We start from the raw sequence: 71,584 nt of genomic DNA on the forward strand, positions 1-71,584 counted from the left end.
CGTGTAACTTTGGGGACAGCCCCTAAGGAAACTGCGAGGGTGAAGACTTATGCAGTGAGGTTTCCTCCCACCTCCTACAATGGCTACTGTCCCACTCCCATTAGGGGACACAAGACCTTTTTCCCTTAAGCCTAATGAAGCGCAAAGCACTTAGGTCTCTCATACAGTCTGTCATGATGAGCTCCCAAAGGGCAGAGCTGCAGATGTGTCTGCTGGGTGACCTTAGGCAGGTGAGTGCTTTGTGCAGTTCATAGTGCTTTATCCTGTCCTCCCCCCGTGGATTTCTGAGTAAGATTAGAGTGCCAGGAGATCTGGACTTTAGCTCTGTCCCTGTCACCCAAGGTGACCTTTGGCTGGACACTTCCTGTTTCCTCATCTGTAAAGTGGAGGTGGGAAGGGATGTGGGACCAGATGGTCTGAGACTGGAACCGAGCAGACCCCGTGGGGCTCCTGCACACAAGCCTTTTTGTGTTCCCCATTTCTTTTTTAGCGAATAAGCTTCAGCCTCCGTGACCTTCTCTGAGTTCCAAAGGGCAAGTTCAAACAGTTGCTGATCAGGGAAGGGAGGGGATGCTGAGACAGGGAGGAACAGTCAAGAAACAATAGTGTGGTCTTGGGCAGGGTATTGGTTCCTCTTCAAGGAATACACATAACAACATTTTTTTTTGTCTTTTGTCTTTTTAGGGTCACACCTGTGGCATATGGAGGTTCCCAGGCTAGGGGTCAGATCAGAGCTACAGCTGCCGGCCTACACCAGCGCCACAGCAACACCATATCTGAGCAAAGGCCAGATCCTTAACCCACTGAGAGAGGCCAAGGATCAAACCTGCAACCTCATGGTTACTAGTCAGGTTTGTTAACCACTGAGCAACAATGGGAACTCCTACATAACAATATCTTTGAATTCTTCTGCAGAACTAAAACCCCCAACAAATGAAAACCAGAGAGGAGGAATATCAGAACAAGTCCTGGGGACATAAAACACCAAATTTTATTTATTTTTTTATTTGTGTCTTTTTGCCTTTTCTAGGGCTGCTCCCGTGGCATATGGAGGTTATCAGGCTAGGGGTCGAATGGGAGCTGTAGCCACCGGCCTACACCACAGCCACAGCAACTCGGGATCTGAGCCGCGTCTGCAACCTACACCACAGCTCATGGCCACGCCGGATCCTTAACCCACTGAGCAAGGCCAGGGATTGAACCCGCAACCTCATGGTTCCTAGTCGGATTCATTAACCACTGAGCTATGACAGGAACTCCACACAAAACACCAACTTTGAAGAAGAATGAAAGCTTGCATATACTCTGACCCTTATCTGTGGCCTATTAGAAAATAGAACAAACTATTTTCCAAACTATAGAACTACTTTCTATTATCTCCCAAGGGAGGTACACAGGTAGGGCATTAGCCTGCCGTGGCTTCCTTTTTTTTTTTTTCTTTCTGGCTGCCCTGCAGCATATGGAGTTCCAGGGCCAGGGATCCGCACAGCTGTGCAATGCCAGATCCTTAACCCACTGTGCTGGGCTGGGGATTGAACCTGCATCCCAGTGCTCACAAGATACTGCTGTTCCTATTGCACCACAGTGGGAACGCCTGCTATGGCTTCCTTTCCCTGGCAAAGCAAGAAAGCTGTTTTTTTCTCTTACACCCCAAACAGTCTCCGCATTTCTATTTGGCACCAGTGGACAGAGGCAACATTTCCCAGAGGGTCTTTCTCACCAAAGCCGCTGAACAGGAATGGTGAGCACTGTGGCTGGCAGGCCACCACCTGGGACGTCCCAATCCTGAATTTCTGTTCTTGGTCACCATGACATCATCTGCTACTACAAAATTCCTCAGCTAGCTTCCAAGGCCCCAGAGAGGGATGGATTGGAAGGGTTTGTATGCTGTGTCTTGTGACACTTGACTTCTTTGGGACCTGCTCATTTAAGGCTGGGATTAAACAGGGAGCACAGGGTCTAGGTGGGGAGAGAAGATGGGCAGGTGGCCCTGATTTGGGGAGAAATGGAAGAACCCCGTGCAGGCTGGGGTTGGCAGGCTTTGGGAGATGCTTAGAATCTAGGTATATAAAGGGAGGGTGTGGGGTTGGTGCAGCGTGTGTCTGAGGATGAGTGACAAGGCCAGGCCAGTTGAGGCTGAGCCAGGGATGTCTAGTCAACCGAAAATGCATTTGATTGATCAAGCAGCTCTCTTTCCAAGAGTCCCAGGTACCACCCAAAAGGAGGACAGCAGTGAGGACGTCTTTATTCAGAAGCCACCCCTTGAGCACCAGAGAAGCTAAAGAGTTGTCTCTCTTTATGGTTTTCCTGGCTAAGACTACGGTGGGAACACGAGAATATTCAAAGGGAGGGTTTCATTCATTCTACGTGACCACACGTGGTTGATCTCATTTGATCCTCAGGGCCACTCGGGTGGGGCAGGGGCGGTTACTGGTCCTACTTTGCAGATGGGAAATGCCAGGAGGCTGTCCCAGCTCATAAGCCTAGTCATCGGACCAGGCTTCCCGGCTCTAAATCTGGAACCGGATACCTGGAAGGCCTGGAGCTCCCCTGGGGTCGGGTGGGTTGGGCTTGCACACAGCCTGATGGAATTGAGGAGTTGATCGGGAATATAAGACTGGGATGGGAGTCTGGAGACCGATGGGGTGAAGGGGTGCAGGGGGATGTTTACTCCTTCTCTGTGGGCTGGTGGGGGTCAGAAAGGCTCAGGAGCCTTGAGCTGGGCTGTCAGTTTCAGGGGCTGGAATGACTCCGAAAGACAGAGAGGCAGAGCCTGGAGGGACAACTGGACAGCTTTAACGGGTCATGGAGTGGCCACTCACTCAGGATGAAGGTAGACCATGGCCCTGTGTTGCCCCCTCACCCAGCAGTCAGACTTCATCAGCCAGGCGGCCGTCTCTGCCCGTTCAGTGTCCCGGGGCTGAGGGAAACTTTTGTTATTGCAGATGTGGCCTGCATTCCTTCTCCTCTGGGGTCTTTCTTGCTCCTCTTTCCACTGGCTTCCCTGTGCTCTAGGCCCTTAGTTCGGGATGATGGGAGAGGGTTTCACTTTCCTGAAGCGGCCAGCTCCAAAGTCCTGGCTGTTATCCTACCTCCACCTCTCCTGTCTCCTGCCACCCATGGGCAGCAAGACCAGGGCTCTGCCTCCTTACAGGGGCTGCCCACCTCCCATTCAACTCTTCAGTCTCCTGGGGAGATGGTCCATGAACAGTAATGCCTGGACCATCAGCATCTGGGGAGCTTGCTAAAAAGATGCTGGTTGGGGAGTTCCCGTCATGGTGCAGTGGTTTACAAATCCAACTAGGAACCATGAGGTTGTGGGTTTGATCCCTGGCCTCACTCAGTGGCTTAAGGATCCAGTGTTGCTGTGAGCTGTGGTGTAGGTTGCAGATGAGGCTCGGATACCGAGTTGCTGTGGCTGTGGCATAGGCCAGCAGCAACAGCTCTGATTCGACCCCTAGCCTGGGAACCTCCATATGCCGCGGGTGCTGCCCTTAAAAGACAAAAAGACAAAAAAAAAAAGAAGAAGAGGCTGGTTGGGCCTCACCACCAGATCCCTGGAATCAGATTTTTTTTTTTTTTCCTTTTTAGGGCCACACCTGCTGCATATGGAGGTTCCCAGGCTAGCAGTCAATTCGGAGCTGTAGTAGCCGCCGGCCTACGCCACAGCCACAATAACGCCAAATCCGAGCCGCGTCTGCTACCTGCACCACAGCTCATGACAACGCCAATCCTTAACCCACTGAGTAGGACCAGGGATCAAACCCGCAACTTCATGGTTCCTAGTCAGATTCAATTCCACTGCGCGACAACGGGAACTCCTGGAATCAGAATTTTTGAGGATGGAACACAGGAATCTGCATTCTCTCAGGGGAGTTCTTAGGAATATAAAGGTCCAGAGCCAAGAGCCAGGGCATGAGATCATCACATTGTACCCTGTCCGGAGGGACCTGCCTCCCAGGATGCCAGGAAGGAGTCTGGGTTGGTGGCGGTAAGATAAGACCGGTTGAATAAGCAGAGTTGCAGAAACCCAGGCAGGGAGGGGGTCCCCTGGCTGGAGGCCCTTGAAGTGGAAAATCGCTCTCACCTCCAGGTCCCCACCCCCGCCCTACTCCACCCCCCATCTCAGGCTTCTTTACAGGAGAGCTCCCTCTCTGGCGGTGCTGGCCAGGAATGCTCAGGTTTGGGGCCAAGGAGGAAATTTGAGGAAGGGCTTGGAGATGGGCCAAGAGGAGAGCCGAGGAAGTGATGAAAGATATTTTTAGGATTACTTATTCCAGAAAAGGCTGAGGGGGCACCTTATCGCCACCCAAGAACTTGGAGAGGCTTATTGACTAGACTCTTGACCCAGCCATCGGAGATGAAACGGCAGCTGAAAGGACTCAGGGGAGATGAGAGGTAGGGCCTGTGAGGTCCTGACACGGGTCCCGGAAGAGGCTCTGGAAGCTTCTATCTGGTGGCTTTTGAGGACACTTGGTTCACTCGTTCCTTAGGTATGTTTTCGTGTCTGCTGTGTGCCTGGCGCTCGATCAGCACGGTGTGTGGGGGGATCCACCAGCAAAGAACGGCACTGCCCTCCTGAGCTGCAGGTGGGGTGGAGAGTTCCTTCTGTCTGGAAAGCCTCTCTCGTTGTGGAGCAGCCTCATCCAGGGTAGACTCCTGGGGGGCGGTGCCCCCTTCCTCGCCGGCTGCCCCCGTGCTCTTGCAGGGAAACATCTAGAGAGCTGACTGGCTGCCAGTGTTCAAGCATATCCCCACACTTCCACAGAAGCCTCCTTGCATGTGACTAAAAGAGCTGTGAGCCGAGCTCCCATCGTGGCTCAGCAGTTAACGATCTGGACTAGCATCCATGAGGATGCAGGTTCAACCCTGGCCTTGCTCAGTGGGTTAAGGATCTGGCGTTGCCATGAGCTGTGGTGTAGGTCACACATGCGGCTCGGATCCTACATTGTTGTGGCTGTGGTGTGGGCCAGCGGCTATAGCTCTGATTGGACTCCTAGCCTGGGAACCTCCACTTGCCGAGGGTGCAGCCCTAAAAATACAAAAAATAAAATAAAATAAAAATAAAAGGGCTGTGGGCAAGCTGAGCCACACATGTGGCCCTGGGATCTGGTTGTCTTGTTGGGAGAAAGCTCCTGTCTTAGAACAAGTGCCCCCGGCCCGGCTTGCCCTGACTGTCAGGTACCCTTCTTGAGCCCCTGTGGCTGCCAGAGTCCCCTGGACACAGCTACTCACCATTGGACACCTGGACTCCCAGACACCCCTGGTCAGCACTGGACTCCTTAGTTCAGTTCTCTGGGGGAGCCTGGAGGGTTCAGGGAACTGCTTTGGCTTTGCTGTCTGTCTCTCGATACAGCAGCCATCCCACTGTTTATTTTTATTTGAAAAAACATTTTTGACTGCACCCAGTGGCATGCAGAAGTTCCCAGGCCAGGGATCAAACCCGTGACAGAGCAGCAGCCTGAGCTGATGCAATGACAATGCCAGATCCTTAACCTACTGCGCAACAAGAGAACTCCCCCATTATTTATTTTTTCCAGGGTCTCTATAGGCCCGAACCACCAAGAGGGTAGGAGGGACACAGGCGACACCTCTGCTGCTGCCTCATGGGGTGGCCTGGAGTTGTACACACGAAGTAATGAGAGAGTGATTCAAGTCCCAAACCACACGGAAATAGGAGTAGAAACTGGGACACCCTTGGTCTGTGTCCAACTCCCATTCCTGAGTCACTGGTAACTTCTAGTAAGTTCTGGAACCTCTGTGGGTTCTCCCTCTGAAAAATGGGAGGATCATCTCTGCGCTTCCCTGAAACGCGGTGAAGGACTGACAGGACCAACAGTTCATGTTTACTGAGCACTTGTGAGCTGCTGGGAGCAGTTTTCTGAAGTTATCTCATTGACGCTTCCCAGCCACTTCTGGAGGTCGCTCTGTTATTATTTGTTTTATAGAGGAGGAAATTAGGCAAAGAGAAATGACTAACTTACCCACTAAGTGGTTGGATTCAGCCCCTGGCCAGTCTGACAGGCTCCTTCCTTACGGTAGTTGGGAGAGTGAAAGGGCAGGTGGAAAAGCTGGACCAGCTGCTTTCAGGCTCCAGGGTTGCCTCCTGAGATTCCCAATCCCAGAGATGCACACTCAGACCAGGAAGCAGGACCTCGCATCTCTAACCAGCACCTGTTCCAGGGTGGCTGCTGAGTGGCGGCCTGAAGCACCTTCGGTTTCCTCTCGTGAGTTGGTCCCCTCACCCCTCACCCCAGCCAGGGTCCTTCACAGCCTCCCAAGCAATGCTCGTGCATCAACCCCTCAGTCATTTGCGCAACAATCTCCCGCTTCTCTTCCCAATATTATCCTTCCCATTTGCCAGATGAGGGGACTGAAGCTCTAGTGAGACAGACACTTGCCCAGCATCTCCTGGTTGGTGGACTCTGTCCAGGGCTCTTTACTGAATGGGGGAGTCTCCATAGAAGGCCGTGAGAGAGTCTTGGTCCTTCCCTGCCCAGGCCCCTATGAGGCTAAAATACCATTTTAGTCTGAGGACTCAAGAACCAGGGAGTTCCCATCGTGGCTTAGTGGTTAATGAATCCGACTAGGAACTATGAGGTTGTGGGTTTGATCCCTGGCCTTGCTCAGTGGATCCAGCGTTGCCGTGAGCTGTGGTGTAGATCACAGACGCGGCTTGGACCCTGCGTTGCCGTGGCTGTGGCGTAGGCCGGCGGCTACAGCTCCGATCAGACCCCTAGCCTGGGAACCTCCATGTGCCGCGGGTGCAGCCCTAGAAAAGGCAAAAAAAATAATAAATAATAATAAATAAATAAAAAATAAAAAAAATAAAACAAAACAAAAAGAACCAGGCATAGCCCACACTTGCTGAATTCATTCAATCATTCATTTATTTGGCAGTATTTATCTGTTGTGCTCTAAGAGTTGTGCCGTATGAAAGTGCTATCATGAACTGCCCTGGGGACATCAGAGGGAGTCAGAGGGACAAGGGGAGCAGACGTGAGCAGGGAGTTATAATGCTGTGTATCAGTACTGAGGAAGGACACCTAAGTGTGGAAGGCAGGGATGGCTTCCTGGAGGAAGTGATGAAGCTGTCTAGGTGAGATCAGATGGATGAATGAAACTAGCCCATAAAAGTTAGGTTGGGGAGCTGGAGGGAAGGATGTTTCAGGCAAAGGAAACGGCATTTGAGAAGGCAGAGGAGCCTCAAGGCACACCTGCTGCCATGTCCTCAGCTCCCCTTGAGGCTCCCTCACTCCAGATCCTTCCATCTCCCGATGCCTGCGACCTCCTCTCACCCCCAGCTCCCCACTCCCCCTCTGATGGGCAAGCCTAGGCATGGGCACCATTGCGTGGTGTGAATGTGGATTATTTCCCTTTGGGGGTAACTGGAGAAGATGCGGCAGGTGAGGCAGCAGGTACAGTATCGTGGAACACCCTGGCACTGGCTCTGACCTGGAGACCATGGAAAGCCTTTGTCCTGATGGCCCAAAATGGGTTTCAGGAGAGAGCTTCAATATTTGCAGCAAACAGAGACACAAAGGATGTGGAGGGCTATTGTGGACTCTCCAAAGAGGAGCTAATCCTCAGGCAAGCCGCCTGGCCCAGAAGGGGTTCAAGTGCTGGGCGGGCCCCTGGGGGCTGTTGTCATTTATGAGCAATTGTAGGAGATAATGGCAGAGACGGACACAACCTCTACACAGGTGGGGGGGGGGTGAGAGGCACTCCCCATGGGGGAGGAAGGGGGGACAGCACCTGTCCTGAAAGCTCAGGGCACAGGTGATACTCCTGCTGTCCCCGCCCATCTGAGCTCCGTGCTTCCTCAGGCAGCCTGGGCAGCTTGTCAACTGTCCTTTGCCCAGCAGGTCAGTTGAGTCTGGGAGGGTGTCAGGCAGGGCTCTCGGCACTGGCCTCTCTTTCTTCCCATTCCTTCTCTTTAGCTCTCTCTCTGGGCCTCTTTTCGGTCCACTGCACATAGACAAGTCATTTCTTGGCTCCAGGGGGCCAAGGAAAGAAAACCAGCTGTATTTGCATATAATTAGCATAAAGACACTCCGTTGGCACGAGTCTATTTTCAGCTCCTCCCTTCTTCAAACTCGCCCCGTCATCTCTGATTACGGTACATAAATGTCCTATCCAGTCATTAGGACGAGGGGCGTCTTTGGGGATGGGGATTGGTAAAGACTTTCCCTAGGTCCCTTCCAAGGATGGCTTGTGGCCTGAATGGAGGAAAACAGAATCAAAATAAGAAATCTGCAGTCCTGGGAGTAGGAATGATTGGAAAATTCAATTCTGCAGGTTTTGCGTTAGCACAGGGGGTTCTGCCAGGATCCCCTCGCCCCAGACACCTCCACAAGTACAAAAACTTGAGCTGGAAATAAGAGGAGGAAACATGACTGGGCACTGATTTACATTACAATTTGCATAATCTTATGTTGTTTATGGTTGAGATTATTCAGTTGTCCAGAAATTTTCAAATTCAGTCTTTTTGCATCTTAAAAGTTCTTCTTTCTTGGAGTTTTCCTTCTTTTGCTTCTTGTCACCTTCCTAAGATATGAATCCACTTCCTTTCCAAGAGGGAGAAGAGGACTGGGTAGGAGCATGGGGAAGGGGAGGGGGACAAGAAGACAGGCAGTGTAGACAACTGAATTGGAGAGGAGGTGCTGTGTAGACATCTGAGGCCTCTGCCAGGTCCCAGCAGTGCCATCTCCCTTTTCCATTGTCTCTACTCCATGGGATCTTGTTTGCCATCACAAATTCCAGGGAGTGGAGCAGGAATCAGGCTGGATTTGTCTGCCCATTTCCCAGAGGGCAACCAAAGCAATACAATAGAATATATATATTTCCCATTGTGGCTCAGCATCCATGAGGATGCTGGTTCAATCCCTGGCCTTGCTCAGTGGGTTAAGGATCTGGCATTACCACAAGCTGTGGCTTAGGTCACAGATGTTGCTTGGATCTGGTGTTGCTGCGGCTGTGGGTAGGACAGCAGCTGTAGCTCTGATTCCACCCCTAGCTTGGGAACTTCCATATGCTGTAGGTGCAGCCTTAAAAAGACAAAAAGAAAAAAAAAATGGGAACACAGAAGGCCCGAGTCCCAGACTACATTCTGGCTGAGGCTGAACTGCATCTGGACACCAAGAGCGTGGATCCTGGGAGAAAGAGTTGGTCTTGAATCATCCTCCTGACTGCTCAGTAGACACCTTGCTCCAGACATCAGCCGCTGGGTCCCTCAGCCCTGAGCTCTGGGCAACCTCTCTCCTTGGGATGGAAAGAGAAAGAGGAAGAAATCTGATCCTTCTCACAGGGAAGCCCCAGCAATTGATTCAGTTGTTCCCACTTACAGCCCATTATTATTATATATGAGATAAATGAGGCTTAATTCTGCTAACGCGAAAGGAAACATTTGCAAAAGTCATTTTCTGACCCACTGTCCCTACTCCAGCCTACGTCCACTTTCTCTAACCCCTTCTACCTTCCCCTCTGTCTCCTATCTTCTGAATGTATTTTTAAAAAACATGGTTATGTAGTTCCTACTGTGGCTCAGTGTGACGTTGTCTCTGTGAGGATGCGGGTTTGATTCCCGTGATCACCTGATGACAGCTCGGAGGTGGTGACAGATCATGGAATTTGCAGTCAGGGAGATGCCAGTTCCCATCTTGGTTCTGTCACTCACTGGTGAATGGCCGAGGGCAAGGGGGTCGCCTTTCTGGGAACAGTGATGATAATTCATATATTGAAGATGCAGTGTGTGGCATTAGCAGGGGCTCACTAAATAGAGATTATTATGAGTAGCACATCTTTGTTTCTTTTTTTCTTTTTTCTTTTCTAGGGCTGTACCTTCAGCATATGGAAGTTCCCAGGGGTTGAATTGGAGCTGTGGCTGCCAGCCTGTGCCACAGCCACAGCCGCAGCCATGCCAGATCCCAGCCGTGTCTGCAACCTACACTGTAGCTCACGGCAACCCCGAATCTGTAACTCACTGAACAAGGCAAGGGATCCAACCTGCATCCTCATGGATACTAGTCAGGTTCATTCACTGCTGAGCCATGATGGGAACCCCTCCACCTTTGTTTCAGACTCATCCTGCCCATGAATCTGTTCCTGCCCTCACACTTTCAGTTTCTTGAGAAACACAGAGGCCTCCATGGGAAACTATGAAACAATGGTAAGTGTAACCATTCACAGAGATAGGAACCAAGTACCACAGGAACGGAGGCAAGAACACCAAATGCTATGACCCCTGTATTGGAATAGCATTTTACAGTTTGCATACTAAGTATACCTCCTTAGTTCATTTGATTGGCTCCTAGACTTTTGAATGAGGCAAGGCCTCAGTAGCTCCGTTTTACTATAAGAGGTCAGAGACTCAAAGAGGTGACATCATTGGCCCACAATCCCCTTGCCCTGCTGTTTGGGTCCCCCCCCCCCCAGATTTACATGCTGACTCCTCACCCCCAAGGTGGGGGGAGTGGGGCCTTTGAGAGGTGATTAGGTCATGAGGATGGAGCCGTCATGCATGGGATTGGTGCCCTTTTAAAGAGACGCCAGAAAACAAGCTGGTCCCTTCCAACCTGGAAGGACACAGGTGGCCATCTGCAGTCCAGAAGAGGGTTCTCAGTAGACCATGACTATACTGGCACCATGGTCTCAGACATCCTGTGTCCAGAAGTGTGACTGAGAAATAAATTTCCGTTGTTTATTAGCCACCTCGTCTGGTATGTTATTACAATAGCCCAAACAGGGAGTTCCCGTCGTGACTCAGTGGTTAACGAATCCGACTAGGAACCATGAGGTTGCGGGTTCGATCCCTGGCCTCACTCAGTGGGTTGAGGCTCCGGCGTTGCTGTGAGCTGTGGTAGAGTTCGAAGACGTGGCTCGGATCCTGTGTTGCTGTGGCTGTGGTGTAGTTCGGCGGCTATAGCTCCGATTAGACCCCTAGCCTGGGAGGGGCTCCTCCATATGCTGTGGGAGCGGACCAAGAAATGGCAAAAGACAAAAAAAAAAAAAAAAAAAAAGCCCAAACAGACTCAGACACCTGCTCTATTCCCCCACTGCACTCACTCCTCTTGACACCTTATATGATTATCTCTGTGTGGTCCATCTCCCCCGCTAGAATGTAAAATCTGTAACAGCATGTTTTGTTCACTGCTCCACCCCCCAGTTCCTAGAACAGTGCCTGGCATGCCATGGAATGAATGAATGGAAGATAGAAGAAAGAATTCATGAAAGGCAGAGGTGGGTTTCAAACCTATCAAGCAGGAGGCAGAACATCTGGCCAAGAGCCCAGCTTCTGGAGGCTGTCAGCCTGGGATTTGGATCTCAGCTTTGCCTGCGACTCATACTAGTCTGAACTCCTTTGTGCCTCAGTCTCCCCATCTGTCTAATGGGGATGATAATATCACATCCAGCTCATAGGATAGGTGTGAGAACTAAGTGAATTAACACTCGTAAAGTGCTCAGAACAGTATGTGGTACATCATAAGCCTCAGTATATACTTGGTAACTGCAAAACAGCCCAGCAACCAACCAAGGTATCTTGACTTTAAGAACAAGGAAATCTCGTACAGAGTGAGAGATCCAAGGCTGCAAATTTATGGGGGCTCCCTGCTGACCAAAGGCCTCTCCTCCCTAAAAATCAGCTGTCACAGGGCCAGCAATTTCCTCCCACGGGGTCCTCTCTTTGGTCCGATTTGGAGGATGGAGGCAGAATCTTCCTGGAGCTAAACTTGCTAGCCACCTGCTTCCAGATACTCAGAGTAGGTGTGAGAATTGAATTTTTTGTGGGTCTTTTTAGGGCCGCACCCGTGGCATATGGGGGCTCCCAGGCTAGGGGTCAAATCGGAGCTGTAGCTGTTGGCCTATGTCACAACCACAGAAATGTGGGATCCAAGCCTCGTCTGTGATTTACACCACAGCTCACGGCAACGCTGGATCCTTAACCCACTGAGCAAGGCCAGGAATTGAACCTGTGTCCTCATAGATGCTAGTCTGATTCGTTTCTGCTGAGCCATGATGGGAACTCTGTGAGAATTGGATTTTAAATTTTGTTTTAAGTGACCACAGTGCTAACCAGGCAACATGAGTCCCAGAATTCACTGTAGGGAGGCAGTGTGGAGCTATGAATAGAACGAATGTGTTCTTTCATTTGTTCCCTCAGTCGTTTATTCAGTCAGTCCTCATTTGTTGTGCCTGTAACCTACAGTGGTAATCCCAGAATCCTATACCTTTGTGTGTGTGTGTGTGTGTGTGTGTGTGTGTGTGTGTCTTCTAGGGCCACCCATGAGGCATATGGAGGTTCCCAGGTTAGGGGTCTAATCAGGAGCCGTAGCCACCAGCCTATGCCAGAGCCACAGCAACGTGGCATCCAAGCTGCATCTGCAACCTACACCACAGCCCACAGCAATGCCAGATCCTTAACCAACTGAGCAAGGCCAGGGATTGAACCCGTAACCTCATGCTTCCTAGTTGGATTCGTTAACCACTGAGCCACGATGGGAACTCCCCAGAATTCTGTACCTTTATTCACAAAGAGAACACTTTGCAGCTCTTCCTATGCCCTTAATAACCACTCATATTAATTTTTTTTTCTTTTTAGGACCATGCTTGAGGCATACAGAAATTTCTGGACTAGGGATTGAATCAGAGCTGCAGCTGCTGGCTTACACCACGGCCACAGCAAACCTGTGACCTACACCACAGCTTGTGGCAATGCCTCATCCTTAACCCACTGATCGAGGCTAGGGATTGAATTTGCATCCTCATGGACAATATGTCGGATTTTTAACCAGCTGACCCACCATGGGAACTCCAGTAATAACCACTCTTTATTGAGCATCTACTATGAGCGAACATAGCATATGCATAATGCTTTGCGGTAAACATTATTATCTCCACTACACTGATGAGACCATGGAAGCTCTGAGAGGTCAGGTGACAAGCCCAAGATCACACAGCTATGGAAAAAAGTCAGGATTCAAACCCAGGTGGGCATGATGCCAAAGCTCAGGCTGTGGTTAAATTATTTATTTATTTATTTATTTTTGTTACTTGAAGTTTTACTGTTACACATCAGTATATAACAAAACAAATTTCTCATCATTACAGAGACTACAGAGAGCTCAGTGTCCCCTCCTGGGTCTCATGGACAGAGAACAGATAAAGAGTTTGTTGACTGGTTGCAACCGCAGGGAGCAGATACAGACAATCGATGGTTAAATTTTTTAAATTTAATCTCTTGAGTCATTAAAAAGAACACCTATAACATACATCTAAGAAGTGCATCTTAGATGTGTATTATGTGCACTTAAAATTACTGCTTATGGCCCCACAACCCAAGTGGAGAAGTAGAAACTTCTCTGAATCAGCCACATACCTTGCATGACCGGCCCTGATTGCATTCCTCTGCTTCCTCCCACCCTGGGGCCCCATCCAAAGTAGCCACTGTTTAAATTTTGGGTTCATTGTTCCATTGTTTGCATGCCTCTTGTTGCTTTATGTTGTTTTACCACATGCATTTGCAATAAATGTGTATGAAGATAAATGTTTAATTTTGTTTGTTTGTTTGTTTGTCTTTTTAGGGCCACACCCATGGCACATGGAGGTTCCCAGGCTAGGGGTCTAATCAGAGCAGTTGCTGCTGGCCTACACCACAGCCACAGCCACAGCCACGCCAGATCTGAGCTGTGTCTTCAACCTGCGCCACAGCTCACGGCAAGCTGACCCCCTGAACAAAACCAGGGATGGAACCCACATCCTCATGGATACTAGTCAGGTTTGTTAACCACTGAACCATGACAGGAACTCCAAAACCATCTAGTTTTGGACTTTACACAAATGGTATATAGTATGCGTTCTTCTATGGCTTGCTATCTTCCTTAAGCTTCTGAGATTCACCCAGTATGTGGCTTTATTTACTTCTACCACTGTGAAATTCCATTGTTTGGATATACCACATTTTATTTATCCGATATCCCATAGGTAATTTCCAGTTTCTTTCTTTCTTTTTATTTTTTGCTATTACAAACAACACTACAAAGAAAGTTCTTTTTTTTTTTTAAATTGAAGTATTGTTGATTTACACTATTGTGTTATTTTCAGGTGTATAGCTAAGTGATTCATATATATATATATATATATATATATATATATATATATATAATTATTTTCCATTACAGGTTATTACAAGATATTGAATGTAGTTTCCCTGTGTTACGCAGTAAGTTCTTATTCTTTATATCTTTTTACACAGTAGTGTATATCTGTTAAGAAAATTCTTTTTTTATCCCTCCCCACTCTTCCCCTTTGGTAAACATAAGTTTGTTTTCTTTGTGAGTCTATTTCTATTTTGTAAATAAGTTCATTTGCATTGTTTTTTAGATTCCATATATAAGTGATATGTAATATTTGTCTTTCTCTGTCTTACATCACTTAGCACGATAATCTCTATGTCCATCCATGCTGCTGCAAATGACATTATTTCATTCTTTTTTATGGCTGAGTAATTCTGTGTGTGTGTGTGGGTGTGTATACCACATCTTTATCCATTTGTTACAGCAGATAGGTATGAGCATAGAAAGGGGACATGGGCCAGATGGCAAGAAACCATGCATCTTACTAACCTCAGGACAAAGAGAAGCAGGAAACTCCAGACTGACAAGATGTCACATACTTTGGGGTGATAAATGTCCTGGAAGCAGACAAAGAAAGGTAGAAAAGGCGGGAATCTCCCATGTCCAAATGTAACCTGTTCCTCATTATGCCCTCATCACAATAAAATTAGCCTTGCAGATAAGAAGTTCCCATCATACTTCTGATCAAGGCTAAATAAGGACAAAAATCCCTTCTCCCTTTAGGAAGGTGGAGTGGAATGAAAATCAGAGAATATGACCCCCAAACACTTTCTTCCCAATGACTATTCCACCTATTCATTTGTATGCTCCTCGTTACCAGCTTGCCAAAGAAAGCAGGGCAGCTGCTCACTTCTGGGAGTGTATTTTTCACTTAAATAAACCCTCACTTGACTTTCTCAATTTCTTCTGCGATGAGATGAGAACTTTTGGTGGGAACACATTCATCTGTTGATGGACACTTAGGTTGCTTCTATGTCTTGGCTATTATAAATAGTACTGCTATGAACATTGGGGTGCATATATTTTTTTGAATTCAAATTTTTGATTTTTCTGGATATGCACTCAGGAGCAGAATTGCTGGATCATATGGCAATGCTACTTTTTGTTTTTTAAGAACCCTCCATACTATGGAGAACACTCCCTAGTGGCTGCACAAATTTACATTCCCACCAACAGTGTAGGAGGGTTCTTTTCTCCACACCCTCTCCAGCATTTGTTATTTGTAGTCTTTTTGTCATGGCCATTCTGACTTGTGTGAGATGATACTTCACTGTAGTTTTTTGTTTTTTGAGGTTTTTTTCTTTTTTTGCTTTTTAGGGCTGTACCCGCGGCATATGGAGGTTCCCAGGCTAGAGGTCAAATCATAGAAAGGGGACATGGGCCGCTGGCCTACACCACAGCTCACGGTAACTCGGGATCCGAGCTGTGTTTGCAACCTACACCACAGCTCATGGCAACGCCGGATCCTTAACCCACTGAGCGAGGCCAGGGATCGAACCTGCAGCCTCATGGTTCCTAGTCGGATTCATTAACCACTGAGCCATGACGGGAACTCCTTCATTGTAATTTTGATTTGCATTTCTTTAATAATTAGTGACGAGCATATTTTCATATGCCTATTGGCCACCTGTATGTCTTCTTTGGAGAAATATTTATTTAGGTCTTCTGTCCTTTTTTTGATTAGGTTTTTTTTTTTTATATGGAGCTGTATGAACTGTTGTATATTTAGAATATTAAGCTCTTGTTGGTTGCATCTTTTGCACATATTTTCTCCCATTTTATAGGTTGTCTTTCCATTTTGTTTATGGTTTTCTTTGCTGTGCAAAAGCTTATAAATTTGACCAGGTTCCATTTCTTTATTTTTGCTTTTATTTCTTTTGCCTTGGGAGACTGACTGAGAAAACATTGCTACAATTTACATCAGAGTATGTTTGCCTATGTTCTCTCCCAGGAGTTTTAGGGTGTCATGTCTTATATTTAAGTCTTTAAGCCATTTCAAGTTTACTTTGGTGTGCAGTGTGAAAAAGTGTTCAAACATCATTGATTTACATGCAGCTGTCCAGCTTTCCTGTTACCACTTGCTGAAGATAGTGTCTTTTCTCCTCTCTATATTCTTACCTCCTTTGTGGATGATTCATTGACCATAAATGTGTGTATTTCTGGGTTCTTTATTCTGTTCCAGTAATCTATATGTTGGTTTTGTGCCAATACCATGCTGTTTTGATTACTGTTGCTTTGTCATAATGTTTGAAATCTGGAACAATTATGCCTCCAGCTTTGTTCTTTTTCCTCAGGACTGCTCTTGCAATTCTGGGTCTTGTGTGGTTCCATATGAATTTTAGGTTTATTTGTTCTAGTGCTGTAAAATAACAATAATTTAATAGGAATCGCATTGACTCCATAGATAAGCGATCTACCACAATGGGTAGTACGGCCACCTTAACAATATTAATTCTTTGAATGCAAGAACATGGAATGTCTTTCCATTTCCTTGAATCTGCTTTGATTTCCTTTATCAGTGTTTTATAGTTCTCAGTGTATAAGTCTTTCACCTCCTCAGTTAGGCTTATTCCTAGTTTTTTTTTTTTAATGAAATTTTAAAGGGGATTTTTTTTTGCTTTCTCTTTCTGATATTTTATAGTTAGTATAAAGAAATAGACAGATTTCTGTATATTAATCTTGTATCCTGCTACCTTGCTGAATTCATTTTTTAAGGTATAATAGTTTTGGTGTTTTTTTTTTGGTCTTTTGTCTTTTTAGGGCCGCAACTGCGGCATATGGAGGTTCCCAGGCTAGGGGTCGAATTGGAGCTACAGCTGCCAGCCTATACCAGAGCCACAGCAATACCATATCCGAGCTGTGTCTGCGACCTACACCACAGCTCATGGCAACACCAGATCTTTAACCCACTGAGTGAGGCCAGGGATTGAACCCACAACCTCATGGTTCCTAGTCGAGTTCAGTTCTGCTACGCCATGACGGGAACTCCCTAATAGTTTTTGTGTGAAGCCTTTAGGGTTTTCTATGTAGAGTACCATGTCTTCTACTTATAGTGACAGTTTTACCTTTTCCCTTCTGATTTGGATACCTTTTATTTCTTTTTCTTGTCTGATTGCTGTGACTAGGACTTCCAATACTATGTTGAATACTAGTGGTGAAAGTGGGCAACCTTGCTTGCTCCAGAATTTAACAAGAAGGCTTTCAGCTTTTCACCATTTAATGTTATGTTGGCGGTGGGAGAAATTTCTTGATCACATTCTCTGTTGCACCAGTAAGCATTGCATAAGTGCAAGGGTGGGATTGTAGGGTCAAAGGGCCTGTGTATGCAATATAGCCACAGACTAGTTCTATAAGTTTACTATGGAGCTTATAAGCTAGGGCAGTGTCTTTTCAGAGGTCAGTATTGGGAAAGGAGGTCCAGGGTGTTGACAAATGGGTAAACTCTGAGATTAACCTTGGGAAATTCCTACCCTTAAGTGTAGTCATTCACATGGTAATTCACAGAGCAGTGCATAGACTTGCCAGTTAACTCCAGAGTTGAGCTTCTGAGGTTGGAAATATTTGCTCAGTTATTGAGCTAGCATCCCTAGAGACAGGATCCTCCTATAGGACACAGCAGAACCTATACTTGAAGGGATCTCCCCACACCCCAGGAGCCTTGGAGTCTTGGCCAGAGCATCTGGGCTTGGGGGATTTCTCTGATGTTTACTGTCTGGCAGCAGAATCCAAGTTTGTCAGTCTTGGATTCAAGACCACAGGGTGTGACTAACTGGATGCAGCTAATTTCTGGTTGGAGCTTTGCTTTTCTCCCTGCTTGTTCTTTCTTCCACCAAGATTCGTGTTCCTTCTTTTAAATGATTGACTGTGTAATACATTCAAAGACTTCAAAATTCGAGGTGTAAAATTATACAAAAAAAAAAAAAATTCTTGCTCCCACTCCTGACACCACTTGCCCAGTCCCCCTTCTGAAAGGTAACCACTTTTATCCATTTCTTCTGCATCCTTCTAGAGTTTTCTTTATGTACAGTGTATAAGTAAAAATGAACCTAAAGTCTTATTTAAGCCTCTTGTTATAGAAGAGTTAGCATATTTTATCCATGATTCTGCCATTGCCTTTTCACACAGCAGTACATCTCAGATATCTGTTCCATGTCATCACATAGAACTTTTCATTGCTTTTTTTAAAAAGAGCTGTACTGTGTTCTATTATATTCTGCAGTATTTATTTATCATCTACTATGCATCCATTTCTATGCTGAGGGCTGGTGTTAAAATGATGAGTCACAACAAGCCCTGCCACTGTTGGTGGGAATGCAAATTGGTACAACCACTCTGGAAAACAGTATGGAGGGTCCTCAGAAAACTAAATATAGGACCACCAGATGACCTAGCAATCCCACTCCTGGGCATATATCCAGACAGAACTACGGTTCAAAAAGTCACATGCACCCATGTGTTCATCACAGCACTATTCGCATTAGCCAAGACATGGAAACAACCTAAATGTCCATTGACAGATGAATGAATGAAGATGTGGTATACCATGGAATACTACTCAGCCACAAAAAAGATGGAAATGATGCCATTTGCAACAACATGAATGCAAATGGAGAGTCTCATACTAAGTGAAGTAAGTCAGAAAGAGAAAAACAAATGCCATACCATATCACTTATATGTGAAATCTAAAATATGGCACACAGAGTTCCCGTCGTGGCTCAGCAGAAATGAATCTGACTAGTATCCATGAGGATGCAGGTTTGTTCCCTGGCCTTGCTCAGTGGGCTAAGGATCCTGCGTTGCCATGAGCTGTGGTGTAGGTTGAAGATGCAGCTCGGATTTGGCATGGCTGTGGCTGTGGTATAGACCAGTGGCTACAGCTCCGATTAGACCCCTAACTCGGGAACCTCCATATGCCGTGGGTGCAAATCTAAAAAGACAAAATAAATAAATAATAAATAAATAAAAGATGGCACAGATAAACCTATCTACAGAATAGAAACAGACACACAGATATGGAGGGCAGACTTGGGGTTGCCAAGGGGGAAGCGGTAGGGAGTGAAATGGACTGGGAGTTTGGGGTTAATAGATGCAACCTATTACATTTAGAATGGATAAGCAATGAGGTCCTACTGTGCAGCACAGGGAAGTATATCCAGTGTCTTGGGATAGACCATGATGGGAGATAACATAAGAAAGGGAATGTGTGTATATATATATATGTACAACCGGGTCACTTTGCAGTGCAGAGTGCAGAGATTGGCACGATATTATAACTCAACTACACTTAAATTAAAAAAAGAAAGAAAGAAACAGGAGTTCCTGTCATGGCTCAGTGGAAACGAATCTGAGATCTGAGTAGGAACCATGAGGATGCAGATTCGATCCCTGGCCTTGCCCAATGGGTTAAGGATCCGGCATTGCCTTGAGCTGTGGTATAGGTCGCAGATGCGGCTTGGATCTGGCATTGTTGTGGCTGTGGTGTAGGCCGGCAGCTACAGCTCTGATTAAACCCCCAGCCTGGGAACCTCCATATGCCTCGGGTCTGGCCCTAAAAAGACAAAAAACAAACAAACAAACAAACAAACCAAACAACAAGCTCTGCCCTTGGGGGACTACAGTCTAGGGACAAAAAGACAAACAATTATGATAAAATCATGTAGGAGCCATTCCTTCCAAAAATAGTTTTTGAGTTCCTACCACCTGTCAGGCATTGCTCTGGGCACAGGGGAAGTGATGGTGAATAAAAACCAAGGAAAACCCCTGCCCTGTGGCACTTCTATCCTAGCGGAGCTGACATTCTGGCACCATGACATGGGGGCGGGCAGTGGGGGATATGTGGTGGGGCCCCTAACCTGGCCTTGGGATCAGGGCAGCCTTACCAGAGGAAAATGATGTTTTACCTAATAACTAATAGCTAAGGGGGAGCTAGCCTAGTGACAGGTCAGAGAGGGGCCAGTGTTCCTCCAGGTGGGGAAGGGAGGGTGAGAGACCTACCTGGGGACCAAGAGAAAGTCCTCTGTTGGCAGCATCAAGAGAGGCTGTGGCTTGGAGTTCCTATTGCGGCTCAGCGGAAACGAATCTGACTAGTATCCATGAACCCTGGCCTCACTCAGCGGGTTAAGGATCTGGCATTGCCGTGAGCTGTGGTGTAGGTCGCAGATGCAGCTAGGATCTGGCGTTGCTGTGTCTGTGGTGTAGGCTGGCAGCTGTAGCTTCGATTGGACCCCTAGCCTGGGAACCTCCATATGCTGTGGGTGTGGCCCTAAAAAGACAAAAAAAAAAAAAAAAGTCTGTGGCCAGAGCTGAGCCCTGCTGAGCAGGCAGTGGCCAGCCATGGAGAACCCTGTAGGTCGTGGGAAGAATTTGTCCCTCCTGGTGCCATTGCGATGACTGCCACATGGAGTGGCTGGGAAAGGGACAGGAGGGCAGGCAGGAGGCCAGAGGGAGGGCCATGGGGTCCAGGCAAGGCCTGTGTTGGGCTGGCCCTGTTGGAGCCGAAGATGAGGGGAAGAGGGGGTGAATTCAGGAGAGTAACGAGGGGGTGTTGGGACTCAGTGGGGTGTGGCTGGGGGGGGGGCGAGGCAGCCTCAGTCCCTTCATCTGAGAAATGGGGCGAATGTCCTCCTCTACGGGCTGTTTTGGGGATCCATGGAGATGAGGAAAGCTCTTAGCAGTCTTACTGTCCCCTCGCCACCAGCGCCCACTCATTTTTTTTTTCTCCCTTCCAAGCCTATGAGTTTATTTATAATTGTTCTGTACTTCAGCAAGGGAAATCTACTGTCTGATCTTTGAAGCCTTTGCTCCCCTCCCCACCACACACACACACACACACACAGGCACACGAACATACAAAGACACACACACATACATACAAAGACACACACACACACACACACACACACACACACACAGAGTCCTGGTACTGGCTGCTGCGTTCTACTGGGACTAAACTTCCCACCTAGCCTGTCCCCTGCCTCCTGCCAACCCCAGATGGCGGCTCCAGGTGTGCCTACAGCTGGCATGGCTTCACATTGGCCCACGGTCGCAGCTGGGTCTGCTGTGCCTGGCCATTATTTTGGGTGTCGCTGCCAGGACGGCTGTTCTGTGGCTGCCTTTGGACTACATGCTCCTGGGAACAAGACCGCATCCTGGGTGCCTGCCACAGGCCTGCCTGCGGGAGTTGCCTCTGGCCGGTGGTCTGGGCAGTGGGAGACTCGGGAGCAAATCCAGAAACAACCAGCATTTCCTCCAACCCCTTTGGGCAGTACGGCTCCCCCCCCCCCCCCGCCCACCCCCACCCCCGTGCTCCCCCGTGGCCCTGTGGGGCCCAGACAGTATTATTTGGTGATAAGATTTGTGTTTGTTTTTTCCAAGCCCCAAGGGCGTGTGTCACCTGGACCCCTGGCCTGTATTCTATGCTCTTTGGTAGCCTGGAGTCACCCCTCAGGCAGGGCTGTGGTGGGGAGAGGAGCAGTCTGGTCAGAGCAGTCTTCTTTGTGTGTCTTTTTAGGGCATATAGAAGTTCCCAGGCTAGGGATGGAACTGGAGTTGCAGCTGCTGGTCTCCACCACAGCCATGGCAATACCGCATCCCAGCCGCATCTGTAACCTACACTGCAGCTCACAGCAACTCTGGATCCTTAACCCACTGAGCGAGGCCAGGGATAGTCACGAGAGGACCTATGCCGTGGGCCTCAGCCCTCCACTCCCCACCCCCATGTGGACAGGACTAATCCTGGCTCCTGACTCAGGAGAAGATTCAAAAGGTGTGGTTTGGACCTGGGGTTGAATCTCCACGTAGCTCTTGCAAAGGCAGAACCTTCAATCTCCGAGCTGCCCAGGTGGGCCTGGCCAGGGCTCTGTCATTCTGGAGGGCACAGAAGACATATTGCTTACCCAGGCACGGCTTCCCTGTGTGTGCCACCTGCCCCATGCTTGGTTCGGCGATCCACTGCCACTGTGGCCATCTTGGAACTTCCTCATTTTCGGACTAGGGGTGGGGCATTTTCATTTTGCACTGGGCCCTGCCAGTTATATAACTGGTCCTATTTTTACTTTTGGTTGTCTTCATCTTCCTTTTAGTATTATTATTATTTTTTTTTGGCCGCACCCATGGCACGCGGAAGTTCCTGAACCAGGGACCAAACCTGACCTGAGCCATGGCAGCAGTGACGATGCCAGATCCTTAACCCCTGGGCCACCAGGGAATTCCCTCTTTTCCTATCTTTTGAATTTTAAAGGAAGACGCTTTTCAAAATTAAAAAACTCAATACCACACAGGATCAAAACAAACACAGACATTTATTATTTGTTGTGCACATTTAGAAGGGCCCTTATGTCCACTGTGGTGCACAAGCTGCAGCACACACACCACATGGCCAATCCATAGTCCGACTGACTCCCAGGTGAGTCTGGTGACATGTAGTGCCACCCCCAAGAAGGACAGAGACAGCGGTGTGCTCCTGGCCACCTGCTCCAATGCCTGGTCCATGCTGCTGCCCAGGATGAGTTCTTACTTCACAACTGACTGGGGGGAAGGGGCTCCCCAAACTCTCTTACTGACCCCCCACCTCCCCATCCCCTACCTCCCGGGGTATCTTCAGAGTCAGACAACACTTGGAAGTCATAGGCCAACATCCCCAGCTCTGCTTGGAGCTCAGGGAAGGATACTCCCGAGCAGACAGGAGACTTTTTTTTTCCAGGGCCACCTTTGTGGCATATGGAAGGTCCCTGGCTGGAGGTCAGATCAGAGCTGCAGCTGCCGACCTACACCACAGCCACAGCAACGTCAGATCCAAGCCGCATCTTCAAACTATGCCGCAGCATGTGGCAACACCGGATCCTTAACCACTGAGCGAGACTAGGGATTGAACCTGCATCCTCACGAACACTATGTCGTGTTCTTAACCTGCTGAGCCACAACAGGCACTCCCTAGAGAGGAGACTTCTGTGGTGGGCATGGATGTGACCGCTGGAGGTCCTGGTGGGTCAGCATATGCCTACTCCCTCTAGGCAGGACCCTGTCAGTGCTGTCTGCCAAGGAAGAAAAAGTAGATTATGGTTGTAGAGTCTGCAGGAACACAAATCCATGAGATTTCCAGGTCTCTCTTCTAAATTTGCCAGGGATGCAGATTTCTTGCCTGAATCATTGATGCTGCAGTTTTTACCCATCTCTCAGGAGGCTTAAGAAATTAGGATTTTCCTTGGAGTTCCCGTCCTAGTGCAGCAGAAACGAATCCGACTAGGAACCATGAAGTTGTCGGTTTGATCCCTGGCCTTGTGCAGTGGGTTAAGGATCCGGTGTTGCCATGAGCTGTGGTGTAGGTCGCCGACACGGCTCGGATCCTGCGTGGCTGTGGCTGTGGCTGTGGCTGTGGCTGTGGCGTAGGCCGGCAACTGCAGCTCTGATGAGACCCCTAGCCTGGGAACCTACATATGCTGCGGGTGTGGCCCTATAAAGAAAAAAAAAGAAAGAAAGAAATTGGGATTTTCCCTGCTCCACAAATCTCCAAGGGCTGAAAATGCCCAGAGCCCAAGAACCAACTTTGAGCACCAGCACAGAAAACAGCCACTCTTCAAGTGTCCACGGAGCTTTGGCTGGCTGCTCTCTGGAACGGAAAGAGCCCTGCTGCCCTCTGGTGGCCAATCAGCAGAGACGCAAGGCGTCAACCAAGGGCGCAAGGCCCTTTTGCTAGTCTCCGGGACAGCCCCCTGGAATCCAGATAAATTAATGTCTTTTTACTGTGCCTGGAACACAGCAATCTTTTCCTGACCCTGGGGTCTTGGCCTTTTCTGCTAACTCTCCTCATGTGTTCTCTGTCCAGTTGAGGGGTCAGCCCCTTGCTCATTCTCTAGCCTTTGGACTAACGCCAACTCCCCAGGGAAGCCCTCCTGGACCCTTTGGTCTGAAACAGCACCCAACCCCACCCTCTGTCACTCTCTATCACCTTGTTTCACGTTGTTCAAGCACTTACCTGCTATATGAAAATAAATGTCTGTTTAAGTTCAGTGTTTATTTCCTCTCTCCTTCACCAGAATGTCAGATCCAGGAGAGCAAGGTCTCTGTTACGTTTGCCACTGGACCTCAGTGCATCATACATAGTAGATACGCAAAAATACTTGTTGAAAGAATAGTAAATGTATCTCAACAAGAGCAACTGAGACTTAAGCAGAGCTTCCAGTCCTGAAAACCACACCGAGGCAGGCAGAACATGTGCCATCCCCATTTGACAGATGAATAAACAGGCTCTGAGAGAGTTACAGGAGTTGCCTGAGCACAGCAGGGAGAAACGCACCAGTCTCTGGAGGGTATTCCTGGGCTCCCTCTGTCCTGCACTCTGAAGTGGGGGGAGACGGGGTGGGGGGGGGGCGGAGGGCCAGGCCTGAACAGCTGCGCCAGAGGTTGAAGTAGACCCTCACTCCCTGGCCTCGGCTACAAGAGAGGCTGAGCTACATCTTTGTCCAAAGCTGTGCTGTGGCTCTGATGGGAGGTGGTGGTGGATGGGGCGAGAACGGCCAGTCCATGGAGGAATATAACAGACAGCATCCTGTCTGCAGAGATGGGCATCCTAGAGGCAGGGGTGTGTTTGGGGAGGGTGGGTGGCAAGAAGGCTGGCGGCAGCAAGAGAATTGTGACTCCCCAGGACGTGGCGGTGACATTCTAAGTTTCTTCTGGACTCAAGGGCCTGGTCCTGTCTTTACTACGCTCAGCCTGAGGCGGGGCTGCCCTCTGGTTCTGGATCCAGGGCAGGTGCAAGGGGGTTCAGGGCCCTGGCCACAGAGCCTAGACTGCTGGGCTGAGCATGGGCAGGGGATGAGGCTGGTGGGGGCCTGGGACAACCAGGCCCTAGGCGTGCTCTGCCTCTGGGCATGCAGAGCCGGAGTCTGCAAGGTCAACAGCATCTGCTCTTGGACTGGTCTTCTGGTGAGAGCTTGATGGAGTCTGTGAAGTAACTCTCTAAGATGCTTCGATACTGCGGAAGGAAAAGAGGAGTCAGGAGTTCCTATTGTGGCGCAGTGGAAACGAATCTGGCTAGGAACCATGAGGTTGCAGGTTCGATCCCTGGCCTCACTCAGCAGGTTAAGGATCTGGCGTTGTCGTGAGCTGCGGTATAGGTCCCAGACTTGGCTTGGATCCTGCGTTGCTGCAGCTGTGGTGTAGGCTGATTCGACCCCTAGCCTGGGAACCTCCATATGTTGTGAGTTCAGCCCTAAAAATACCAAAAAAAAAAAAAAAACCACCAAAAAACTCACAGGAGCAAACCCTGAAATTAAGGCAGCGGGGTGTAAGAATGACAAGTTGCAGCCCTCTCTCTGGGCAGCCGCTAGAGAGGTGGCTGCTGTCCCTTTTCGTCATGGACAACCCACAGGGCTGGGCCAGGTAGACCAGTGACAGCGGGCCTGTCCGCATTTGTTCCTTTCTTTAATTCAGAATCACTGCAGTGATGACCTTCTCCCTGTTTCTGAGAAGGCCACCTTGATTTCACGTGGCACAATAAAGAAACAAGCTGAGCCCCTCTCCGTGGGACTCTCTCCTGGACCCTCTTCGGTTTCCAAACTCCACATCAGAACAGCGTTAAAGCCCTGCTACTGCTTCCAGGCAGATTTTCCTGATCTTCCTCTCGTCCCTCCTCCTCCCCTGCCCCCACAGCTCGGGCTGTGTGCCCTTCCTCCAGGGCCACATCGCCAGTCCTTCCCCACCATACAATGCCGGTACTGCAGCCACACATTTGTCCCACTTAGGAGAGCGAGGGGTCCCCGAACCCTGAGCAGTGCCCAGCACCTGCTTCTTTTCTTTTTTTTTTTAATTTTTTTTAGGGCCACACCTGTGACATATGGAGGTTCCCAGGCTAGGGGTCTAATCGGAGCTTAGCCTACGCCACAGCCACAGCAACACCAGATCTGAGCCACGCCTGCGACCTACACCACAGCTCACAGCAACTCCGGGTCCTTAACCCACTGAGCGAGGCCAGGGATCAAACCTGCAGCCTCATGGTTCCTAGTTGGATTTGTTTCCACTGCACCACGACAGGAACTTCAACACCTGCTTCTTGAATGATCACACCAAGGGGTCTCCATTGATCCCCTCGTTTTTTGTTTTGTCTTTTTAGGGCCGCAGCTATGCCAGATCCATGTCTGCAACCTATACCGCAGCTCATGGCAATGATGGATCCTTAACCCATTGAGCGAGGCCAGGGATCGAACCTTTGTTCTCATGGATATGAGTTGGGTTCATTGCCACTGAGCTACAACTGGGAACTCCTGATCCGCCTTTTTGATTGGAGGATGTCAGCAATGCCTGCAGGCTGGATTATTTCACCTGGACCAATATCTGCCAACATAAGGCTTCTCTTCCACCAGTGAGGCTTGAACAGAGGTCATGGCTTCTCAGACCCTTACTATGTGAGAATCTTCAGGCATGCGGTGCAGGACTGCATTTTTTAGAAACTCCACAGATGATAATCAGCCAGATTGAGGGACCTCCAACAATATACTCTAAGGATGCATAAAGCCTCTGGCATCTTGTGGTTCCAGAACTGAAGTATTGCTGAGTCCATTCAGCAACTAATTAACTAAGACAAGGAGAAATTCTGGCCCACCCACATCCCACCCTGAGCCCAAGAGGTTCTTTCCTAGACACTCCTTTTTTTTTTTTTTTTAGCTACAGCCGCACCCGTGGCATGTGGCATGTGGAAGTTCTGGGGCTAGGGATGGAACTGCACCACGGCAGCAACCCAAGCTGCTGCAGTGACAAGGTCGGATCCTTAATCTGCTGTCACAGGAGAACATCTGGAGTTCCTGAGTCCCCCTGGCCCTGGCAGGTACCACTCACCCTCGACAGAGCCCGACCGGCCAGCATCTCAAAGGCCTGTACCACATTGATGTCATTCTTGGCACTGACTTCAAAATAGGGAATGTCCTTCTCTTTACACCAGCCTTGGGCTACCTCCTGCGGCACCTGAATGTGAGGGGAAGAAATGGTCATGGTTCCTGTATCACCTTCACCACCACCATCACATCCCCAGCTTCCCCACCACCACTTCCATTTATTGACAGCCTTCCCTGGGTCTGTAGGTTTACATCTGATATATATATATATATATATATATTTTTTTTGTCTTCTTGCCATTTCTTGGGCCGCTCCCGCGGCATATGGAGGTTCCCAGGCTAGGGGTCTGATCGGAGCTATAGCCAACGACCTACACCAGGGCCACAGCAACGCGGGATCCAAACCGCATCTGCGACCTACACCACAGCTCATGGCCACGCCGGATCCTTAACCCACTGAGCAAGGCCAGGGATTGAACCCGCAACCTCATGGTTCCTAGTTGGATTTGTTAACCACTGAGCCATGACGGGAACTCCCATACATGTGATATTTTTTACCACCAGTCCTTGAAGTTCTATTGCTGGCCCATTTTACAGATGAGGAGACTGAGGACTGCAGTGTAAGGGGCTGAGCAGAATTGGAACACAGGCTTGGCAGGATTAGAGCCCTCTGCACTATGCTGCCTTCTGAAGGCCTGGACTAGGAGCTTCCTCCTGCCCTGGCTCCTTCCTCAATCCCTTCAAAGGGAGGTGGACGGACAAACGCTGGCCAGGGAGCCAGGACTTCCTTCCCCTGAGCTGGCTGACCAGGCCCATGCTCCTGGGCAGGAACTCAGGTCCTGCTAACCCTTCTTCTCTGGAACAGAATCCTAGAAACAGTTGAGAAGCTCCTACCATGGGCTAGGTATTATTACACATCTTCTCATAATAACTCATTTAATTCTCGAATAATCTTGTGAGATGGGTCTTTTTATTTTTATTTATTTTTGCATATATATATATATATATATATATATATATATATATATATATATATTTTTGCCACTGGAAGTGGCTTGTGGTCATTCCCAGACCAAGGTTGGAACCTGTGCCAAATCAGGGAGAGTGCCGAATTCTAACCACTAGACCACCAGGGAACTCCCAAGATGGGTCTTTTTAGCTTCACTTTATAGGTAAGAACATCGAGGCTCAGAGAGGTTCAGCAGCTTTCCTTGGATCACATAGCTAAGAGAGGCAGCACTTGGATGCAGCCCCAGTTCAGTTCTCCCTTGGCATCTGCGCTGCCCTCTGCAGGTCACCGCACAGGAACTGTGCTTCTATTCTGTCTTTCCCACTGGATTGTAGGCTTCTGGAGCTCAGGGTCAGGACCTTTTTAGCTCTTAGCCTGGCACCACGAGCCACTCAGTACAGGCTGAATGAATACATGTCACCCAAATGGACATGCTATCACGGTTTGAGGATGTTGAATTGGAGAATACTCTAGCAGCCCTGGGCTACTTGTGACAATGAGTTCAACTGAATGTAGTCAAATCAATTATTTGGGGGGGCGGAAAGGACCATGTATTGAACATTTGCTGTGCCTGGTGCTTTATAACCATTATTTCCCCTTATTTAAGGGAGTCAGGGATTTTCTCATGGGGAAAGGACCATTCTGCCCCTTTCCCTGAACACAGGGCAGCCAGGGGGAAGGACTGTCCCTCATCAAATCATCTCCTGCAGGTCATGTCTATCTTACTGGCTTGTAAGAACCTTCACAGTCCCAGGTCCCTCTGGCCCTCGCTGTCCTGGCCTCAGGAGTGGCCGCTCGTGGCTCTCGTTCATTCACAAAGCCTCTGCTGTCCACCAGCATTGCTCTGGAATTGTGAGGCTTGCTTCCTAAGACGGGAGGGTAGAAACTGCGGTCAGCTAAGCAGCCTGCCCTTTGGGGAGCCTGGAGGACACCTCCAGCCCCCATGATCAGTGTCCCAGGAGCTGCTGCTCCTGAATAGAGCTGCAGGGGTTGGGGGGGCGTTGTTCAGAGACCCCAGACCCTGGTCTTGACCTCTGATCTCTAAGGTCCTCCTGCCTTTTGGGGCAAGGGGTCCCTGAACTGGCCAGGATTGCACTCTTCTGTAAAGAGCATAGATGCCCCCAACCTGGTGAGAAACCAAGCAGCCTCACAACTCAGGGAAAGCCCTGAAGTATTTGGATGAAGAATCGAGGGAGGATGGCCAGCTTGCTGATTATTATTGTCCTCATTGGTGACATGCAAATAAAGAATCACCGGAAATGATGTGCTAATACCCTGATGGCGTCTAGGACTGCAAAGGGCTTTGTATCTTTCAAAGTCCTTTAAAAGACTTTAGAGTAAGGACGGGACTTAAACTTCTTATCGCTCTTTCCTTCTTTATATCCCTCCTCCCCTTCCCTCAGGAGATGAGAATTTTCCTGGGTACATCACTGGTGCTTTTCCATCTCAGTGCACTTAAAACAACCACTAGTGTGTGTTAAAATTCACCTGTCGGATACATCTTAAGCCACTATCAAAAATAACAAAGAATATCTTCAGAAAATGTAATCCCAATGTTACAAATCAGCAGTAAGCCAGAAACTGCCCACCTGAGAATAAGGCAGAATTCACATCCTAGTGAATAAATTCCTCACAGCATAGAGGCTAGCAGAGCTGTCCTTCCTAACAAACTAATATATTTTTTTTCACTTTTACCTTCTGTAGAAGGAGTAGGGGTCTTTAAAAAAAATATCGAAGTCAATAATTTCTTTAAAATTATCCTGGTGATTTATTTATTTATTTATTTATTGTGGTAAATATACATAAACATAAAATTTACCATTTGAACTATATTTAAGCGTACGCTGTAGTGACATTAATACATTCACGTGATTGTGTAAACCACTGCCACTACTCACCTCCACAACTCTTTCATCATCCCGAAGCTAACATTTTTTTTTTTTTTTCCTCATTACTAGGGCCGCTCCTGCGGCATATGGAGGTTCCCAGATTAGGGGTCGAATTGGAGCTGTAGCCGCCGGCCTATGCCAGAGCCATAGCAACGCGTCTGTGACCTATACCACAGCTCACGGCCACGCCGGATCCTTAACCCACTGAGCAAGGCCAGGGATCGAACCCACAACCTCATGGTTCCTAGTCGGATTCGTTAACCACTGCGCCACGATAGGAACTCCGCTAACATATTTTTAATTATATTTGTTAATCAAAGTATAGTTGATTTACAATGCTGTGCCCATTTCTGCTGTACAGGAAAGTGAGTCATACATATATATATTCTTTTTAAAATATTATCATGCTATTAGTCATATTATTATTATATTTACATTAATATGGTCCTCACGGCCTATACAGTAAGACCTCATGGTCTATCTACTCTAAATGAAATAGTGTGCATCTATTAACTGCAAACTCCCAGTCCATCCCACTCCCTCCCCTCTCCCCCTTGGCAACCACAAGTCTGTTCTCTATGTCCATGATCTGTTTCTTGTTCTATAGATAAGTTTATTTGTACCATATTTTAGAGTCCACATATAAGTGATATCATATGGTATTTGTCTCTGTCTCTCTCTCTCTCTTTTTTTTTTTTTGGTCTAATTTAGGGCCACTCTCGCGGCATATGGAGGTTCCCAGGCCAGGGGTCGAATCGGAGCTACAGTTGCCAGCCTACACCAGAGCCACAGCAACGCCAGATCCAAGCTGTGTCTTCGACCTACACCACAGCTCACAGCCATGCCGGATCCTTAACCCACTGAGCGAGGCCAGGGATCAAACCCGAAAACTCATGGTTCCTAGTTGGGTTGGTTAACCACTGAGCCATGACGGGAACTCCGATATTTGTCTCTTTCTGATTTACCTCACTTACTATGATAATCTCTAGTTGCATCCAAACCTAACAAATATGTTTGAAATGTTCATTTTCTTTTTGTTAATGAGGAAAAGCTTCCATATCTTTCCAGCCCACATCTTGGACATATTAAGAAGGAGGATAACAATCACTTCCATTTATTAAAGTTGTCATATGCTTTATTTATAGGCATCATTCCCTATACCCCTCAAAAAAATCTACATGAAATCCGAATTCCCGTCGTGGTGCAGTGGAAACAAGTCCGACTAGGAGCCATGAGGTTTCGAGTTCGATCCCTGGCCTCGCTCAGTGGGTTAAGGATCTGGTGTTGCCGTGAGCTGTGGTGTGGGTTGCAGACGCGGCTGGGATTCCGAGTTGCTATGGCTATGGTGCAGGCCGGTGGCTACAGCTCCAATTAGACCCCTAGCCTGGGAACCTCCACATGTGGCCCTCAAAAGGAAAACAAAACCCACATGAAATCGATGTCTGGTCTCCATTTCACAGATGAAGAAGCTGGAACTGCCCAAAAGACAGTGGTGAATTTGAGCCCAGACCCAATTAGGGGTCTAATTGGAGCCCAGAGAAGGTGACCCTTCAGGCGGCTCTCTTATCCACTCGGCCCCAAGCAAGGGAGGACTGACTCCTGCCTGGCTCTCAGCCGGCCTGCTCCATCCCCACACCCGGCCTCCTTTGCTTCCTCTGCTTCCTGTGCATTGAGGGGCGGCCCTTACCCAGACTCACCTTTGGCCCCTCGATCCTGGGTCTCCCGACTGTAGTCCCTCTGCTCTCTCCACCCCCAGTTCGGCCTCCCCACTTCCTGGTGCTCCTTTCATGACTGCCAGCCCTTCCTCACCTCTGTTCCTCCTCTCTGCCTCCCTCCAGACCCTTTTCCCGGAGCCTACCTGTGAACAAACGCCCCTGTCGCCCTCCTCCAGGACCCCCTATTTTTTTTTTTGGTCTTTTTGTCATTTCTAGGGCCGCTTCCATGGCATACGGAGGTTCCCAGGTCAGGGGTCGAATCAGAGCTGTAGCCACCGGCCTGCCAGAGCCACAGCAACACGGGATCGGAACTGCGTCTGCAACCTACACCACAGCTCAGGGCATCGCCAGATCCTTAACCCGCTGAGCAAGGCCAGGGATCGAACCCGCAACTTCATGGTTCCTAGTCGGATTCGTTAACCACTGAGCCACAACGGGAACTCCTAGGGCCCCCTCTTTCCTCCCTGTTTTGGCTGAACCCTGGCTTTTCCCAGAGTTCCCCCTGTCTCCCTCTCCAGTGGGGGCTATTTCCACACCCTGTTCACCACAGACCCCAGAGAGGGGTTGTTCCTGCCTGGGGCTTCACTACTTCTTTCACTTTTATCCTTCCTCTCTCTGCAGAACAAAGCTCATCCATCCCCCAGTGAAGCGGCTTGGATTGGACGCCCTCTACCCCTCCAGTCATCACCTACACCTCTCATCCAGCCAGGTACCTGCTGACTCATGCAACACTTGCCGTCTAGTGAGACTTCCTCTCCATGCAGCCCCCCGCCTCTCAGAGCCTCACACTTCCTTCCCCTCCAGCAGTGCTCATCTTCTCTCTATGCTGCCTCTCCCTCCCAGCCCAGACTCAGGGCCTCCATAAAACATTATGTCTGATCTCCCAGTCTGTGGTTCCATCTCTTTCTCCCTCATCCCTCTGTCCTGCTCCTCAACCTCTGACATGGCAGCCCCTGGCCCTTCTGTCTCTCCCTCCATGGGTCTCAGTGCCCTCCCAGCTCTATCCTTCAGCTGCTCTTGTCTGCAAAAAACCTTCCATCAGGTCCCTGGGTTTGATTGCATGTACCGCTGCTGAAGAAAAACACGACGCAGACTCCACCTCCAACTCTTGGTCCCCTCCTTGGGCTGAGCCCTTTGGTTCTGGTCTTTTCCCTGGACTAGCTCCCTTGCTCAGTTCTCTCCAGAGTAACTGGCGCAGCGTCGCCATGACTCATGAGCCTCCTCCTTGGCTCCCTCCCATCCCTCTCAATAGAAGATGGTTCTTCTTATTTCACTGAGGAAAAGTCAGACCCTCAGTCTTGAAGTCTCAGCAGGAGACCAAAATGGAAGTTTCGGCAGTGACACTAGAATTTGATCGATGCCAGATATTAAGCTGGCTGGGAGTTGGACTACCCCTGGGACCCTGCATATTTCCAAAAGTTCATGGCCAAGAATCTACTAGATGACTCTAAAACCCCTGGAAAGGATTGAAAAAGAGGGTCTGAAAGGATTTGGGGAGAGAGTAGTGTGGGGGGTACACGTCCCACAAGAGAGGGCTTATGTAAGGCCTCCCCTCTGGGTAGAAGACGGCTTCTAGGAAGCCTCTTGGAATGAACCCTGGAGTTTGGTGGCGACAGTGGATTGGTGTTTGATTGCATCTGAGGGACTTAAGGCAACAGGGCAGGAATTCCCATCGTGGCTCAGTGGTTCATGAACCTGGCTAGCAAGCATGAGGACAGCGGTTCAATCCCTGGCCTTGAACCGCAGTGGGTTAAGGATCTGGCGTTGCCATGAGCTGTGGTGTAGGTGGCAGACATGGCTCAGATCCCACATTGCTGTGGCTCTGGTACAGGCCAGAGGCTACAGCTTAGATTTTACCCCTAGCCTGGGAACTCCATATGCCGTGGGTGTGGCCTCCCCCACCAAAAAAAAGAAAGAAAAAGAAAAAAAGGCAACAGGGCAGAGGGGACAGCCTGCACTGAGAATGAATGTGCCTTGCCCCTCCTTTGGAGCCAGAATCCACGAGTGTGCCTTGTGCGGGAGAGGTGGGCTCCGCAGAGCGCCAGCCAGCCTGGAGCAGTTGTAAATCCCATCAGGAAGAGTGCCTGTGGGAGGAGGTGACTCAGTGGGGTGGAGGATGGAACTTCAACTTCTAAATAAGGAGCTGAAGAGAAGGAGGAAGAAAATGCAAAATGCTTGTCATGGGAGGAACCGTTAAGTGTCCCCAGTGAAGGCTTCTTAGGACCGAAAGGAGTAACCCACGAAGAGACAGCGTGAAGCGCCTGCTGGGCTCAGAGATCACAGACTATTTAAGTCAAATATGGATTTTCCTGCTCTTCTGACCTCTTCTCTCTCTTTTTGCTTCGTTCCTGACAGGGTCTGAAACCAGAATGATCCTGAGAAGGGGAGGAAGTGTGGAGACATAAAGTTGGCAATGAGAGGGAAAAGGAAAAAAAAAATTTCCCCCACATAGACCACAGTATTCTCACCTGTTCTCACCTGCAGGTGGTCTCAGTGGGAAAAAGAAGGGGAAATCTTTTTTTTTTTTTTTTTTGGCTTTTGCCTCTTTCTTGAGCCACTCCTGTGGCACATGGAGGTTCCCAGGCTAGGGGTCGAATTGGAGCTGTAGCTGCTGGCCTATGCAGCTGCTGCATCTGGCCTTGTCTGTGACCTACACCACAGCTCACGGCAACACCGGATCCTTAACCCACTGAGTGAGGCCAGGGATCGAACCCGCAGCCTCATGGCTCCTAGTCGGATTCGTTGACCACTGCACCACGACGGGAACTCCCAAGGGGAAACCCCTTGGCTCTGAATGAACTCAGGACTTTGATTCTTACTTGAGATCAGATATGTGTAATTAGAGGATTGACCCTGGATTTGTAACCTAAAGTGCTTATTAGATTTCTATTTCCAGCATAGACTTTTCCTTTGAAGTTTCATTCTTATGTGGTCTAAAGCCTGCTGGTCATCCCCAATTAATTGTCTCCAGGCTTCTGAAATTCAACCTGTCAAACCAAAACTCATACCTCTTGCTGATCAGGAAGTTCTTCTTTATGGAGGTGATAGCTTTGCTGAAAACACCATCATCCATCCATCCACCGATCTAGCCATCCATCCTTCCAAATGCTACCCCAGTTCTCCTATCACTTTCCTCTATTTGAACGCTTATGAAAATGTGGTTCAAATGTGATGGCTTACTTCCCCATTTGTTTTCTCCACTTGAAACACTAAGACAACTTAGTGTTCACGTTTTTTTTGTTTTTTTTTTTTTGTCTTTTGTCTTTTTGTTGTTGTTGTTGTTGTTGTTGTTGCTATTTCTTGGGCCCCTCCCGCGGCATATGGAGGTTCCCAGGCTAGGGGTTGAATCGGAGCTGTAGCCACCGGCCTACGCCAGAGCCACAGCAACGCAGGATCCGAGCCGCGTCTGCAACCTACACCACAGCTCACGGCAACGCCGGATCGTTAACCCACTTTGCAAGGGCAGGGACCGAACCCGCAACCTCATGGTTCCTAGTCGGATTCGTTAACCACTGCGCCACGACGGGAACTCCTCAATGTTTTTCACGTTTTTTTGGGGGGTTTTTTTTTGTCTTTTGTCTTTTGTCTTTTTGTTGTTGTTGTTGTTGTTGTTGACAACTTAGTGTTCAAACAGCTCTTTTTGGTGTCATTTTGGCTTCGTTTGGCACAAGAGCATCTTTTACAAATTAAGATAATTTCTGGAGTTCCTGTTGTGGCGCCGTGGTTAGCGAATCTGACTAGGAACCATGAGGTTGCAGGTTCCGTCCCTGGTCTTGCTCAGTGGATTAAGGATCTGGTGTGGCCATGAGCTGTGGTGCGGGTCACAGATGCGGCTCGGATCCCGCGTTGCTGTGGCTCTGGTGTAGGCTGGTGGATACAGCCCCGATTAGACCCCTAGCCGGGAACCTCCATATGCTGCGGGAGTGGCCCAAGAAAAGGCAAAAAGACAAAAAAAAAAAGTTAATTTCTAGTCTTTTCTCACTAGTAAGTAAGGATGAACAGAGCTCTACTCAATGCCACTGCAATGATAAACACCTACATAAATGTCATCACTGGAACCATGGAATCATATCGCTGGTCAGGCGGTTAGCCAGCTGATGCTAAAAAAAATACATATTACTACTGTCCCAGAAAATGTGTAGATTTAAGAATTCATAATTGCAGATCCCCTATCTAACCCTGGGTAGAAATACTATTCTACAGGTTAATTCAAATCCCACCTGCCTTCTTCTTCTTTTCTTGGCTGCAACATGCAATAGCTTGATGTAAGAACACAGTTCCCAGACCAGAGATTGAACCCAGGGCCACAGCACTGAAAGTGCTGAGTCCTAACCACTAAGCCCCTAGGGAACTCCCACCTGCCTTTCCCTTTTTTTCTTTTTGTCTTTTTAGAGCTTCACCCAAGGCATATGGAAGTTCCCAGGCTAGGGGTCAAATTGGAGCTACAGCTGCCAGCCTATACCACAGTCACAGCAACACTGGATCCAAACCACATCTGTGACCTACACCACATCTCATGCTAACACCAGATCCCCGACCCACTGAGGGAGGCCAGGGATCAAACCTGCATCCTCATGGATACTAGTTAGATTTGATTCTGCTTCGCCATGACTGGAACTCCCCTACCTGCCTATTCCCTATGCCTTCATTCTTCCATTCCCTGTTTCTAAACAAAATTGCCTTCAATTCTCAGCTCACATCATGCAATTTCTTACCTTTGTTCATGGTGGTTTTTTCAGCCAGGAACCTTCTTCCTCTAGGAAACTCTTTCGATATCCTGGACTTGAATAGATGTCCCTCCATTATAGTCCTCAAATATCCAAAGTGTATTTCTCTGATTGCTTATGATTTACTGTATTATATCATAATTTTCTTTTAAATTATTCGCATCCTTTACCAGACTGAAATTCTAAAGGTAAAGACGGTGCATTCAGCTCTGTACACGTGGGACCTAACCCAGTGCTTGGCATATTGCCAGTGAATGAATGAATGAGTGAATGGTACCTGACGGTCTGCCAGATCGATCTTGTTCCCCAGCACCACCATGGGGTAGGACTGCTCCATCGGAATGGTTTTGGCCAGAACATCACCCCGCCAGGTTTCCAGGGCTTCAAAAGACTCCAGGTCAGTGACATCAAAAGCCAGGATGCAGCCATCAGAGCCTTTGTAGAATGTGGACACCATGGAGCGGAAGCGCTCCTGTCCGCCTGTGTCCCAGATCTGGAAAGGAAGAGCAGCGGCCCCATGGGGCTGTGATGAGTGGCTGGACAGATGCCTAACTGGGTCACATCGTGTCAAACCTTCCTTTCCTGGGAAGGGGGCAGGTAGCCCTGGCACAAGGGCATGGGGTCCTGTCACACACAGGCGTCTTGACCCTGCCGCTCATTGTACACTGCAGCATCGTGGTATCTGCACTAACATTTAGCGTCCCAAGGGTGCGTTCACATTTGAGCTCTTATTTTCCCCCTGGATCATCAGGACAGGCATTGTTATTCCATCTGACAGATATGGACCTTTGGAGTGACTTTCCCCAAGGCTGCTTGACAAGTTTTCCAGGGAACCTGAACTTGGAGTGGGATGTTCCAGTCATGGATTAGTGCTCTTCCTTCTAGATCAGGAATCCACAAATTTTTCTATAAAGGGCCAAATAGTAAATATTGTAGGTTTGTTTGTTTGCTTTGCTTTGCTTTTTAGGGCCACACCAACAGCATTATGGAGGTTCCCAGGCTAGGGGTTGAATGGGAGCTACAGCCGCTGGCCTACACCACAGCCACAGCAACGCGGGATCCGAGCCACGTCTGTGACCTACACCACAGCTCACAGCAACGCTGGATCCTTAACCCACTGAGCGAGGCCAGGGATCGAACCTGCATCCTCACGGATCCTAGTCAGGTTCGTTAACCACCGAGCCTCGAAGGGAACTCCAATATCGTAGGTTGGGCAGACGGTACTATCTGTTGCCACTACTCAATCCTGCTGTTTTAGTGTGAAAGCAGCCATAAGACTATAAGTAAACAAAGGAGCATGGCTATGTTCTGATAAAACTTTATTTACAGAAACAGACAGTGGGTCAGATTGGACCCATGAGTTGAGGTTTGCTGATCTATGCTCTAGGCTATTCTAGCTCCTGGGACACATTGCTGTGTGAGTGGCTATCCAGGATATGTGGGATGATTTTCAGGTATATGTTGAAGAGGGAGTGGAAGGGCTGCTCACCTGTAGCTTCAAAGTCGTGTCATCCAATATGATGATCTTAGAGAGGATGCTGGCCCCCAGTGTGGTCTGATAGTCTTCATAAAATGTCTTATGTACATACTGGTGGAGGAGGGAGGTCTTGCCTACACTGAGGGAAAAAAAAAACCAGACACATGTGAACACATACGGCAAACACACACACACACACACACATCCATACCATTCTCAACATCTTCCTGCCATCTCTCCCTGGGATTTTGAAATTATAACATTTGCAGTTTGAGTAGCAAGGGACAAAGGAATGGCCTCTAGAAGTGGGGACCTGAGTGAGCAGAGAAGTTTGCGGAGGGCTGAGGCTTCACAGCAAAAGGGTCAGGTCCTCACTGAACGTGACAGGCGCTGGGAGGGCAGATAGATGCCAGGTGGTCGCCTAATTCACACAGCTAATCACTGAGCAGTTACTGCAGAGCTGGGACCAGAAACCGGCAGCCAACTTCCAGGCTCTTGCTCCCATCTCAGCTCCCTTCCTTGGGTGGGTGCCCTCCCTGGGGTCACTCTGAATCAGAAAGGGACCCACGGGAGGGCTGCTTCCCAACCCCCAGACCCCGAGCTGATCTTGGCTTACCCCAGGGCTCCAATGATGATGAGCTTGAGGTCCACCTTCTTCCGAGGATTCATGGAGGGGCTTCGGAGCCTGTAGGAAAACAGAAGTCATCCACGTGATGGCCAGAGTTCCCTACAGCCAGGGCCACTGAGGCCGGCCTCTGCTTTCTCCTCCTTGTGTGCAGATCCCTGCCCTGGGCCTGGGCTCAGGTGGGGTGGTTCTTCAAAGGAGGCAGATGACTCAGCACCCCTTACACACCCATTCCCTCGGGTCCCCTTGGGGTCTCCTCAAGGCCGGAAAAATGGTGGCCCCACAGGGCCCAGTGCTTCTCACCTTTTAACCCGCCCTGCTCTGGAGGCAGCCTGGAGCACCAAGAAGGCCAGATTGGACTGAACAGAGGCCTTGCAGTTAGTCAAGCCTGGAGCCAGGGATGGAGGGCAGTGCGGGAAGAGGGGATGGGGTGGGACAAGAGGTCCATTGTTAGGGCTGCTGAGAGGCTTTGGATGGAAGAGTGCCCCTCCCCCAGCCCGAGGTGTTGCTGCATTGACAGAATCAAAAGCCTCTTCTCTGATGCAGCTGCTGGGGGTGTAATGGGTGCATGTTTCTGGAAAGCTGCTTGGCAGCAAGTATTGAGAGCCTTAAAAATGTCCCTGCCTTCCACTTCTAGGAATTTGCCCTAAAAAAAAAAAATCTGAAATGTGGCAAAGACTTGTTCAAGAATGTTCTTCCCCGGGATCATTTATAAACATCCAATAATACACAAGCGGCTAAATAATCGTGGTGCACAATGAAGCATTAAGCAGTCATTAGAATGGAGTTTGTGAGCGAATTACAATAATGCGGGCACATGCTAAGGCCATAGGACTCAAATGAACAACAGAAGACACTAAACCTTACATACCATAGCCCCCTCCAAGTATTGAAATGAATTCCTCCTTACATGGAAAGTGGTCTAGAAAAAAAATACTAAAAATGTCGGTTAATTCTGGGTGGTAGGAAACTATATGATTTTAGTTTTGTTCTCCATGCTTTTTAGTATGTTCCAATTTTTTTTTTGCAACAAAACATGTCAAACATGTATTGTTCCTACAAGAGAAAAATAGTTACATATATATATATTTATTATTATTTGCTTTTAGGGCCACACTCATGGCATATGGAGGGAGGTTCCCAGGCTAGGGGTCTCATCGGAGCTGCAGCTGCCGGCCTACACCATAGCCACAGCAACGCCAGATCTGAGCCATGTCTGTGACCTACACCACAGCTCACAGCAATGCCGGATCCTTAACCCACTGTGCAAGGCCAGGGATTGAACCTGCATCCTCATGGATACTAGTCAGATTCGTTTCCACTGCACCACAATGGGAACTCCCTAGCATTATTATTTTAACAACATAACCGTCTCAGAGAATTGTGCTTAACTGGCTCTTTGGATCCACCCTCACATGTACACATATACTCACTATTCTCAACTCTTAGGTCTTCTAAGCTTGGATGCACTAGACATACTGAGATAACATTGATTGATTGATTGATTGATTGATATTTTGCTTTTTAGGGCCACATCCACAGCATGTGGAAGTTCCCAGGCTAGTTCTGAGCCGCATCTGCGACCTACACCACAGCTCACGGCAAGGCTGGCTCCTTAACCCATATCCTCATCGATACTAGTTGGATTCATTTCCACAGGGACACAAAGGGAACTCCAGTTAACCTTGATCTAACTCTGCTTGGCTGAGGTGTCAAAAGTTGGCTAGGCTGAGCTTCCCTAGTACTGAATGCCAACTAAAAATTGGCACTTGCCATCTGCCTCTGTAAGGGTTAGGTCCCTAGCCACTGCAGCCACTAGCCTTCAACACCCCCTGAAAGGGATTCAGGATAGAGATCAGGAACAAGGCACCCTGTGCTCTGGGAAACACTAGAAGAACAGGCCTGCAGGAGTTCCTGTTGTGGCACAGTGGTTAACGAATCCAACTAGGAACCATGAGGTTGTGGGTTCGATCCCTGCCCTTGTTTAGTGGGTTAAGGATCCAGCGTTGCCGTGAGCTGTGGTATAGGTCGCAGACGCAGCTCAGATCCCACGTGGCTGTGGCTGTGGCTGTGGCGTAGGCCGGCAGCTACAGCTCTGATTAGACCTCTAGCCTGGGAACCTCCATATGCCATGGGAGTGGTCCTAGAAAAGGCAAAAAAAAAAAAAAAAAAAGAACAGGCCTGCAGATAAGATAAGTAGATATTTTCAGAAGATTTTATGAGTCCAACTCTTGCATCTCCTGGTATCTAGAAAAGCGATCAAGTGATCAATGGTGACTTTGGCTTCTTGTGACTAGCAGCAAGCCTCTGCCAAAATGTGTGCTTGATGGCATTTACTCCCCATTCACTAAAATCGTATATAATAACTGACTTCCCCCTCTATCTCTTTGGAGCCAATACCTCAGAGCTAGCTGAGAAGCTGCTCCCTGGCCATAGTCCTCATTTTGCTCCTAATAAAACTTAACATGCTGTGCTTTTTTTTTTTCCGGACAAAGCTCCAAATTGGATGCCCTGAGGTGTTGTTTCTAGTTGTCAACTTTGTTACTGTATAACTTTGGGCCAGTTACTTCCTTTCTTAGAATTTTGGCTTTCCGACTAGAGAATGAGCCATTTGGGCCCCAAAGACCCAAAGGCCCTTCTGGCTGAAAATGTTTTATTGGAGCAATTCCTGCTGCAGCGTGGTGGGTTAAGCATCTGACTGCAGTCACTGCAGAGGGGCAGGTTCGATTCCTGGCCCAGTGCAGTTCATCAAAAGGATTGCCTCATCTGTGGCATGGGGTCGCAGCTGCAGCTCAGATTCAGTTCCTGGGCTGGGCACTTCCATCTGCCTTGGGTGTGGCCATAAAAAAGAAAAGAAAAGAAAAATCCTTTATCTGCTTTATCTACTGGTGTTGTAACTCACTGGGCCTGAGAGGCTTGCCTGGGGGGTAGTGCCTAGGTATTGCTGAGTTAAAGCAGAAACTCCCAGAGGCTTTGGACTGTTCATCCCTCCCATCCCACGAGCCATGTCGTGACCCAAAGGTGATTTGAGGCTTTGCTTAGGGCTGCCTGGCCCAGGGGCCAGAGTTGGTGGCACTAGACCATCCACTATAACCCAGGAGGGCTAGATCAGCATGGTGGGCAGAAGGTCTTGAGTGCCCATGCATTCCTTCAGCAAATGCCTACATGTCTACTGCATGCCAAGCTGTGCACTAGACATTGGGAGGAGCAAAAATATGAAGGAAATAGAAGCCCATTCCAGGGAGTCATCATGGGAGAAAGGACAAGGACAGGAGCTGAGTGATTATAATAGAGAGAAAGTGTGAAGTGCCCAACAGAGGCTCAGAGAAAGTGCTGAGGGGGTTCAGGGCTGGGGGAGAAGGCAGCAAGTCAACTGGGCTCTGAGGAAATGACAATGTGATTGGGGGGTGGTGTTTCAGAGGAGGGAATGAAATGATCAAAACTCTGGGAACGGGAGAGTGGAGAAGGTAGATGGTTTGCTTCAGGCAAGGGTGAGGTGAAGGGTGTGGAAAGAGAAAATCTAGAGAAGAAACAAAGGTGAGCCATGCATTGGCTGATTATTAGAGAAATGCCAATCAAAACTACAGTAAGGGATCTCCTCACTCAGGTCAGAATGGTCATCATTAAAAAGTCAACAAATAACAAATGCTGGAGAAGGTGTGGAGGAAAGAAACTTCCTACACTATTGATGAAATGTAAATTGGTATGGCCACCATGAAACACAGTATGAAGTTTCCTTGAAAAACTAAAAATAGATTTTCCGTATGATACAGCAATACCACACATACCCACACAATCCACATATTATTCAGACAAAACTACAATTCAAAAAGATACACATATCCCTATTTTCATAGCAGCACTACTTACAATAGCCAAGACATGGAAACAACCTAAATATCCATTGACAGATGAATGGATAAAAAAGATTTGGGACACATATATGATGGAGTATTACTCAGCCATCAGAAAGAATGAGATAATGCCATTTGCAGCCACATGGATGGAGCTAGAGATTATCGTATTAAATGGAGTAAGTCAGAAAGAGAAAAACAAATAGCGTATGATAATACTTCTGTGCGGAATCTAAAATATGACACAAATGAAAATATCTACAAAACACAAATCACAGATATGGAGAACAGATTTGTAGCTGTCAAGGTGGAGGTGGGGTTGGGGAGGGAAGGACTGGGAGTTTGGGATTAGCAGATCCAAACTATTATATATAGAATGGATACACAACAAGGTCCTACTGTAGAGCACAGGGAACTATATTTGCTATCCTGTGATAAACCATAATGGGAAAGAATATGAAAAATAATGTATAGGTAGGGAGCTCCCGTCGTGGCTCAGCAGTTAATGAACCCAACTAGCATCCGTGAGGATGGGGGTTCGATCCCTTGCCTTGCTCAGTGGGTTAAGAATCCAGTGTTGCTGAGGCTGTGTCGCTGTGGACCTCTAGCCTGGGAAGCTCCATATGCCTCGGTGCGGTCCAAAAAAAAAAAAAAAAAAGATCACTTTGCAACACAGGAGGAATTAACCCAATGCTGTAAATCAACTATACTTCAATAACACTTAAAAATAAATAAAAGTGGACTTAAAATAATCATACCATTTCTGGAAAAAAAAGATGGCTTGTGAATATCAGACCAAGGATCCTGTCATTCATTCATTCATCAAACAATTCCTACACTTCAGACCCACAGAGGGTGAGAATACAAGGTATTAACCAGGGCTGATATTTTGCAATGGGTGTCACTGCCCACAAGGAAACCAGTCAAGGGACAAGTGACTCAGAAGCTCCTGAAAGGCACATGTCTCTAAGCATTAATTAGAGCAATGGTGAGCCCTTTTCTAAAGGCTTTGGTACAACACACTAACTTAGCATCATAAGCGAATACAGTGCCCTAGAGAGGAAGTTAGAACAAAAGGGAGAAAGGAGAAGTGGGAAAGGAACTAGCACTGGCCGAGCACCTGCAGGGGGTTCTTCTGGGTGCTCTGTAGAGCTTAGGGAATCAGAGGGCCCAATAACCCTTTGGGAGGCCAAGAGAAGCTAAGTCATTCGTGAGCATCTAAGGCCACATGCAATGTACGGATGAGCCAATGTGTGCATCCAAGCGAAGTGAGGCCAGGGATGGAACCTGCAACCTCATGGTTCCTGGTTGGATTCGTTAACCACTGAGCCACAACGGGAACGCCTTAAAATATTTTTAAAATTCTTTTATTATACTGGATTTACAATGTTATGTCAATTTCTGCTATTATCCTCCATCATGTACTAATTTCTTTTTTTAATGGCTGCACCCACAGTGTATGGAAGTTCCCAGGCCAGGGACTGAATCCGAGCCTCAGCTGCTTGGACTCAATCTACGCCACAGCTGTGGCAACACAGGATCCTTAAACCCACTGCTGGGGGCTGGAGATCGAACTTGCACCTCCACAGCAACCTGAGCCGCTCTCATCAGATTCCTAACCCACTTTGTCACAGCAAGAATCCCTCAACTTTACTAACTTTTAAGGCCATATGAAGTTAAAAATTACCTTTTTTTTTTTTTTTCCTTTTTAACCCACCAGAGTGGCAAAAGTCAACAAAGTTGATGATAATAGTGTTGACAGGTAGTGGAAACATTCTTGTTTATTGCCTATAAATTGGCACCATCTTTTTCATCTCTCTCTTTTTTTTAGGACCACACCTGAAGCATATGGAAGTTCCCAGGGGAATGGGAGGGGTTGAATCAGAGCTACAGCCGCCAGCCTACACCACAGCCAGAGCAACTTGGGATCCAACCTGAGTCTGTGACCTACACCACAGCTCACAGCAACACTGGATCCTTAACCCACTGAGCAAGGCCAGGGATCGAACCTGTCACATTATGGTTCCTAGTCGGATTCGTTTACCACTGAGCCTCAACAGGAGTTCTGGCACCATTTTTTTTGGAGGACAATTTGACAGTATCAAAGTTTAATATGCATATATTCTAGATTGTAATTCTAGAACTTTATCCAACAGAAATACACATATATTCAAACATGCATTTTTACAAAGATGATTGCAGAACATTGTAACGTAAATGTCTATTAGTAAGAGATTCTCTGCATAAATTATGATCCATGTGTACTCTGGAAAACCAGGCAGTTTTAAAAAGAGTGAATAACAATGTGGAAAAATATAATAACTTAAGTAATATAAATCACCGAATATTTTGTATAGTATGATCTCAGTCATATAAAAACAAACAACCCTATGTGTGTGACTACATGTTTAATATTATATTTAGGCTTATCCTATATACACAGAAAGCTATGGATATATACACACTAAATGACTAATAGAAGGTGGAAAAGCCTAGATCAGAGGCTAGGCACTGTTTTTATTTTATGTATGTCTTGTGTTCAAATTTGTTACACAAGTCTAAGTTGTTACTCTAATTAAGAATATCAAATAAAGACAGCATTTCTTTAAAAAGATCATGTGGATGGATGGCTGCCCAAAGTCATCGCAGTGTGACTTCCTGATAGGACAAGTCATTTTTGCATCTGGGACAGGAGAAGGAGGCCTCCTGAGACCATGGATGGAATGATCATGAGTTTTGGAGTCAGAGTTCTCATCCCAGCTCCATACGTTCGTGACCTTGCTTAATCTTGATGAGTCTGTTTTCTCATGGAAAAAATGGTCTCCATTCATGGCTATGGCTGATTCTGCAGGGTGGTATTGCCCTGTCCTTATAGCAAATTGGAAAGACCCAGATAAATGGTTAACCGTGGAAGGGGAGGGACAGAGAACTGTTTTGTGTTGCCTGCCACTTTCTGTGGTGTAAATACTCCCACCATGGCTAATTTCAAGTTACCAGTGTGGAGCCTGCTCCAGTACATTATAGAAAAACCTCAAATTTCATTGACTCTAACCTCCCACTCAGTGCTTGAGCCCTCTCCACCATGTTCATGGAAAGATGGTGTCAGAAGTGCCCCTATGGAACTTCTTCCCTCTACTGGTGTGGATTTCTCCTGGAGGCCACAGAAAGAATGCTCAGTTCCTTGGCTACATGCTAACCTTCTGAGGTTTATAGTCTTCTCTTTGAGGTTTTTTTTTTTTTTTGTCTTTTCTAGGGCTGCACTTGCAGCATATGGAGGTTCCCAGGCTAGGGGTAGAATCAGAGCTGTAGCCGCTGGCCTACACCACAGCCACAGCAATGCCAGATCCAAGCCACATCTGCGACCTACACCACAGCTCACGGCAACGCCGAATCCTTTACCCACTGAGTGAGGCCAGGGATCAACCCTGCAACCTCATGGTTCCTAGTCAGATTCGTTAACCACTGAGCCACGACAGGAACTCCTTCTCTTTGAGTTTTACTTGAGTCTTTTCTTCCCTAGATCCTTTGAACTCACCTCAGCTTTGACTCTGAGCTCCCCTCACCCACCACACCAACATGGTCCTTCCCCTGGATGCACCCTCAAAGTGGGCTGCCGCTGCAGAGCTCCCCACTGCACTGCCAGGGTGCAGCTCTTTCCTGACACTGCTATTTACAGTAGTCTGTCTCTCTCTCCCCTTCTCCACCACCATGGAGACTTGACTCTGTTCCTCACCATGCCTTCTCACAAGACGTTCAGGATCAAGCCAATCCTGGTCAAGAAACAAAAGCAGAATTGGCCCATTCCCCCAATGGATTCACATGAAAACTGGTAATAAATCAGATATGACTCCAAGAGGAGACACTGGAGAAGAACCAAGCTGGGTCTATAAGGAATCATACATAAGATGATAGCCACACAGCTGCTGTATCAAGGCCACTAGCATCTTACCACATCTAGCCAGAGACATCACCCCTATCTGGACCACTGGACATGTTCTACTGGGAAAATGATTTTTTTTTTCTTTTTCAGGGATGAACCTGTGGCATATGGAAGTTCCTAGGCTAGGGGTCCAATAGGAGCTACAGCTGCCAGCCTACACCACAGCCATGGCAATGCAGGATCCGAACCACGTCTATGACCTACACCGAGCTCAACTGAACGGGGCCAGGGATTGGACCCACATTGTCATGGATACTAGTTGGATTTGAAACCTGCTAAGCCTCAAGAGGAACTCTGGGAAAGTGATCTTTTCTCTTTGTTTCTATGCTTCTGCACTAGTAGGTTGGTGCAGTAATAAATATGTGAGCTCTTTTGTTTGAAAAATAAAATAAAATAGCCTGGTCTTTGGTCCCAGGATAATTAGCTGCAAAAAGGTGACCAGGACTGTGTCAGTGGCAACAGGGTGTGGCCTGGGTGTAGGCACTGGCTGAGCTCATCAATGCATGTGTAGATTTCAGACTGTGACTGAAGTCCCTTTTCAGGTCCTCCGGGCTCTGCCCTTGGCTGGGCTTTGGCCACGGCTGTCTTTTTTAGCCTCCTCCCTCCCATGCAGCTGACTCAGATGCATTCTCCTAGAGGCCAGACTGAGTATTCACCCTCCACTGTTAAATAACAGTGAAAAGCAGGTGTGGAATGCAGGGCCCCCCTTCAGCCAGCCCAGGTCCCCATTGAGCAGAATCTGCCGGGGACTCATCTCTAGCACACGTGACTAACGCTTCATCCCCTCTTGCCAGGCCGTACTTCTAAGCCCTGGCCTTGCCCATCTGCCAAAGCTGTAGCTCAGTGCCCAGGAAGGAAGAAAGACTGAGTTGATGCTCCCTAAGCATGCCGATTTTTTTTTTTTTTAAATGATCTCACCTGTGGAAGTTCCTGGGCCAGGGATCAAATCTGAGCCGCCGCTGTGATCTATGCTGCAGCTTATGGCAACACCTGCATTCTTTGACCCACTGTGCAGGGTCTGGGATCAAACCTGCACCTCTGCAGTGACCTGAGCTGCTTCAGTCGGATTCTTAACCCACTGTGCCCTAGCGGGAGCTCCCTCTAGAATTTGTTTTGAAGTCAGTCTTCTAAGAACTCTTGCACCTGCTCTGCTTTCACCTTCCCACTCCTTTCGCTACCTTGCTGCCCCCAGCCAGGACTGGACACAGTTTTCTGCCTCGTTTGTGTTGGGTGAGGTGTCATTTCTGCTGCCAAGGAGGAAAGGTAAAGGGCAGCGAGCAGGGGCAGAGGAGAATTCTGAAGCAGGCAGGGCTCCCCATCCACCCCATCTTATCTCATGTCAATGCCTCCGCTCCCTGCTCCCATGCCTTGGAGAAGGACAAATGCATCCACCCTAAATCATAATGGGATTTACAGTCTTGGGAGTAAGTCTGTCTTTGAAAACAGGCTATCTGGGCAGCACAAGTCTTTATTGCCTCTCAGGGAGGCTTACAAGCCTGCTTCACCCACCTAAATCCCAGCAAGTTTAGACATGCTCCCACCGGGAACCCACAGCCCTGGTTTCAGGAGGCTCAGCATGCCTGTTCTTTTAAGTTCTTTGTAGGTATTAGTCCTATCTTCCCAAATGGACTGTTAGTGCCCAGAGGGCAGGACAGTGCCTCACACCTCAGTATCCCTTCAAAGAGCCTTTTTTTTTTTTTTTTTGGCAGCCACTCGGCATATAGAGTTCCCAGGCCAGGGATCAGATCCGAGCTATAGTTTTGACCTGGCTGCAGCTTTAATCCATGCACCAGGCCAGGGGTCAAACTTGTGTCCTGGTGCTGCAGAGATGCAGCTGAACCTGTTGCACCACAGCGGGAACTCCTATGCTGAGAATGTCGAGTCTTCAATAAGTAGTCATGCATTTGTCCATCCCCATTCATCCATCCATCCATCTACCTTTCTGTCCATCCATCTATCCATCCATCCCTCCTTCCATCCAGCTTATGGACTGCATTGCCTACATGCATCAACACTAGGTAGGTCTGAAGATATAGAGAAGTTACTATCTCCATGGGACTTGTGTGGTGGGGGTGCTAAGTCCAAAGAAATTATTTTAATTAATATAAATGCCTAGAAATTATAGGACACTTTGTAGTTAACGAAATGCCATCATAGCCCAGTAGATTCCAGAGTCAGAAACAACTAACAAGTTTGTGACAAGCTGAGACTAAAACCCAGATCAGTCCAACTTCTTTCCTTGGCTCTCCTAGCACCGCAGGGCTGTGATGAGAGGCGTGTATGATTTAGAACAAGAGGGACACTTCCCTACTCGAGGGGTTTCTGCTTCCCAATGAGACCCTTTGGTTGACCTGATTTCATCCCAGGAGGTGCCCTGTCAAAGCGGCAAGGGGACGCTGGGTCCTAACAGGACCCAGCCCTGTTGAAGGGCTCCCATTTCTGGCCCGCCCTCCTCTGACTGTCCTGGCAGCTGCATCGTTTTGCTGGAGCCCCGAGCTGGCCCCCGACTCCGGGGCTGGGCAGGGAGTCCTTTCTGCCTTGGCTTGTGCCACGCTCTGGGAGTTTCTGGGGGTCTTAGGGTCAGATTCTAAGCCTCCCTTACCTCCACTCCTCCCCACAACCCCCCCAAACCCAAATACCTCTGGTGCTGCTGGAACAGACAGGAACCAAGAAAAGCTTCCAGGGCCCTTTCAGCTTCCAAAGGCAGGAGGAGGTTCTCTCTGTGTTGTGGGGGGCGGGGGGGGGCTCCTCTTAAAACGACGCTGTCAGCCGGGTCAGAGCCAAAAGGCTTTGGGAGTAAAAAAGGGAGTTTGGTGAGACCCAGCCACTTCCTTCTGAGTTTTCCTCTTCTCTCTCTCATGCACGAACTTGGGAAGGTTGCAAAAGAGGCTGGGCGAGGGTGACCTCAGCCATGTGGGTGGAGGGGGTGGGGTGGAATGGAAAAGCAAGGCTTCGGAGCTAGCTGGATTTGGGGCACCGTGAGAACTTAGTTTACAAGGTTTCTGCCCCCCAGGGGTAAAAAGGGCTAGAAGGCAGGGGATGGGACCTTGCAGGTTAGAGGTTCTGCATCGTAACACGTGGGCTTGTGGGCACCTTAAAAAGCCTCTGGCTGGTTTTAGGAACTTCTGCCTCTGCTGCTGGAAGCCACCCAATAAAGGGGCCCTTTTGCTTGTTGAATTAACAGACTCCTATGTGTAACAGATTCCATCCTGCCATCAGCCTGGTAGGGAGAGTTTCTTGTCTTCATGCCTCTCTCTCTCTCTCTCTCTCTCTCTCACACACACACACACACACACACACACACACACACACGCACACACACACACACCTCAGACTTGTGAGATGGGAGGCAAGTCCTGACATCTCCCTGAGCCTCTCAGATGAGAGTATGTGATCCAACCTGAAGTACTTAGGAGACTGCAGGGGTGAGTCTCAATGAAGAATGTCATTGGCATGAGGCTGATTTGAGCTGCCTTGGGTGACTCTGGCTGGTGGATTAAAGGGGAGTAAAGGGACCGTAGACACACCCAAAATGAAGTGGGTCACCAGATAGCAAGGGTTGCCTTTAAGGCTTATAATACATTTGATGCCCCTAGCATCCCCACAGTCCTCCTGAGCTGGGGTTTTCCTCTTTGGCGGCCCAAGCTTTGTTTAAAAATCCTCACTCTCAAGGACTGGTCCAGTCTGAGTCTCTGACGCTGCTTCATTGCTACTCTCTATGCCTGTCTGGTCACCTTGATGAGACATTTCTCAGGGGTAGACAGTACCCTAGAATCCATGCTTGGTCACATGCAGTGCCAGGAACAGGCCCTGGTAAGGAGTTTTTGGTGGAACAAAAGCTCCAGTTAGAGCTTATTTCGTTGTTTCAATTGGCACATATGCCCGGAGGGAGGGTGCAATGATTTCCAGGGAGTGTAGTTACATTAAAGTTGGAAAAATTCCAAGGCAAATTCCATTTGGCTTGTTTCGGAAAGGGTGCATCCATCCACCTTCAGGACCACCACTGGTTTTATGACAGCCAATTTGCTCTTAAATTGCTGCCCTTTCCAATCTTCCTCTCTCCCTATTCTTCGACTTTTCTGAGACCAGGTTTTAAACGAACATTTAAAACATACACACACATGGGCTTCCTGTTGTGGCACAGTGGAAACAAATCCGACTAGGAAGCATGAGGTTGTGGGTTTGATCCCTGGCCTTGCCCAGTGGGTTAAGGATCCAGCATTGCCCTGAGCTGTGATGTAGGTCACAGCCTTGGCTCGGATCCTGTGTTGCTGTGGCTGTCGCGTAGGCCGGCAGGTGTAGCTCCGATTCGACCCCTAGCCTGGGAACCTCCATATGCCACGGGTACGGCCTTAAAAAGCAAAAAGAAAAAGAAAAAAAAAGAAACTCACACACACACGTATGTGTGTGCATACATGTGGGAGAGGGAAATATTGAGCGTGGGGGAGGTGGGTATCTGTAGACATACATTTGAGTTTCTTTCAGAGAACACGTAAAAGCTGCCAGGGACCCACTGCCATGGGCCCCCAGTTCACAAGGAAGTGAATGGTCCTTGGCTACTCATTACAGCCTCTGAACCTGAGACCGAAACGTACTCTTTTAGGGGACGTTTGCAGAACTAACTTTAAACACCTTTGAAAGCCAGGTCACCAAACCCTTCAGGCTCTAGTTCCCACTTCCTCTGCTCATATGGATCAAAAGTCACCAACTTCCCTCCCCCTCCTCTGTCACGTGCTTCAGTGGAAAATGACGTCCTGTTCTTAGCCAGCAGGGGAAGCCCTGAGGCTGCGTTGGTTGAATTTCCTTCCTTCCTTACCTCTTGCCCACATTCATTCAATGATCTGAGTGCATCAAGCCCTTTGGGCGGGGGCAGAAAATGGATACTGGCATGTTATCCATGCAAATAAGACATGGTGCAAATACGGTATAAGAAGTTCAGCTAGGGAGTTCCTGTCGTGGCTCAGTGGTTAATGAATCCGACTAGGAACCTTGAGGTCAAGGGTTCGATCCTTGGCCTTGCTCAGTGGGTTAAGGATCTGGTGTTACCGTGAGCTGTGGTGTAGGTTGCAGATGTTGCTCAGGTCCCATGTTGCTGTGGCTCTGGCATAGGCCGGCGGCTACAGTTCCGATTCGACCCCTAGCCTGGGAACCTCCATATGCCACTGGAGTGGCTCAAGAAAAGGTAAAAAGACAAAGAAAAAAAAAGAAGCAGCAGCTCAGCTAAAGGGTTGCGGGGATTTAGAGGATGTAAAGCGGGAAAAGGTTTTGTGGAAAAGGAGGGTTTGAATTGGAGTTGAGGATGCATAAGATAAGAACATGGGCAGAGGTGTGATAAGGGCAGGGGGAGTGAGGTCTAGGGGTGGAGCTGGCCCTGGGTCCTGGGGAGAGGGGCAGCTGATCTACTTGGCAGAAGAGAGAGCACAGCAGTTCCTGCGGTGGCTCAGTGGGTTAAGAACTCGACTAGTATCCATGAGGTTTCGGGTTCTATCCCTGGCCTCACTCAGTGGTTTATGGATGCAGCATTGCTGCAAGCTGCTGCCTGGGTCCCAGATGCGGTTCAGATCTGGTGCAGCCATGGCTGTGGCGTAGGCTGGCAGCTGTGGCTTTAATTTGACCCCTAGCCCAGGAACTTCCACACACCACAGGTGTTGGCCTAAAAAGAAAAGAGAAAGAAAAAAAAAGTAAAAAAGAGAGAGAGCACAAAAAAGGCTCATTCAAGGCTGACCTGTGTGTATCCCACAGGACTGAGATTCCTATCTGTTTTTTCATGGAACAGAGGAGAATGAATCTTGGGAGTAAAAGTGTGCAAGTGAGAAAATGGAGGTGGCACAGTTTCCCTTTGTGGCTCAGCAATTAACAAAGCTGACGAGGATCCGTGAGGTTGCGGGCTTGATCCTGGCCTCACTCAGTGGTTTAAGGATCCAGCGTTGCCATGAGCTGTGGTGTAGGTTGTAGATACAGCTCGGAGCCCCCATTGCTGTGGCTGTGGTGTAGGCTGGAAGCTGTAGCTCTAGTTTGACCCCTAGCCTGGGAACTGCCAGGTGCGGCCCTAAAATAGCAAAATAAATAAATACAAATAAATAAGAAAGGAAGGAAGAAAGAAAGGAAGAAAGAGAAGGAAGGAAGGATGGAAGGAAAGAAGGAAAGAAGAAAGAAAGAAGAAAGAAAGAAAGAAAGAAAGAAAGAAAGAAAGAAAGAAAGAAAGAAAGAAAGAAAGAAAGAAAAGAAAGAAAGAAAGAAAGAAAGAAAGAACGAAAGAACGAAAGAACGAAAGAACGAAAGAACGAAAGAACGAAAGAACGAAAGAAAGAAAGAAAGAAAGAAAGAAAGAAAGAAAGAAAGAAAGAAAGAAAGAAAGAAATGACTCTGGTTCAGGGAGGGAGAGAGGGGAGCAGAGGGCAGGAGGTCAAACAGAGGCGAGGCCCCAGAGCCCTGAAAGTGGAGAGCCTTGGCTTGAGGAGTCTGGTGAGTTGCCATTGGGAAGCTTGAGGCAGGAGCAGGATGTGATTAGAGCTGGGCTTCAGAAATGTGTCTGGAAGGAGGAGAGACCAGATCAGATCATCAGGATGCTCTTAAAATCTCCTGGTGAAAGGCAGTGTGGGGGGGGGGGCGCGGATAAGGAAAAGGGATGGGAGAGATTTTGTGACAGAAGTCACAGGGCTGTGGTGAAGGTTAAATCACAGACTGACATTCTCATCCAGCAGATGTCATAGAGGCTTTATCATGTACCAGGCACCAGGGTGGGCACATTGTGGGGAGCAAAAGGCAACCCTCCTTCACTGTTGTGGGAATGTAAATTGGTAAAACCACTATGGAAAACAGAATGGAGTTACTTCAGAAAACTAAATATAGAACTACCATATGATTTAGCAATACTACTCCTGGGCATATATCTGGACAAAACATTCATTCAAAAAGATACATGCACCCCTGTGTTCATTGAGCACTATTCACAATAGCCAAGACATGGAAACTTTAACCTAAATGTCCATCAATGGTTGAATGGATTAAGAAGATATGGTACATATGTGCAATGGAATATTACTCAGCCATGAAAAGGACAAAATAATGCCATTGGCAGCAACATGGATGCAACCTAGAGAGTCTCGTACTAAGTGAGGTCAGTCAGAAAAAGACAAATACCATATGATATCACTTATGTGCGGAATCTAAAATATGACACAAATAATCCTATCTACAAAACAGAAACAGATCATTGACGTGTGGTCGCCAGGGAGGTTAGGGAGGGTGGGGAGGGAATGGGATGGGCAGGGAGTCTGGGGTTAGTAGATGCAAACTATTACATTTAGAGTGGGTAAGTAATGGGGTCCTGCTGTATAGTACAGGGAACTATGTTCACTCTCTTGGGTTAGAACGTGATGAAAGATGGTATGAAAAAAAGAATATATATATTATGACTGGGTCACTTTTCTATACAGCAGAAATCAAAGGAACATTATAAATCAACTATACTTTAACAAAAAAAATTTTTAAAGAATTAAAAAATGAATAAACAATTTTTTTAAAAAAAGACATAGCCTTCTCTAACTTCTGGCACTTAGAGAGCTCTTGGTAAACACTGGCTGAACCTGAAGGTGTGCCAGGGAGCAAAGAGGAGGGTGAGGTGGACGGAGGAAGAGTCTAGGCTTTCCAGACAGCGCCAGCATGACTTGGGAGTGGAGGCGGGGTGATGCCACTACCTTACATGAAAAACTTGCAACTGGGGGGTACAAGGGGGAGATGTGTTGTCTAAACTGGGGTTGAGGTGCCAGCGAGACATCTCCATGACACCTGTTAGGCTCCATGAAGCCAAACTCTGTCCGGTGCAGGATTCTGTCCCCAGAGCACAGCAACAGGGCCTGGCACCAGCTCTGCGCTTGGTCTGCCTCCCCTCCCCCACCCAGCCCCTGCCTCTTGTCTTGCTTCTGGCCAGAGCAGTTCTGGCGAGGGTTCCTGCTGTTCCTGGTCTCAAATCCATGAGCACTACAACTGCAGGTCAAGGAGCTTGCAAGCAAAGCGCCAACCGAGGAAGGAGGCGCTGCGCCTGCTCCTGGGCTGGTGGCATCGCAGAGGCTTCGGCTTCCCAGCAGCTTCCTGAAAAGACCAAGATTACAAATCAGATGTGCTGGAACCAAATCCCCACGGGAAAGGCTCTAACCAAGCAAGACAGGAGAAGAAAGATGGGAGCAGATAGAAGTCCAAATTCACCTCACCACCACTCTAGCCAATGGTCCATTCTGAGCTGCCCTCTGTCCACAGCCTTGATGGAAATGCCTGTGTTTGTTGCACATCTGTAGTCAGCTTGGAAACTCACCTCCTTGTATTTAGTCCCCTTCTCTTTCTTCCTTACCTCCCTTTTCCCCCTCTATTGCTTCTTTTGAATCGAACTTCTCAATAAAATGTTAAATATAAGCTTCTGACTCAGGCATTCAAATTTTTTTTTTTTTAGGGCTGCACCCGTGGCATATGGAAGTCCCCAGGCTAGGGGTCAAATTGGAGCTGTGGCTGCTGGCCTACACTACAGCCACAGCACACCTGATCTGAGCTGCATCTGTGACCTACACCACAGTTCACAGCAATGCCACTGAGTGAGGCCAGGGATTGAACCCTCATCCTAATGAATACTAGTCAAATTCATTTCGGCTGAGCCACGAGGGGAACTCCTGACTCAAGCATTTAAAAAAAAAATTTTTTCCCCTAAGGAAGTAGGACCAAGATAGGGCTCCATAAATATTTGTTGGGTCAATGAATGAATTGTAGGACCAGACCTCAGGCTAGATAGCTCAGGATGAGAAAGAAGAGATAGAGGAGCTAATTTGATAAGGTTCTAGATTTGCAGATTATCCGCTTAGAAATGTTGACCCAGGTGTTGTCTCTGTTGGTAACATCCAATCAAGACACCTCATCTCCCATGTGTGAGAGGGGAAGGGGATGGAGACGAGAGAGAGAGAGAGAGAGAGAGAGAGAGAGAGAGAGAGAGAGAAAGAGAGAGAGGTGGTGGTGGTGGGCTGAGGCAGAATTTGAGGCTCCCGTTTAAGAAGCAGGAGAAAGGAAAGAATCCCAGCCAGAGGCCTTGTAGGGCAGAGACGACCAGTGTTTGTTCGAGCCCTCTGACACTGCCAGGCCACAGCTCGCTGGCGTTTCCAGCCCCTGTAGCTAGGCAGGGCCATGGACCACATTTTAGCCGATGGACAAAACAGGTCAGAGCTCCTGCTTCCAGAGCGTTCAGGTTGAATGCATGTAGAGGAAGCATCCTGCCGCTCCCTGCGCTTCTTTCAAGCCTGGCCTGGGAAGGCTTCTTCCGGAGCTGCCCCACTCTATCCCTGTCCACAGAACAGTAGGGATGACGTTGAGGTCCCAGGCGATGTGGGAACCACAAGGTGGAAGGAGCCCAGGGTTCTGAATCATTGGCTCTTCAACTAGACTCTCCATGAATGAGACTCCTCCACTGTGCTAAGCCACTGAGACTTGGGGGTTTCTCTGCTATAGAAACTAATGTTATGTCATAACCTGGAAAGCGCTATTTTATTTTATTCATTTTATTTTTTGTCTTTTGTGTTTTTAGGGCTACACTCGCGGCATATTGAAGATCCCAGGCTAGGGGTCAAATCGGAGCTGTAGCTGCTGGCCTACACCACAGCCACAGCAGCTTGGAATCAGAACTTCGTCTGCAACCTACACCACAGCTCACAGCAACTCCGGATCCTTAACACACTGAACAAGGCCAGGGATCAAACCTGCATCGTCATGGATACTAGTCGGTTTGTTACCCCTGAGCCACGATGGGAACTCCAGCTTATCCATTTTAATTTTAACAAGTAAACATTGTTAGAAGGACTGGCTAGAATCTATGTTCCCCCTTGCCTTTGAGATACCCTGAACTGACAACTACTTGGGTGGGGGAGGAATGTTAATCAAAAGCAGTGGATTAGAAGCTGGGAGACATAGATTCTACTTTCATCTCTACTTTTTTTTTGTCTTTTTGTTTTTTTGTCTTTTCCAGGGCTGCACCTGCGGCAGGTGGAGGTTCCCAGGCTAGGGGTCTAATTGGAGCCGCCGGCCTACACCACAGCCACAGCTACGCCAGATCCGAGCCACGTCTGCCATCTGCACCACAGCTCACGGCAACACTGAATCCTTAGCCCACTGATCGAGGCCAGGGATCGAACCCGCAACCTCATGGTTCCTAGTTGGACTTGATAACCACTGAGCCACGATGGGAATTCCTACTTTCATCTCTGCTTTTGACAAATCATTTCATTGATTTATACTCCAATTTCCTCATCTACAAAACAGGGTAAGAAAAACTGCTCTGCCTAATTTACAGATTTGTTGGAAAAGAAGACAAAAGAAAAGAACAATAAGACACTGAACACGCCTCAAAGGACTTTAAGAAGTTGAAAGTCAAATATGAGAGCAATTCGGTAGCAAAGCATCTGTTATGAGTTGAGTTGTGTTCCCCTAAAAGAGAGGTTGATGCAAACTGTTACATTTAGAATGGATAAGCACTGAGGTCCTGCTGTACAGCACAGGGAACTATATCCAGTCTCTTGGGATAGGTCGTGATGAAAGATAAGAAAGGGAATGTATATATAGGTATGACTGGGTCACTTTGCTGTGCAGCAGAGACTGGTACAACATTGTAAATCAGCTATACTTTAATTTTTAAAATCCATTTAAAAGGTAGGTTCAAGTTTGAATCCCCACTACCTAGAATGACATATTCCAGCCTCCAGAACTGTGAGACAATAGATATCTGCCGTTTGAAGCCATTCAATTTGTGGTACTTGGTTATGGCAGCCCTAGGAAATGTCTTCTTTTTCTTTTCTTTTCTCTCTCTCTCTCTCTCCTCTCTTTTTTTTTAGGGCTGCACCCATGGCACATGGAGGTTCCCAGGCTAGGGGTAGTATCACAGCTGCAGCCACTGGCCTACACCACAACCACAGCAACTCGGGATTCTTAACCCACTGAGCAAGGCCAGGTATCAAACCTTCGTCCTCATGGATACTAGTCGGGTTTTTTTTTTTTTTTAACCACTGAGCCACAATGGGAAATCTAGCCCTAGGAAATGAATAGAGCATCTTTCCCATTTCCTAGGGGCCAAACTCCTGGCCCATCCCCGAGAGATCATGACCTAGACATGGGATATTGTCCTGGATTTCAGAGGTAATAACCACTGCAATGAAGGCCCCGAAGGACCAAGGTCAATTGTGGAAAACCCAAAGCAGCTCTTAGGGTTAAGTAGCTTCCCATGGGCAGCAGGGGTTTAGTCCACACTGACTGAAAGCATCACTTCTGCCTTGAGGGACCCGAGTGCTCAGAGCAGAACTGGGTTAGAGCAGCCTCAGGATGAAGCACGCTTTCACTTCCTACAGGTGAGACGGAAGCATCGCTTTCATACTTCAGCCTCTGCCACTCAGGTTCCTGGACCCCCAGGCAGCAGGCTGGTGCCGTCAACATATCAGGGTAGCTCACTCATATAGAAATCACCCTTAAGGAGAAATCCCGCAGGGACGCTCCCTGCCCCCACAGAGCCTGAGTTGCTAACCGCTCCACCATCCTGCTTTGAGAGCTCATTCAGATCACGTTGCTCTGACTTCCTTCTGAAAGCAATAATTTGCTTAAGAATATATATATGGGAAAAGAAAAGAGTAAAAGCAAAACAAAATGTATGTGCATGTGTGTGCAGCCATAATCTACTTGGGCCCTAATATTAGAAAGAAGGGACGCTGACATTATGCTCATAAGTGGTCCCATCCAGGTGAGCTCATTGCCCATTCCAACAGCTCTGCAGGGAGGATATCTCAGAGACAGGAAGTCATCAGCCAAGGCCGGCAGGTTGAGGAGGATGAGGATCCAGGTCATTTACGCTAGGCCTGGCATGTTTTCCACGACCCCGTTGTCAGTAGTGACAGCCAGGGCCTGCCCCAGTTGTCTTGAGGTCCTAAGAGTGCTTCCCTTAGCACCTGGCACCAAATAAATATTTATTGTATTGCATTGAATTAACCCCCCCAATGAACCCAATATTCATTAAGAGAGTCTTTGATAAAGAAATGGCACCTGCTAATGTTAGAAGAAATGAATTAGGAGAATGTGCAGATGTGGAATCTACTGGTTAATCGAGAAGAGCAGTTTAGAGATGAGTACGTGTGGCACAGTTCCTTTTTTTTTTTTTTTTTTTTGTGGAAAGAAAAAGGGTCCCTGAACAATAGCCATTTCTGTTTCATATATGCAAAAAAAAAAGTCTGCATAAAACAACTTCAAATTGATAGCAATGTTTATCTCTGAGGAGGAGGCACATGGGGAACTTTCATGTATTTTGGAATAAGAAAAATCCTGAAGATAGCCGCATTTTGAAAAAAGCAAAAATAAAAGGATGAAAAAGAAAGACAAGTCATTTCCAGTGGCAACGGATGGTCTTTAGACCCAAGTTCCCCAGGTCAGCTCCACCAGGATGAGCCCTGGGTCCCAAAGGTGAAAAGGGTTCAGAGCCTCTCTCTCCCTCCCTCTTCCTCTCCAGCCACCCTCTTCCCCTCTCCTGTGCAATATCTTCATTTACAACAAACACATGGACACACTGCAAGGAACCAGGACTGTGGGGAAATGGGCCTGGAACATCTCTTTGTATTGAGGTCAAGTCAAAAGTTCACAGGAACTGGAGTTCCCATCGTGGTGCGGCAGAAACGAATCCCACCAGGAACCATGAAGTTGCAGGTTCAATCCCTGGCCTTGCTCAATGGGTTAAGGATCCAGCGTTGCCGTGAGCTGTGGTGTAGTCACAGACAAGGCTTGGATCTGGTGTTGCTGTGGCTGTGGTATAGGCCTGCAGCTGTAGTTTGAATTGGACCCCTAGCTCGGGAACCTCCATATGCCGTGAGTACAACCCTAAAAAAAAGCAAAAAAAAAAAAAGTTCACAGAACTAACTTGAAGAGGTGCCTGCTGGCTAAAGGTGGGGGTGACTTGAGCATTAAAGACGACGGTAAGTTGAAACACACACACTATTCTGAAAACTGGTAAAGGGGAAAAAGCAAGCAATTTTGCCTTGGCTGCATGAGCTGTATGTCATAGTGAACAATAATTAATGAAAGAGTTGGGTTTTTTTTTTCTCTTTTTAAATGATTTTTATTTTTTTCCATTTTAGTTAGTTTACAGTGTTCTGTGAAAAGGTTGTTTTTTGTTTTTTTTGTTTTTTTTGTTTTTGCCTTTCCTAGGGCCGCTCCCACAGCATATGGAGGTTCCCAGGCTAGGGGTCAAATTGGAGCTATAGCCACCGGCCTACACCACAGATCACAGCAACACTGGATCCTTAACCCACTGAGCAAGGCCAGGGATCGAACCCAAAACTCACGGTTCCTAGTCGGATTCGTTTCCACTGTGCCTCGATGGGAACTCTGAAAAGGCTATTTTTTTACAGAAGAGTCCCAGCTAACAAATACTGGGGGGGGGGAAATAGAACTAGAAAAATCCGTATTTTCAAAGTTCCCTTTGCGGCTCAGAAGTTAACGAACCCAACTGGGATCTGTAAGGATGAGGGTTTGATCCCTGGCCTCTCTCAGTGGGTTGGGGATCCAGTTGCTGTGAGCTGTGGTGTAGGTCGCAGGTGCAGCTTGGATCCCAAGTTGCTGTGACTCTGGCAGCTGCAACTCCGATTGGACCCCTAACCTGGGAACGTCCATATGCCTCTGGTGTGGCCCTTAAAAAAAAGAAAGAAAAAGAAAAATCCCTATTTTTCTATGTCTGTGAGTCTGGGGGGGAGGGAAAGGGATGGACTGGGAGTCAGGGGTTTCTAGATGCAAACTATTCCATTTAGAAAGGATAAAAAACAGGGTCCTGCTGTATAGCCCAGGGAACTTTACAATCTCCTAGGATAGATCATAATGGAAAAGTGTATTAAAAAGAATTATATATGTGCATAACTAAGTCACTTTGATGTTCAGCAAAAATTGGCACAACATTGTAAGTCAACTGTACTGTATTTTTAAAAGATGGTTTTTTTTTTTCCTTTTTATGGTGGCACCTGTGGCATATGGACATTCCCAGGCTAGGGGCTGAATCAAAACTGCCGCTGCAGGCCTCCGCCACAGCCACAGCAACAGCAGCTTTGAGCTGCATCCATGACCTGTGCCGCAGCTTGCAGCAATGTCAGGTCCTTAACCCAATGAGCTACATGGGAACTCCATAACCATAATTTAAAAAAAAATGCAAAATCAAAAAAACAAAAGGAAAAATGTCTGTTTTGCAGCTCCTAGAGATAGTGTGGGTCTAAGAAAGGGTCATCAATGGCTGCCAAAACTTTTGGCCAAGTGCTGAAGGGAACTGTGTCTTGGGTGGATGAGGCTGACAGCTCTGGAATCCACCTATCAGTCCTAACGTTACAAATAGAGAGGCACTGGGCATCGTCTGCCTCTGGATGGGTTCAATGGGTAGTACTCAGCACCATATGAATATTCTTGCGGAATATTCCGTGAAATCAGGCCTCTAGATCTAACTACTCATTTTATAGGAAAGATGAGCTCAGACACCACTGATTTCATCCAGTGAAATTCAGAATGTGATAAACTCTACATATAGAAAGAGACATAAGACCTTCCAAATAAATGCAATCTGTAAACTGTGAATCCTGACACAAATAAGTCAACTGTAAAAATGACCAAACATTTGTGAGACAATAGGAAACATCTGAACACTGACTGTGGATCGGTGTTCTCTTCTGATATCTGAAAGTAGAATGTTCTGGTAAAACCTTTCCTCAGCTGAAGCAGCGTAAAGCAGTTACCTTAGGACACATCTTGCCAATTGATTCACAGAGTAAAAGGAGATGAAGCTCAGATGCAGAGTTCCCTGGTGGCTCAGTGGGTTAAGGACCTGGTGTTGTTGCTGCTGTGGTACAGTTTTGTTTCCTGGCCTGGAAATTTTCACATGCTGTGAGCATGCCAAAAACAGCAAAAACAAAAAATGGCTCAGATTCTGAGATGCTGAGTGGTGTAGTTCCCAGGAAGGAGCCACTCTCATTCCTCACGTGTGCCCTGACTCTATAAAAGCTCACAGCAGAACAAAAGCTGAAACCTATTTTCACTTTTTGCCTTTTTCATAAATGCCAAAATCCTCTTTGGATTCTTTTTGGTTATGAAAAACAGGTACCAATGTCTGTATTTCATAAAAGCAGAGTGGTGCAAAGCAAACTTTTGAAAAGTAGGGCATACCTATATTAGAGGATTTATGGATAAACTCTAGCTATGATGATTGATGCTGTGATGCTAAGAATTTGCTTCAAAATAATTCAGGTGTGTGGGGCTGGAGAGAGGAGTGGCTGGTGGGGCAGCTGAAACAGGACAGTTGCAGTTAGGTTGTGAAAGGTGAGCGGGGTGCACAGAGATTTACTGTACTGTACTCTCAGCTGGTGCACATGTTTGTAATAAAACATGAGCAAAAAGCAAGAAAAGTAAGGGCATACAACTTCATTCTTCTTTCGTGATTTTGGTGGAAGTGCATGTACGTGTGTATGTATGAAGCATGTGTATGCGTGCGTATGTACATGTGTTTGTGTGTGTGAGTGTATGTATGTTCACGTGCTCTGCTTCATTGTAAGTCGAGTTGCTGTGCTGGAACAACTGCATTCTTTAAAAAAAATTTTTTTATTAAAGTATAGTTGATTAACAATATTCCTTCAATTTCTGCTGTACAGCCAAGGGACCCAACCATACCTCTAACCCAAGAGACTGGACACAGTTCCCTGTGTTGCACAGTAGGACTCCATCACTTATCCTTTCTAAATGTAATAGTTTGCATCTACAAACCACAAACTCCCCGTTCATCTCCTTCTCTCCCCTCTTGGCAAACACAAGTCTGCTTCCACACCTATGATCTGTCTCTGTTTTGGAACAACTGCATTCTATTGAAAATAACTTTTGACAGCTATGAAGAATGCCCCAACCTAACAGGCCCAGCTGAATTTCCACGGGGGTGCCAGGCAGGTGGGCATAGACACAAGACTGCTCCTCTGGGGACTGCTGAGACCAGCCCCACGCAGTTATTCCCATGGTCTAAGAGTAAAACTGTCTAAGGAAGACATTGCCTAGGATCCAGAAGGACCCAGCTGGAGGTTGGATGTTAGAACCTTGAAAAATGACTGATTCAGAACTTCATTCCATCCATGAATTCCTGGCTTTGGAAAGAGGAATGTAAATGACTTGCAGGGAAAGAAGGAAGTAGTACTGTCTAGAGTCTGTACTGTGTGGTAGTAGTCTATACCAAATGCCCTGGACTGCTGCTTCACAATGTTGGCTGGTCTGTTCTTCCTCCAACTTCATATACCTCTACCTGTGTACTCAACAAAGTGTTTGCACAATTTCATATAGGTGGGCCTGGGCTTCTATTTTTTTTTTTTTTCAGTCTTTTTAGGGCCTCACCTGAGGCAAATGGAGGTTCCCAGGCTAGGGGTCAAATCAGAGTTGCAGTCGCCGGCCTGCGCCACAGCAACACCAGATCCAAGCCACCTCTTCAACCTACATCACAGCTCATGGCAACGCCCGATCCTTAACCCACTGAGTGAGGCCGGGGATCCAACCTGCCTCCTTAAGGATGCTAGTCAGATTTGTGTCCACTCAGCCACAATGGGAACTCCCTAAGTTCTACAATTTCGATGATTGTTCCTCTGTTCCTCCACCCCTCACCACCATTTTATAATTGGGAAAGCTGAAACCTTGTTGCAGGCCTTAGAAGGTTTGGCATTAGAAGATCTTGGCTTAAATTCTGATTTATTTTCTTTCTAGCAAAGCTCGACTCAATTTTTTAAAGAGAAAGTAGCTGCTCTGTAGGTGGCCACCAACTGTTCTCCTGTTGATGTTCCAGGAAGAATCATTTGAGCGGCTCCTTTTGGTTATAAGGCAAGTAGGCATCCCTTGTTCCATAAGAAGGGTGTAATCTCCCCAACATTATTTTTTAGTTTGGTAAAGACTTGGGGTCTAACAGGCAGAGGTCGTCTTTCCAACAACCATTTGAAATTTGAGGTTGCTGATGAGGGCTTGGGGAAATTCACAGAGGGCTTCAAGAGCCCTCTTAAGAGGAAGGGGCTAAAAATGCAAAGTGATGAATAGCCTCCTTGATGGATTGAGGTGGCTCTGGAAACTGCCGGCATAAAAGGACAATGGCGCTATAATGGGTACAGGGATGGGTGAGCGGGTGAGTAGAGACTCAGCGTGAAGTGGGGAGAACGAGGGTGCTGGAGTGGGAAAGGGTGTACAGACTGATGAAATTAGTAAAGTCTAAAAGTCTAGCTTGTCCTTGGCATGGTGTTCACAGTGTCAGCTCCGGGGTTCCTTTTTTGGAGGAGTTTAGGGGACTCGACATGAAGATTTGTTGTTGTTGTTGTTGTTTCATCTTTTGTCTTTTCAGGGCCGAACCCATGGCATATGGAGGTTCCCAGGCTAGGGGTCTAATCGGAGCTGCAGCTGCCAGCCTACGCCACAGCCACAACAACACCAGATCCAAGCCATGTCTGCGACCTACACCACAGCTCATGGCAATGCCGGATCCTTAACCCATTAAGCAATGCCAGGGATGGAACCCGCAACCTCATGGTTTCTCGTCGGATTTTTTTCCTCTGTGCCACTACGGGAGCTCCATGAAGCTTCGTTTTAAAGCGCTTATATTGTCTGTTAATATTTGATGGCTTTGGAAAAAGTTTAATGGAGATCAAGGTATGGGTAAGTCAAGCCCTTGATTTATAGGTTAATGCCTTCCTGGTGCTGGCACCCCGAGGCTGCAGGTGACTCTTGGGCAAAGTCGGTGCATTAAAGTGTGTTGCCAAAGAACTGCGATATGGAAAATGCAGGATCATAGGTTTCTGAAACACCTGGAATTCCCTTTCTGCCTCGCTCTCCAAACCTAGCAATCTACCACATTTTCTTGTTTGAGTAGAAGGTTATGTTAAATCTTAAAAGAGGAGTTCCCGTCGTGGCGCAGTGGTTAACGAGTCTGACTAGGAACCATGGGGTTGCGGGTTTGGTCCCTGCCCTTGCTCAGTGGGTTAACGATCCGGCGTTGCCGTGAGCTGTGGTGTAGGTCGCAGACGCGGCTCTGGCGTAGGCTGGTGGCTACAGCTCCGATTCAACCCCTAGCCTGGGAACCTCCATATGCTGCGGGAGCGGCCCAAGAAATAGCAACAACAACAACAACAACAACAAAGACAAAAAAAAAATCTTAAAAGAGATATAACTTTATTCTGTATTCCCACCCCCACACCCATGCAGCTCCTATCTTTTTTTTTTTTTTTTGTCTTTTTAGGGCCACACCCCCAGCATATGGAGATTCCCAGGCTGGGGTGGAATTGGAGCTGTAGTCGCTGGCCTCCACCACAGCCACAGCAACGCCAGATCCAAGCTGAATCTGTGACCTACACCACAGCTCATGGCAGCACCAGATCTCTGACCCATTGAGCAAGGCCAGGGATCAAACCTGTGTCTTCATGGTTACTAGTTAGATTCGTCTGCGCTGAGCCATGATGGGAACTCTGCAGCTCCTCTATTGAATGATTCAACTCTCCGAGTTTCAATATCCTCATCTATAAAACGGGATAATAATATCTCCGTCGGACTTGGTGGTTGAGGGGATTAAACCTTGTCTTGTCAGGGGAGAATCTCTACCTGACAAGCTCAGAAAACCTCATTAAGTCGCTTGGGCAAAGTTTGCTGCTTGGAAATTAGCGCAGGAATTTTTATTTATTTATTTATTTATTGTCCTTTTTTTTGCCTTTTCTTGGGCCGCTCCCGCGGCATATGGAGGTTCCCAGGCTAGGGGTCACATCCGAGCTGTAGCCACCGGCCTGCGCCAGAGCCATAGCAACTCGGGATCCAAGCCGCGTCTGCAACCTACACCACAGCTCAGGGCAACACCAGATCCTTAACTTACTGGCCGAGGCCAGGGATCGAATCCGCAACCTCATGGTTCCTAGTCAGATCCGTTAACCACTGAGCCACCACGGGAACTCCAGCACAGGAATTTAGAACAGGAAAGTAGAGGCAGCTGCATCCGCCCTCAGCCGCTATGCCCCCTCCCAGAGGGTATCTCTCAGAGCAGGATAAAATGGGAGGGGGGCTTGGCGGCAGCCTGAGAGCAGGAGACTGTTTGTAAAGGGGAAGTGGCAGGCGTGTGGCGAGGGGACGGCCCAGTGACTTGCAGAATAAGGACATAGTGCTTACCAGCAGGGTGTAGGCAGTTAGTTGGAAGATAGAGGGGACTCCATTGATGGTGAAGGTGACATCCCAGCAAGTCGTTGACGTTGACCCACGCCACAGTATGCCAAATCACCACACAGAGGATCCAGTCAGGGGTCTCCCGGTGCCCCAGAGGGCCTCGCACTCTGCTCCTAGCCCCTCCCCCTGCAGGCAGTCACCCACTTCTGCATCCATGGGCTCTGCCCCAGGGGCCTTGTGCGGTTGCGCCACGTCCTCAGAGGGGCCTGTGATGAGAAAGGTCTCGGTGTCCACAAGGGCCTGGCAGCCCCCAGAGCCAGACATCATGGTGCCTCCCACCTGGGTTCTGAGGACAAAGGAAGAATCGGCACCCCCACCTCTCCTGCCTCCCCTCCCCCCTCGATGCTCCCCTGGGCCTCCAGCAGCTCTCGCTCTCTGCTGGGCTCTCTGACATGCTGAAGCACATTAGGAATTTCCATTTTGGTCTCTCTCACCAAATGAGTGTTTCTCAATTTTTTTTTTTTTTTGTCTGAGACCCACAGCAGGAAATACATTTACGTTCTGACGGAGCACACACACACACACACACACACACGCAATAAAAATTTCATGACACCTTAATACGCTAATACACCAATATAATTAAGTACACTTAATATGTGAAGTGTATTCTAATGTTTTCTATATGATCCCATTTAGTTAAAAAAGTAGGTCATGATTCCCTAAAATGATGCCATGACCCATAAATGGGTAAATCCCTGCAGTCAGAAAAAACCCTTAGTGGACAGTAAACATTGGAGCCTCTTTGACTTTTGTATCCCTGTGCCTAGCACATGGCTGTTCCCTTGCAGGAACTTATTCTCAGCTGAATAGAAACGTGAATTACATTCCTTTAAATCCCTGCATTGTCTAGTGAGGTGTGTGGCAGGAACCTAGTTCCACTTCCCGCATTGCTCCATGCCTCTATGTGCCTGCATGCGTGTGTGCGTGTGTGCACGGGTATGGGTGTGTGCATAGGCTCAGTCAATGCCACCCCCTCCACAACACCTGTGAGGAGTTCTGCAGATAAAGGTAGTTGTGCCCTTTCTGCGGGGCTGCTTAAGTGACGTGTCTTGTGGATCGCAGACCACTTTCTGCTTTACATGGTAGTGGTTTGTGTGCAGGTCTCATCTCCTGCAATATTTTGTGAAGGTAGAATCTGAGCCCAGTTCACTTTTGCATGTCGTGTCACTCAGCCCTGTCTTAGGTATAATTAATGTTGAACGAACCATGAGTAGTTGGCTGACAGTTAGTATTTTCTCTCTGTTGAATTGAAGCTGTATCCCATCACATGTACAAGAGAGGAAGCTGGGGGTTGGTATCACGTGTCTGCTGCCCTGGTCACTGTCTCCTCTCTTGCACTTCTACTCAGCACCCCCATACCTCTAGCCTCAGGCAGCCAGCTCCTGGCCCCTCTCCAAGGATGGGCAGTTTCATTCAGTTCAACTCAGTTAGTTCAACTTGAGTTGAGCCTGCTATGCATTCTTCCTTCACACAATAACTACCCTACAGAGGAAACTTATGTGTCCACTGCACTCTGCCAGCAGCCTTGCTTGGGGGCTGAGACCCAATTTAGGTTCTCAGAGAGATGGGAGTGGTCATAGCCTCTAAAAATCAGCTCTCTCCCTGCACCACATCCTGTGTCATTATGTGGAAAGACAGACAGATTGGCAAGGAAGGGCCACTAAAAACCTTAGGGGTGAGCCTCACCCCGACTCCTGCTTCTTGATCTGATCCCTCACACCAAGTACCTACATAGGTAGAAATGTCAGCCTGTGCTTTGAGACCAGGGCTTCTGATTCCTGCAAGCTGATTAGTCTGGGCCTTTGGGGGCAAAAGAGTAGAAACAACTCTATTTGATGATTTATGAATATCCTCTTGTTTCTTGGATAGAAGGGGTAGGAAGATGAGAAATGGGGACCATGGTCAGGACTTTTCTGGGCTATGCACTGACCATGAGACTTGAGCACCCCCCCTGCCCCGAGACCCCTCTGCCCCAAGAATCTTCCCCACAACTGCGGTGGTGTCTGAAGTCTCCACTATTCACTCTTTTGCGTTAGGTGAAGAAGCTAATTGAACTCAACGTGACTTACTGGAGCTTGAATATTTATTAATATTGTACTGATTTCTTGAAATATGTTCTGGCATCTAGCAGGATCCTGGGGAAATGGGACCTGAAACTGATTTGTTTTGGGAAGAAAAATGATCCGAGAAATCCAAATCTTGGGGCCCTGTCTGGCAGGACAGTAAAGCGGAAGAGGGTGGATATTTGTGAGAATCCAAGGAAGATGTTTTTAGAGGCGTGAAGGGGGGGGAAGAACTGATATTTGGTGATGGCCTTTTTGGCTTTTTTTTTCTTTTCTTTTCTTTTTTTTTTTTTGTCTTTTTGCCATTTCTAGGGCCACTCCCCCAGCATATGGATGTTCCCAGCCTAGGGGTCGAATCAGAGCTGTAGCCACCAGTCTACACCAGAGCCACAGCAATGTGGGATCCGATCCGCCTCTGTGACCTACACCACAGCTCATGGCAACACTGGATCCTTAATCCACTGAGCAAGGCCAGGGATTGAACACACAACCCCGTGGTTCCTAGTCGGATTTATTAACCACTGAGCCACGACGGGAACTCCCCTGTTGATGGCCTTTATGCAAGGTGTTGTGCTAGGAATGTTCTCTGACTCATGTTGTTTAATTCTCACATCGACCCAGTGTCCATTTGAGGAAGCTGAGGTTCACAGAGATGAAGTAATGTTGGTGCTGGGATTTAAATCCAAAATCCAGGTCAGTCAGACTGCAAAATCCTAGCTGTTTTCCATCACAATTCGTGTCTTTCCAGACTGAGGGGGATCAGGAAGCTCTGAAAGGAGGAAGCGGGTGTCCAGACACCTGCCCTCTCACAGTTCTGCCAGGCTTGGTCCTCACTGCAGTGGTGCTGGAGAGGAAGCTGACTTATAGAAGAAATTCAAGGCTCTCCACGTGGAAGAGGAGAACAAGAGAAATGGGCTTCTCCTGAAGCCGGGTAAGCCCAGGCCCTGTCTCTCTGGAAAGGAGTCAGAGCAGTAAAAAATCTCCCTGACCCTCTCAGGACCCCAGGCAAGAGTGCCTGGAAGCAGAGGAACCTCACAACCTTTTCCAACTAAAACATGAAATTTTAAAAAATTGTACAAATGGGTAAAGCCCTCATAACAGAAAACTGACCCTCTTAACCATTTTTTTTTTTCCTTTTTATGGTCACACCTGCAGCACATAGAAGTTCCCAGGCCAGGGATTAAATCTGAGCTGCAGCTGTGACCTACACCACAGCTGCAGCAATGCCAGATTCCACTCCTCTGGGCCAAGGATCGAACTCGTGCCTCTGCAGTGACGCTAGCCACTGCAGTCAGATTCTTAACCCACTGTGCCACAGAGGGAAATCCTGACCCTCTTAACTATTTTTTTTTGTCTTTTTAGGGCCGCACCCACAGCATATGGAAGTTCCCAGGCTAGGGGTTGAATAGGAGCTGTAGCTGCTGGCTTACACCACAGCCATAGCAATGCCAGATCCAAGCCGTGTCTACGACCTATACCACAGCTCAGGGCAATGCCAGATCCTTAACCCACTGAGCAAGGCCAGGGATTGAACCTGCAATCTCATGGTTCTTAGTCGGATTTTTTTCCACTGTGCCATGACGGAACTTCCTTTTTAAAGTTTTGCTTTGTTTTGTTTTGTTTTCTTTCCTCTCTCCTTTCTTTGGTCCATGGGGCAGTGGGAAGTGAACCTCCCTACCTGTCAGACCTGCCACCCATCCCAGTCTCAGGACCCAGTGACTGGCCAGGCCCAGGGGGAACAAAGCCTGGGCTGCAGAGCACTCCTTCCATACCCCCGCCTGCCTCTGCCTCCTGCAAGAGGGTGTGGAACTGGGGTGCAGTTGGGAGTCTGTGCACCCTCTAAGAGTAAGAGGGTCACAAGACTCAGTTATCCCCAAGTCTTTGTCACCTTGACACCAAGAAAGCCTATATTAATTAATTGAAGAAGCACCAGGCCCCTGGGACCTGGGACCCCCCCCCCCAACCCTGCCACTGAGTTGTCAGGAGCCAACAGTCTGGCTAAACACTCCAGAGGGAAAGAAGCTCAGATGTCCCATGCAGGCCAGGATTCTAACTAAAATATCAATCTGTTTGTTTTCTCTGTATTTCCTAGTCTCTCTCTCCTCCAGGGGAGCCCCAGAGGGCTGTTCGCCCTTCTCCAGTCCCCTTTGAAGCAGAAACCAGCAATCCCCAAAGTTGCTGAAACGGGACGCTTTGGCTGAAGAGTGTGGAGGCAGTTTTTTGATGCCAAGCACTTGATGAATCTGGGACTGGGGGTGGGGGTTAGGTGTGGGGGCTGGGGTGGGGGAGGTTCCGAGGAGGGTGCAAAGCCCTGAGGTCCAGGGAGGTGGTGGAGGTGGAGGGGGACCTCTGAAGCAGGATCTGTATTAGTTTGCTAGGGCTGCCATGATGAAGCATCACAGTCTGGGAAACTTACACAGCAGAAATTTATTTCCCCATGATACGTTCAAGTTCAAGATCAAGTTACCTGCAGGGTTGCTTTGTCCTGAGGCCTCTATCTACAGGCCACTTCCTCTTCCCCGTGTCCTCACATTATCTTCCTTCTGTGCGTGTTTGGACAAATGTTCTCTTCTTACAAAGACGCCAGTCCCGCTGGGCCCAGCCTAAGGACTTCATTTAACCGTAGTTACCTCTTTAAAAGCCCCGTCTCCAAATACAGTCACATTCTGAGATACTGGGGGTACCTAGGAATTGGGGTACGGGGTGGGGAGAGGAGATGCAGTTCAGCCCATCATAGCGCTCAAGGCCAGCAGGATGCTGTCTGTCAGGTGGGACTAGGTCACTACAGGTAGGTGGGGCCAGCAGGTGAGCCCCCATCACTGGCTCCCCTCTGTGGTCATGCAATCTCCTAAGCAGGGTGGGGGTTATTATCTTGAGTGGGAAGGAAGGGGGCAGGAAGGAACGCCTTCCCCAACCCTGACCTTGGCTGAGCAGGTGGGACACTCTGAGCCGGTGCAGTAGAGGCCACCACAGCTGTCACATATGCCACCACTTCCTAGCTCTTGAGTGGGAGCTAGGGGACCTGGGTTTATGTCCACTTGTCCCTGATCAGCTGGCAGTCTAGCAGGTGAGCTCTTAACTGCCCTGCTGCTGCGGGGCTCTGCTTTCTGTTTCCGAAGCCCAAGAGGGAGATGGGCTTGGAGCTGGCAGATAAGTTGTGCCCTGCCTTGAGCTCCAAAAATTGTTAAAAAACATCAAAAGGACATCTCAGACCCTCAGCCCCTGCCCATAAGGGAACGAAGCCTCCTTGGCATTTACCCACTTTCCGGGAATCCTTCTTTTTGACCTCTCCTTGGGCAGAAAATGTGAGCTGGAGGTGGCTGGAGATGGAGAGAACAGGCATCAAGCCCTCTTACCGTTTGCCCCGAATTGTCCAACCAAATACCATACTACATGGTTGAGTTTTAAGGAGGATTAAATACATAAAACAAGGTATGTGGAAGTACTTGAAAATCCACATGGGCCATCAGGCTTGGAGATCATCGCTGTAGAAACCCTGCTTCGGGAGTTCCTGTCATGGCACAGTGAAATAATCCAACTAGTAACCATGAGGTGGCGGGTTCGTTGCTGTGAACTGTGGTGTAGGTCTCAGATGTGGCTGGCTCCCGCATTGCTGTGGCTGTGGCGTAGGCCGGCGGCTATAGCTCCAATTAGACCCCTAGCCTGGGAACCTCCATATGCCATGGAAAAGAAAAAAGAAAAAAGAAACCCTGCCTGGAGAGATTTCTTCCAGATGCCCCATGCAAGCCCACTTCCATAGCAGGTGGGCACAGAGAGGTTAAGTGACCAGCCCAGGAGCACGCAGCTCACTCAGTGGCCAGAATTAAGACCCAGGCCAGACTCCTGCCTTCCAGGCCAGCAATCTTCGTACTACAGAATTATCATTGCTATTAATTACTGTAATCCCTCTCTCCCCTCCCATCGTCCAGGCCAGTTCCTACATCCCCCTGGCCTCTGTTTGTTGTGAGCAGAGGCTTTGGCTGACTCAGACCTGAGCAAAACCTTGCTGGTCTGAGCAGCCATGGGCCACCCGGCCACCGACTGGATGGAAGACCTCCTGGATGGTCT

At 48.1% G+C, this 71,584-nt stretch overlaps 1 protein-coding gene and 1 pseudogene across 1 annotated transcript; one reads left to right on the forward strand and one right to left on the reverse strand.

Moving 5' to 3' along the window:
* Positions 1-24,124: 24,124 nt before the first annotated feature.
* RAB7B (RAB7B, member RAS oncogene family) lies at positions 24,125-49,250 on the reverse strand. Its single transcript, XM_047753557.1, has 6 exons — positions 48,836-49,250; positions 38,394-38,462; positions 37,790-37,916; positions 36,578-36,793; positions 26,965-27,090; positions 24,125-25,105 (listed from the first exon to the last, which is right to left on the reverse strand). The coding sequence occupies exons 1-6, from the start codon at positions 49,054-49,056 to the stop codon at positions 25,025-25,027; spliced, it is 840 nt and encodes a 279-aa protein (XP_047609513.1). The 5' UTR covers positions 49,057-49,250; the 3' UTR covers positions 24,125-25,024.
* LOC125111573 (60S ribosomal protein L39-like) lies at positions 45,991-46,146 on the forward strand (annotated as a pseudogene).
* Positions 49,251-71,584: the final 22,334 nt, after the last annotated feature.

This window comes from Phacochoerus africanus, chromosome 11 (assembly GCF_016906955.1).
Source record: "Phacochoerus africanus isolate WHEZ1 chromosome 11, ROS_Pafr_v1, whole genome shotgun sequence".
Taxonomy (NCBI): Eukaryota; Metazoa; Chordata; class Mammalia; order Artiodactyla; family Suidae; genus Phacochoerus; species Phacochoerus africanus.

Bases quoted from the DNA above. Each gene is read 5' to 3' on its own strand.
- RAB7B (XM_047753557.1), bottom strand. From the start codon at position 49,056: ATGAGAGAGAGAAGAGGAAAACTCAGAAGGAAGTGGCTGGGTCTCACC. The intron at 38,463-48,835 runs GTATTTGGGTTT...GTTTTCCTACAG, and splicing joins CTGTTCCAGCAGCACCAGAG to GCTCCGAAGCCCCTCCATGA. The intron at 37,917-38,393 runs GTAAGCCAAGAT...TTTTTCCCTCAG, and splicing joins ATCATCATTGGAGCCCTGGG to TGTAGGCAAGACCTCCCTCC.